Genomic DNA, 60,948 nt, shown 5'->3' with positions numbered 1-60,948 from the left:
TTATATTTTCTCGGGCTCTGATTAAATGCCATTCCAAAAACAAAGTTAATAGCATTTACAAATGTATCTAACTGTGGATCTAGCTGCAAAATGGTATCCCCTGGGTACAATTTAATTGCAGACAGAAGCACAGAAAAAAATCAAGCATGTGAAATGCACACTTGCAGAGCTTTTTCTTTCCATAGATTATTTATATAACTGACAGAACAGTGGCGTAACTAGAACCTTCAGGGCCCCGATGCAAGAAACCATGAAGGGCCCCCCTGAACCCCAGCCAGGGCCCTTCCCTCCGAGTCCGGTGGTGGAACTCCAGGGCGTGGTCACAGGTATGACCTTTGTGAGCCCTGTAGGTCCACCACTGGTATCAGTTTTTTTTTTATAATTTTTGTTTAATTTTTAGGTGCCCCATTGGGGGACTGTCCCTAGGCAGGATGGAGTCCCCGTCCCCAGAAGAGATGAGGTCCTTTTCTCCAGGGCAGATGAAGTTACTGCCCCCAGGTGAGAAGGGGTCCCTGTCCCCAGGGGAGGTGGGGGCCCCTGTCCCCACGTGAGAAGGGGACCCTGTCCCCACGTGAGAAGGGGTCCCTGTCCCCAGGGGGAGATGGAGGGGGGTATGTAATGGTGTGTGGGGGATGGGGTCCTCTCACTCACCATGACCAAGCTGTAGGCCGCACACTCATCAATTTTGGCCTGGGCTCCATCCAGTGTGCTGGACGGGTGATCAGCATATCTCCCAGAAAGACCTTTCATCATCTGTGTATGACGGGGGAGGAGAGGGGCTGGCAGACAAGCCTGCAGTGTCCTCCGGGGAGCCGTCTCTCATAGGGCTGCACTGCATCTGTGTGCTTAAAGTTTGTTTACCCGGGAGAAGTATGCAGTGCAGTGTGGGCCAGACTCGGGGGGGGGGGGACTCTGGCTGGGGAGAACAGACATCGGACTGAGCGGCAATACATGGAGCAGGAGAGGGGTACTCTGAGGAGCCGGCTGAGGACACAGGTCATGCGGGGAATGCACAACTAAAGAGCAGCCAGTGCGATAGTCGAGCACGGAGCTCTGCTAGTCACCCTCCAACTCCAGCCACCCATATGCATGGTGCACTGGTACCCCTAGCTGCCTATGCTGCTGCCGGCCATATGTAGAGGGGGCTGCATGGGCCCCCTGCATCACAGGGCCCGGTTGCGGTCGCAACTGCTGCACCCCCTATAGTTACGCCCCTGTGACAGAAGATGAAAGAGAGGAATACTATAGAATGCTAACATCACATCCAAAATGGCGGCACTAAGCAGTCAAAGAGCTACACAGGGGAGGCTTTTACATGTAAATAGCATGCATAAAATATGACAAATATACATATAACCTTAATAATAGGAAGGATTGCTGAAAAGAATGGCCAGGACAGGATCATTTTATATGCAATATCTTCACTTCAGTATACCTTAATTAATTTATAAATTAAATAATGAATGAAATATAAAATGTATTAGTAGGCAATTGTGGAGTTATAAAATGATTTCGCTTCAAGGAGAACTGTTGTATCCAGCTAAATTTAATAAAACAGATGCACCCCTTAAAGCGGAGGTCCACCCTAAAATGGACCTTCCGCTCATTGGAATCCTCCCCCCCTCCGGCGCCACAATTGGCACCTTTCAGGGGGGAGGGGGGTGCAGTTACCTGGATAATCCAGGTAACTGCACCCACTTCCGGGATAGCTCTCTGCGGAAAGGGGCGTAGATTACGCCCCTTTCCGCAAGTGCCCGCCCCCTTCCGCAAGTGCCCCGCTGCCTGCTGGGAAACACACAGATCCCAGAGGCAGCGGGGACCGTCCTTATTGCGCAGCGCTACTCGCGCATGCGCAGTAGGGAACCAGGAAATGAAGCCGAAAGGCTCCATTTCCTGATTCCCATACCCAAGATGGCGGCGGCAGCACCCGAGTACCGATCTAGAGATCGGCTTTGGGTGCCGACATCGCGGGCGCGCTGGACAGGTAAGTGTCACTATTTTAAAAGTCAGCAGCTGCAGTATTTGTAGCTGCTGGCTTTTAAAAAAAAAAAAAAACGCGGAGTCCCAGCGGACTCCTGCTTTAATATAGGTTGCATAAACACACTTCCTCTCTTTTTGCAAATTCTCACAGTTGGAATGTTGACTAAATGCTGTCATGCATGGGGTAAGAATTGTGGCTGACTATAAGCAAATACCACCCTGGTGTCTGCACAGTATTTTTGAAAGGGGACTAGCAGTGGCTTATGGTCTCAAGGGGAGATGGAGCAGCAAGAACTGACACGCTATGGTGTCTGCTCAGGGCCTCTGATAGAAATCATGGGGCCCCGTACAGCCTACCTGACGGGGCCCCCTTCAGCTCCACCCTGGCCCCGCCTCTGGTCCCTCCTTCAGCCCCTCCCCAGACCCCGCTTTGAAACAAAGTGTAGGTTTGTCTACAAGTGATATTTGTTTTTCTCCAGCCAGTTATAGGTTTGATTATCCAAAAGAAATACTGTTTTCAGATGAGAACAGACCTCTTTAATATCTATATGTAATACATAATAAGTATTGGCAGGGTATTGCAGAGTATTGGCAGGGTAAGTATGGCAGAGTATTGGCAGGGTATGTATTGCAGAGTATTGGCAGGGTATAGATTGCAGAGTATTGGCAGGGTATAGATTGCAGAGTATTGGCAGGGTAAGTATTGCAGAGTATTGGCAGGGTATGTATTGCAGAGTATTGGCAGGGTATTTGTTGCAGAGTATTGGCAGGGTAAGTATTGCAGAGTATTGACAGGGTATTTATTGCAGAGTATTGGCAGGGTAAGTATTGCAGGGTATTGGCAGGGTATTTATTGCAGAGTATTGGCAGGGTAAGTATTGCAGAGTATTGGCAGGGTATTTATTGCAGAGTATTGGCAGGGTATTTATTGCAGAGCATTGGCAGGGTAAGTATTGCAGAGTATTGGCAGGGTATTTACTGCAGAGTATTGGCAGGGTAAGTATTGCAGAGTATTGGCAGGGTATTTGTTGCAGAGTATTGGCAGGGTATGTATTGCAGAGTATTGGCAGGGTAACTGCATTAGTAGTAGATGTTGAACTTCAAGCCCTCCCCCCCAAGCAAGCACACCTCACCTGTGTAATCGTTAGCTGCCTTGGCCCCAGCAGAGATCACTTCCTCCCTGTTCTTGAGTGTCCACAATATCTCGATTGCCCGGCCCCTGCTCTCTCTGCTCGCCTCTCACTCTGCTACTTCTTCTCACGCGGAGAGAGAGAGAGAGAAAGGAATATCACTCCGCGGAACTTGTGCAGCTGTGCCAGCATGAGAAGCGGGCGCAGAGGACGCATTTTTCCACGCCCGAAATACAGAAAATAGTCCCTCCTCTGCAGCCGCATATTTAAACGTTAAAAACACCTGGACCTGGGGGTATGCAAGAGATGGGATGATCGGTGGCTGGAGAATAATTTTTTTTTTTTTACATGAAAATTTACTTTGCTGTTCAGGTTGCCCGGGCCCCTGTCACGTACCAGATAAGACCAGAACTGTGTGGACTGCAACAGAGGAAACCCAAACGTGTATAAGTGAAATATGGTTTATTAAAGAAAGTGAATAATATGAATACAACCACACAGTGCAATAAACCAACCAACAAAGACCCCCAAACAACAACAGACAGATATGTACAATAAATGGGAAATGCAAGTACCGTAAACGATAGGCAGGCCAGGGTCATACACAGAGGATCAGCAAATAACAAGGGCAGTCCAGAATCAGAGTCACAAGCCAGGCCAAGGTCATACATGGGGAGATCAGCAAATGGGGTAAGGAACACAGGACAGGGAGAGGATGGATGGATCAGACTGCAGGACAGGGATGATGGTAACAGGTGGGACAGGGTTGGGACCAGGACAGGGAAACAGGATCAGAGCCACGGGTCACAGGTTCAGGGTACAGGAACAGGTTCAGGATCGCAAGCAGCAGGTCAGGGCACAAGGAACAATACCGAGGCAAACATATGACTGCTTGCCAGCTATTTATAGGCCTGTGATTGGCCTCAAGTGACACCTGATTGCAGGAGGTGCTGCCTGCTCCATACTGCCAGGATCCATCCGCTGGTGGACGCCAGTACTGCGGCCCAAAGATGATATAGCATCAGCAGGGAAAAGCTCTCCTGACAGCTCAAAACTGACAGGAGACACCTGCTGGTGGACCTCAGTACTGCACGCCAAGAGACAGATATTATCAGCGGATGGAACATTTCCTGACAGCCCCCCTGCTGGTCAGGCCCAGTACAGCAGGGCCAGTTGTACTGGCCTATCAGCGGCCCTGTGTCTGCTACACAGTCACTTGGTAGTCTCAGTGCTTGTTCAGTGCTTATACAGTGATAGCTGAGTACAGGGTCACTTTACACTATTTTAAAAACGTTATGGCCCGGTCCAGAACAAGTCGGATTTGTACAAGGAAGGGAATCCAGGGATAATGTGACAAAAGCCCTTAATTTGATCCATCATTGTCAACACTCTGGTCTCGAGGGCTTTCTCCTGTCTACCGATGCGGAGAAAGCCTTCGACGGGGTTTCTTGGGACTATCTATTGGCTACATGTTCCTATATAGGCCTGAGGCCTCACATGCTTTCCTAAATTTCCTCCCTATACCAAAACCTAACAGCACAACTTAAAATGAATGGCACCCTGTCAGAGCCTGTTTTTATTAAGAATGGCACTAGACAGGGCTGCCCACTGTCACCCCTCTTATTTATACTATCCTCGGAACCATTTATACACTCAGTCAATAAAACTCCCTCAATCACAGACTTTAATATAGGATCCAACACATATAAAATCACAACCTATGCGGACAACTTATTATTTTTCTTAACTCATCCGCACACCTCTATCCACAATTTACTCCATGCTTTCTCTATTTATGGGTATATTTCTCACCTCAAGATCAACTACACCAAATTGGAGGCTATGAACCTCACGCTTCCCACAAGCGCACTGGCACAACAAAATAATCCTTTTAAATGGGTATCTGGAGCACTTAAATACCTAGGTATAGGGCTCACCCCCCTGCTCAGCAACATTTTCTCACACAACTTTAGACCTATGTTACGCCAGATTGAATTAAACCTTTCTAAGTAGTCCCTTAAATTCTTCTCCTGGTTTGGAAGAGCCGCTATAATTAAAATGGTTATACTCCCGAGGCTACTTTAACTTTTTCACATATTGCCTATCAACATTCCGGCCAGCTTTTTTAAACAGCTACAATCCATACTTTGGAAATTCTTATGGGCTCACAAAAAGCTGCACATAAATTTATGCTTGCTTATGAAGCCAAAAGTCAAAGGAGGATTGGGTTTCCCAAACTTCAAGCTCTACTATTATGCTACACATCTGGCCAGTATTATTGATTGGCATTGCCATGCCGCAAATAAAGACTGGTTGTCTCTGAGGAGAGTTTCTCAAAGACCCCATTAAAATATTCCAGTGGATTCCTTGGCAAAATTACCCCATCACGTACACAACATCCAGTTATTGGAGCTACTATCAAGGTTTTTCACAAGGCCGCCTCACTTTACCAGATCGCCTCCTGACCTGGACCTTTAACCCCTCTATTTAACAATCCAGATTTTCTCCCGGGTATGGACACAAAAGCTTTCTTCCTGGAAGGAAAGTCACCTATCATTCACCTCTCATAGCTTCACACTTTTTAAATGCAGGGCAAATTCTCCCACCAAAGACTTCTTGGCGCTTGTGCGACTCTGCACTCCAGCGCCTTCTGTTTGCTCTATCAGTGGCCCTGAGACAGAGTGGTAAGGGAGGCCTTGCTCATCCATTTAGGATCTTCTACCAGGTACGTGATAGGTATGCCACACCTGTTAAAGTGAGGAAATGGTACCCAATGGCTTTGGACTTGTGCTGGAGATGTGGAGAAGCTAAAAGGGACATGCTGCATATTTGGTGGAACTGAACCTAGATATCCACATATTGGAAAAAAAATTGTGATTTGATCCTACATATCACCGAGACTAAAATTAAGCTCACTCCAGCATGCTGTCTTCTGCATATCTCCAACTTTCCCCTGGGAAGATATAAAAGATCTTTGACAAAACATCTCCTAAATGCTGCAAAAGTGTGGATCCCCAGGTACTGGAAACTTTCAACAACCCTTTCAATTAGAGAATTGGCTCATACATTAAACCACATTTTGGAATTAGAGGAAACACTTGCTATAGCCAATGACTCATCAGATAAATTCCACAAAACATGGTCCACCTGGATCCAGTTTAAATACTCTGATGCTTGTGAAAAGGTGACAACTGGATGAATAGTTCCTATGAACCTGTTGGACCAAATCAATTGGATCTGCTTAAACTTTACAGTCCATGGATTCTGAATACTCTAGCAAAGGTGTTCTGACGACCCTCCTTGGCGGGGGCTCTCTTCTCTTCCTTTTGTTTCTCTCTCTTTCCTCTCTCCCTTCACATCTCCCCCGGGAATCTTTCTCCTTGCCTTCCCCCTTCCCCCCTACCTATTTCCCCATTTACATACAAAAAGCTACTCCCGCACATATGTTGGAAACAGTAGTGATGGACACATGTTCGGTCTGTTAATCTCAAATTGACACAGAATTGACACAGAATATAAGAAGTTTACATGTCTTCATTCTATGTTAATTTCCATACAGTTTGAGTCTGTGTACAGATATACAGTAATTGATAATTATACTGTTATCGTGCGGTTTCTATTGTAACCCTTTTTTTATGCTCAATAAAAACCTTTATTGTTAAAAAAGAAAACTTTATGACCCTTTTTTGTAAAGTTTCATGTGGTCTTTGAAATAGCATCAGGCGTGCCTGGTTACAGTATTTCTAGTGTTTTAATGTTTAATACTATTGCACCAGACTGATCATAGTTGTACCAGTATAGGTTTGAAAGGGGATATGTAATGATATAGAAACGAAGGCTAGACATTGCATAGTCACAGTATGTATATGTTGAGTATTTAGTTATACACCATCAGCAGATTTAAATACTAGACTGACCTTAAAAGATTTATTGAGAGTGTCCTGAGAAACCCATGCCACATGTAGTTATTCGCTTTATATTTACAGTGATGAAGTTTGTGATTCACTGAGAGATATTTGACTTCCACTCCTCTGCACATCTAACATATAGTTTGATATGTGTAATCTCAAACAATAGAAAACAAAAACAGACATTGATTGATCATTTTTTGGCAGAGCAAGGCAATTTTATGTATCAGCTTGCTTATCTAATGTCTGAGATGGAAAATGTGGTTGTATGAGGGCTGCTTGGTGTAAAAATTTAGTTTTCATACATTTACCTCTAGAGTCCTAAAGCTTCATACACACGATCCTATTGTTGGCCAACTGTTCGTCTGATTTTTGTCCAAAGGGCATGTGCCTGGATCTTGTCTTGCATACTAATGGTACACAATTGTCGGCCAACAAACATAGTGACATACTAGACATACTACGAGACTATAAAGAGGAAGTTAATAGAAGTTTGGTGAGTGTTAATTCGCGCTTTTCAGTTCATACTTTTCAGTTTGTTTCTGAACGACCGTTCCTCAACCAGCCATGTTGCGTAATCGAAGGAGAGAACGTGTTATTATTGGAATTAGAGTTATTACTTTGACCCAAGACCAGACCAGAAACAGGAGGAGGAGGAGTTCTCGGACCAAAAATTGGTTGCTTAATCGTGACCAATTATGTCATATGCCATTGCTGCGGGGGTTCCAGGAGAATAATCCAGATGAGTTTTGGAATTATCTCCTAATGACGGACACCTGCTTTCATCAACTCTTGGCATTGGTGACCCCCTATATTAAGAAGCAGGACACATGCATGGGGCTTTCCAAATCCCTCCCCTAGCAAAGGCTCATAGCCACCTTGTGGTACTTGGTGATGGAAAGTAGTCTCCAGGACCTCAAGTTTACGACTGCGATCTCTTGTCAAAACATCTACCCATTACCTCCCTCACACCCTACAATTTGTCGAATGGTCCACCAGAGGGGTTAAGGAATCAGATAAGTTGACCTTCCACTTTTGTCTTTAAATATTCTTTTAAGTTTTTTCCTTATGTTGGCATTTTTGTGTCAAATCTGCCTGTAATGTTATGTGCAGGAATAGTAATTTTTTTTTTTTTAATCCACAGTTTCCTTCCAACCCAGGACGTTACAGCCCTGTTACAGCATCAGTGGGATTTTCCCAAGTGTAGTGGTGCTATTGATGGCAAGCATGTCCGGATTGTCCCACCACCCAACTCTGGCTCATATTATTTTAATTATAAGGGCTTTTGCAGCATAGTCATGCTAGCTGTACTGTCTGCCAATTATGAGTTTTTGTATCTGGATGTTGGGACGCAACTCTGATGGAGGAGTGATTATGCAGAGTTATACAAGCGGCTCCAGAAAGGCACCCTAAATTTTAGTTTTTGTTGCAGATGAGGCCTTTGCTCTGGGGGAATGTCTGGTGAAGCCGTTTTCCTATGAGGAACCTCACCCTAGAGCAGAGAATATTCAATTACAGGCTCTCTCGTGCCAGAAGGGTGGATGCTTTTGCATCCTATCGAGTTGTTTCCGGCTGTTTTTTTACTCCAATTAAACCTTGCACTCTACAAAACAAACCATGTGGTCTTGTGCTGCTGTAGCCTACATAATTGTTTAAGGAGGAATGCTACCAGCTACCTAGGCTCACTGCCAAGTGATGTGGACCCTGCAGTGGCAGGCCCAGCTGAAGAGGCTGCAGCTCGTTCATCTGTGGGCGTGCTGACAGCTATTGAAAATGCCCGTGCTGGATTACCCTCACAAACTGCCCGAGATTTACGGCAGAAATACCTTGATTACAATGTGGGTAGAGTGACAGTGGCTTGGCAGCAAATTGTAGCTGATCATGTCAATTTTTTTTTTGAGATCATAAACTCATCTTTCATTTGAACTACTGTTGTCTGTGTTTTTTTATTTGTCTAATATGTTCACAAATGGGCTTTATTTTGTCCACTTGCTATAATAGTGCAAATGTACTTTATTTGCTACATGAGGTGACAATTTCTTCTTCAGATAACTATTATGATGTGCTGTGGGTCTGCATTTAAGAGCACATTGTCACTGTAACTACAAAAACTTAACAAATACACTGGTATTGAGCATTGAAATAAGAAGCCACACATTGTGCTTTGAGTAAAATATTTTTTACTAAACAATCACATGTGCGTTTTAGGTTTTTAAAACAAACCAACATCTTGGTGTTTAACATGTATGTTTTGCATTATTTCTCCTTTTTTGTGGCTAAACAGGCATGTTCTAAAACATTAGATACACATCCCAAACTCAGGAACTTACAAAGTTTGAGTTTGGTAAAGTGAAGGCCAGAAGAGATATTAGTATCCCAAGACTGTGTGGATGTTGCCTTCCTCAGATGGGGTGATTTCACCCCTCTGAAAGCCAAAATTTGAAGCCACGTACACGTAGAGGCATAACAATTATATTTTCCTTATGATTCCATGCCGAAAAATGTGTGTAGTTACAAACATCACAGTGTTTCAACATGTTCTATTTCCTATCACGGGGTATCAATGGACATGTTTCTGGAGTGCAGCCCCTTCCTCTGAGCTACTTTAGTTATGTGCAAGGGGTTGTACCCCCAAAACGCATCCATTGATACACAGTGATGGTAGATAGATGTTGACACACTGTATGTTTTGGTGCTTTTTGGAAACTATATGTATGGAAATAGACATATTTTAGGGCCCAATTTGGGGACGCCTTCAAATTTGGGGTTTTATATTCTTAAAAGCACAGAAATATTACAATTCACATTAGTTAGGGCAGTGTTTCGAAACTCTCCTCCTCAAGATGCAAACCCAGGTCATGTTTTCTATACTTGTATAATTTGGCACAGGTGATGTTGTCATTTTCACTGTTAGTTATTTGCACAGTCATTTTTAGACTGAGGAAAATACAGAAAACATGACCTGGTGGTGCACCTAGAGGAGTGGAGTGGAGAAACACTGAGTTCTGTCAGTAAGCTTTGTTAAGGCTAATTTGCCTACCTCACATATATACTTACCTATACATAAAATAAGTGATTAAAAACCTTTTATCTATATGAATCAAACCATGAAATTAAGAACGAATGATACCTGTGCGAAAAGGATAACAATCTAATTTATTTAAACATACTATAGTACTGAAAAGAAGCGTTAGAGATTACCCCATATAATGTGGAGGATACAACCTTAAAAACAATGATGTTACCAAATATTGCTAGAATGGTCATACACATCCTTTCAAGAGATTAATATTATATTAAGGCAAAGTCCTATGGTAGAAAGAGTTACAGAAACGAAAAGAGACATAATTATCTAGACTTCTAAGTTACCATTTTTGCAGGGGGGGGGGGGGGGGCACACCTGGATGACGAGAGATAAGGAAAATACATTACACAGGAATCTTACATGTCCAGTTCATGAGAGCTTAAGGGAGAGAGAGATTTAGCATCTCTAGGGATATTGTTTTTATGTGGTTAGAAAACCTCATGCCTACCCATCAGAACTCAGGGTCACCTCATTGGTTCAAAGTTGCCTCCAATTCTGATTGGTTATAGTTTCAAGCCCAGTTAAGCATCGAATTTCCGGTGCCTTTCTGTCTATATATGTTGAGCAACTTCCTTTGACCCCCAACCTTGCCAGTTCCAATATTAGACCTGTTTAACCACTTGCAGACCGGACCATTTTGCTGGTCAAAGACCAGACCACTTTTTGCGATTCGGCACTGCGTCGCTTTAACTGACAATTGCGCGGTCATGCGACGTGGCTCCCAAACAAAATTTACGTCCTTTTTTTCCCACAAATAGAGCTTTCTTTTGGCGGTATTTGATCACCCCTGCGGTTTTTATTTTTTGCGCTATAAACAAAAATAGAGCGACAATTTTGAAAAAAACACATTATTTTTTACTTTTTGTTATAATAAATATCCCCCAAAAATATATAAAAAAACATTTTTTTCCCTCAGTTTAGGCCAATACGTATTCTTCTACATATTTTTGGTAAAAAAAATCGCAATAAGCGATTATTGATTGGTTTGCGCAAAAGTTATAGCGTTTACAAAATGGGGATAGTTTTATAGCATTTTTATTAATAATTTTTTATTATTATTTTTTTTACTACTAATGGCGGCGATCAGCGATTTTTATTGTGACTGCGACATTGTGGGGGACCCATCGGACATTTTTGACAAATTTTTGGGACCATTGTCATTTATACAGTAATCACTGCTATATAAATGCAGTGATTCCTGTGTAAATGACACTGGCAGTGAAGGGGTTAACCAGTGGGTGGCAGTGTAGGGGTTAAGTGTTCCTAGGGGTGTGTTACTAACTGTGGGGGGGTTAAGCTTTCATTTAGTGAACACTGATCTCTGCTCCAATCACATGGAGCAGAGATCAGCGTCACTAGTTGCTAGGCAGAATGGAGAAATGCTGTTTACTCGGCATTTCCTCCATTCGGCCGCTCCGTGAGACGATCGCGGGGATGCCCGCGGCGATCGAGTCCGCGGGTCCCGCGACCGGTCTCATGGGGGTCCCGACCAGCGCAGGAGCGCGCCGCCTGTACGCCAATATGCCTGCCCGTGCCATTCTGTCGACGTACATCGTCGTGCGCTGGTCGGGAAGTGGTTAATTACCTCTTGATTTACGACCGTCAGCCCTCTTTGATACAACAAAATTAGCATTTCAAGGACTTGTGGCACCTCAATGTCTGCCCCTCGTCCCAAAGAACAATAGAACAACTTATTTACTTTGCAAAAAACACACCAAAAGATGTATATATATATACACATATATACATATTTAACGAGGCATGGAAATTTAATTAGAAAGTCCTCACAATGGTTTAAAGCTCCTTGCTATAAATATTATATTTCAAAATCTCCACCACAGCTTCCAGGTCCTAAAAATATGTTAAATATTAAAGGGCAAACAGGAGCCAACAAGTGGAACAATAAACTTCAGACCAGGCCAGTGGAAATTTTAATTTGGCAAGCATGTCCACAAAATCTCAGATCCTTCGCTGTAGAGCAGTGGCAACCTCCTTGATTTGCTCCAGATCCTTCAAACAATGCAACATATCTGCACTCATTCTGCCAATAGTACGTCGTGGAAGATCATGACCTAGTAAGAAGATTAAAAAGTATTAAGGGAATGATGGTCAAGTGGCTGAGGCCCTACATATTGATTTATGGTCAAGTTACTAGTCAAATTTAGGAAATACTTACCTACCCAGTCGATTGTTGGTTGCAACCTGCTTGCTCTTCAGACACCTACACTACTAGGAATGTACACACTGCAACTACTCTGTAATCTTGGCCCTGGTGCCTGGGTCTCCAAAACTCGGGTACCTAGCAACACTGCCAGCTCCTTCCACCTCTTCCTTCTCCATGCTAATGTTAAGGCACTACATACTTTGCTAATGTGTGGAGTGAGTGTTTTGTTTGGACATCAAAACACTGTACATGTATACACATTTGCGGGCAGATTCCAAGAATACTTGCACAAAGAAGAGGCTCCCGAATACTTTCTTCCTCTTCTGGGTCACTTTGGCCCTCAGTGTGACTCATGTCAGGGGATTTAACGTCCACAATGGCAAGGTCTGTGCTTGGTCCAGGAGTCAGATCCCATGGCTTCAAACAAACATCCTGGATGAGCTCACCACACTCAGTTTCCTCTAAAAAGAAACAATACATCATTCATTAAGCCACTCCAAGTCCCATCCATTTCTAACATCCCTTTTGCTACATTAGTTGACCAACCTTGCACTTGGTCTGATGTCAATGTTTGCTCCTGACTAGTGAACTCCACCATGCTGTACTCTGGTTTTTGTTCTGTGAAAAATGCGTAGAAAAGGGAAGGTGATATAATTTTCCAGAGATCAAACACTTGACAAGTGCCAACACTGAAAAAGTCCTGCAGTTGCCCCCCACCCCTCTTATCTCTTATATATGATGACCATCCTAGCAGACGTGACTCTGTGTGACTGGGAGCCCCGGGGGTCTCTTTTCTACCCATGTATACACTGCCAAGGCTGCATTAATGGGCACTGATGAGCCAGCAACCAGAAAGTGTTCTTTACCCCTTAAATTCTGCCCTAAGCCCATGGCTTTTGGCCCACCTAGAAACACCCATTTCAGTGGCTAAATTAGTGTGTTTGAAGTTGGCACTTATGTTTTTGGGGGGAAGATATCCTTGTTGCCTCCCCTGTTGGGGCCTGAGGGAGAGTAGCCTCCCTTCGTCCCCAAAAAGCCCCAGGTTTCGTATTGCTCATTGACAATTATGGGGTTGGCCGGGAACTCTGGGCTATATAAGGCTGGCCTGCCCTGGGGCCGCTTTGCAGGGCTGATCCTGGGTGGGTGCATGGGCTGCCTCTGAAGGGATGGGGGACGAGCACTGCCAGATTACAGAGTGAGTATCTCTTGCTTACCCGGAGCAGCCGCACTGTCATACGAAGTCCTGCCTCCTGGCCGACTCCTATGATGGACGTCACACTGGTTCAATGCCGGGACGTGTGACGTCCATCATAGCAGCCGGTACAAGAGGCAGGACTTAGTGTGACAGCGGCTGTGCCATGTAAGTGGGAGATCTTCACTCTGTGTAAACCGGTGGCTCTCCTATCCCCTGGCAGGGCTGCGCTGATGGTCACTGGCAAGGCTGCACTGATGGGAACTGGTGAGGCTGAGCTAATGGGCACTGATCAGGCTGTAATGATGGGCACAGGTAAGACTGAGCTGATAAGCACTGAGGAGGCTACATTGATGAGCACTGGCAAGGCTGAGCTGATGTGCACAGGTAAGGCTGAATTGATGGGCACGGGTAAGGCTGCACTGATGGGCACTGATTAGGCTGCATTGATGGGTACTGATGAGGTTGCACTAATGGGCACTAGTGAGGCTGAATTTATGGGCACTAGTGAAGCTGCATTGATGGGCATTGGTGAGGCTGCATTGATGGGCACAGGTGAGGCTGCATTGATGGGCATTGGTGAGGGTGCATTGATGGACACTGGTGAGGCTGTATTGATGGGCACAGGTGAGGCTGCATTGATGGGCACAGGTGAGGCTGCACTGATGGGCACAGGTGAGGCTGCATTGACGGGCACAGGTGAGGCTGCATTTATGGACAGGTTGCATTGATGGGCACCGATGAGGCTGCACTAATGGGTGCTGGTGAGGCTGCCATAATGGGCACTGTTGAGGTTACATTGATGGGCACTGATCAGGCTGCACTGATGGGCACTGGTGAAGCTGCATTGATGGGCACTAGTGAGACTGCATTGATGGGCACTGGTGAGATTGCATTGATGGGCACTGGTGAGGCTGAGCTGATGGGCACTGATCAGGCTGCACTGAGAGATCCTTCAAACAATGCAACATATCTGCACTCATTCTGCCAACAGTGCGTCGTGGAAGATCATGACCTAGTAAGAAGATTAAAAAGTATTAAGGGAATGATGGTCAAGTGGCTAAGGCCCTACATATTGAGTTATGGTCAAGTTACTAGTCAAATTCAGGAAATACTTACCTACCCAGTCGATTGTTGGTTGCAACCTGCTTGCTCTTCAGACACCTACACTACTAGGAATATACACACTTCAACTACTCTGTAGTCTTGGCCCTGGTGCCTGGGTCTCCAAAACTCGGGTACCTAGCAACACTGCCAGCTCCTTCCACCTCTTCCTTCTCCATGGGCACCGATGAGGCTGCACTGATAGGTGCTGGTGAGGCTGCCATTAAGAGCACTGTTGAGGCTGCACTGATGGGCACTGGTGAGGCTGCATTGATGGGCACTGATCAGGCTGCACTGATGGGCACTATTGAGGCTGCATTGATGGGCACTAGTGAGACTGCATTGATGGGCACTAGTGAGGTTGCATGTGATGGGCATTGGTGAGACTGAGCTGATGGGCACTGATCAGGCTGAATTAATGGGCACTTATGAGGTGCATTGATGGGCATTGGTAGACTGCATTGATGGGCACCGCGGAGGCTGCATTGATGGGCATCGGTGAGGCTGCATTGATGGGCACTGGTTAGGCTGCATTAATAGGCACTGGTTAGGCTGCATTGATGGGCACTGAGGCTGAACTAATGGGCACTGATGAGGTTGCATGATCTGGGACTGATGAGGTTGCATTGATGGGCACTGATGAGGCTGAGCTGGTGAGCACTGCTTTAAAATGCATGGTTTTCCCTTCTATGAACAATAAAATAATGACATTTTGCTGTTGGGCTGGTATAATAATGCTAAGGGGCTGGTATGAAATTATTTCCAGGGCTGTTTTTTATTCCCGCTCTGGCCCCAGGCAGTTCCCAGAACAAGGATAGCAGAAACCAAATGAATAAATAAATTATTGGGGGGGGGGGGCAGTTACACCAGCTTTAGTGTAGCTTCTGGATCTGTTTTAAAGCCCTCCCCTCCACATCTGCTGTTTTGTGGTTTGCTGCCTGTGGGACAGAACAACAGCAGCACACACTTCAAAGCCAGCGTAAGTAAGCCCTCAGCCCAGACTCAGTGTGCTGTCACTGAGGCTTGCCGGACAGCACTGGAACAGGCTGCAGCCCAGCCCAGCCAGGCAGCAACCAGCAAGTGAGTCTAACCACCCCCTCCCCCATGATGCTGTGCTTGGGTTGAACTTACTTTAAAATGTGGGAGGGGTTATCAAAACCAAACCAAGCCAATTAATGTATTTGCTTTTACGAGGCCAACCGGAAAACACAGAAATTCTTAAAATGGCAACCCCATTTTTGTGTGACCCCATAATAAAGTGCAGAGACTATGTAACACTAGGAAAATTCAATGAAGACCTCATTGTATTGTTTTTTGGTAGGTGTAATTCATTATGAATGAACTAGGGAGGGAAGCAGGTGCAAAAAAGCACAAGTGCACTAATAATGTACTTGTCTCTCCCCCAGGGCAAAGTGACAGAATCTCTTAAAAGTCTAATTATCCACTTCACCTACCTAAGCAGTGTACCTAGGAGGAGTTCACACTCACCGCATACGCAGAAACACCGGGAACTGTCAATTGCAGAGTCTTTGTCACTATGCCCTGAATGAACAAAGTTACAGAGTCTCTTTAAATTATTTTTGGCAATGAACTACAGGCCAATTCTTGAACCCATTGTTTACCAAAGTACATTAATAAACTTCCTGGTATTCAAGGGGTTAAAACAATCTCACGGCTGCTGCTGCTGCAACCTTGAGTACTGAATTTTTTAGGGCTGTGGAAATTAAAGATGAATTCCTATTTAAAAAAAAGTTAATTTTTTCCAAAAAAGTCTGCTTGTAAGGCCACGGCGCAAATATGATGTGACAAAAAGTATGGCAATGACTGCCATTTTATTCACTAGGGTGTTAGAAAAATATATATATAATGTTTGGGGGTAATTTTCTAGCAAAACAAATGATTTTAACTTTTTTTTTTTATTTTTAAACGTTCTGTAGTGCAAATCTGCAAAATGCAAAAAGCACTAAAAATGCATAGGTGTGAATCAAGCCTAACTTCCTGTTTACACTTCCCTATGGAAATGGAACGGAAGGTAAGGCCTAGTTCACACTTATGCAGGTTGCAGTTTTCATATTCCATGTGCAGTTTGCATTTTTCAATACACATTTTTAATCCATTAAAGTCTATGGAACCAAAAACCAGAAAAAAGTCCCTGCCCTTTCCATAAAATGCACAGATGTGAACTGCATCCATAGGAAACCATGTTAAATGGACTGTAGTGTGTTTCTGTAAAACTGAAAATGCATAAAACGCACAAAAAAATGCATAGGTGTGTGTGAACCAGGTCTAAATCCCCAATGGGACACAATCAGCAAAAAAAAAAAAAAAAACACAGTACCTTCCTTTACTCTATCCAAAAATTAAAAAAAAATATATTTTTTATAAATGACCATAATCTTACACGGAGAGATTTTGGGAAGTAAAATTGAATTAGAGAATATAGGGCTAAGCAAAATGAACCTTCCCAAAACAGAAGGCATTTGATTACAAATCTCAGACATAAGCAGTTTATTTCTCATTTTAGGATAAAAGAAAAGGAATGGCTCTTCACACTTTCCTAAAACACAGGTTAACCTTTCTTGAAAAAAGTGTTTAAGGTGGAGATTTACCTCAAAGTCCATGAGTAGTTAAATTTACCTAACATACTGGTTCAAGGTTCAGATTCCACAAAGTCTTAGATCTGTTTTCTTTGATGATGCAATGTGGGACATTCTTATGAAGAACCCTTGAGGCTATTTAAAGCGGATCTACACTGCATGTGAGCACCACAAACTAAAAACTTTATTTTAATAATTTTTAATATTCAACGCAAACTCACCCGTCCATCCATGTCCCCATGCTTTATTTTGCTGAGACATCACTTTAAAAAACACTGCATTTCTGCCCGTGGCCATCTTAAGTAAGGACCAATGGTGGCCCGTCCAATACAGAGCGCAGGGGCGCCGCTCCCCTAATCCATGTGTCCGGCCCCTAATCTACATGCAGGACGCAGGACACATGGATTCCAATGGGATTTTTTTTTTTTTAGAAGCACGTGATTAACCGCTTTCCGACCGCCTCACGCAGATATACTGCGGCTAAAGGGCACGTACAGGCAAACTAACGTACCTGTACATTGCCCCTTAAGAGGCAGCCTGCGGGCGTGCGTGCGCCCGTGACAAGCCCCGCGAGTTGGGTCGAGGGTCCCGCCGGCTCGATGTCTGCAGGGATACCTGCGATCGTCTCACGGAGAGGAAGAACAGGGAGATGCTAATGTAAACAAGCATCTCCCCATTCTGCCTAGTGACAGTGTCACTGATCTGTGCTCCCTGTGATCAGGAGAAGAGATCAGTGACGTGTCACACGTAGCCATGCCCCCCCCCCCCCACAGTTAGAATCACTCCCCAGGACATACTTAAACCCCTACACTGGGAATAAGTGCACTTGTATAGCACTGATTGCTGTATAAATGACAATGGTCCTAAAAATGTGTCAAAAATGTCTGATGTGTCCGCCATAATGTTGCAGTCACGATAAAAATCACTGATTGCTACTAGTATAAAAAAAACTATTAATAAAAATGCCATAAACTATCCCCTATTTTGTAAACGCTATAACTTTTGTGTAGTGATGCACCGAAATTTCGGCCGCCGAAACATATCGGCCGAAAATGCCCTTTTCGCCAATTTGCCGAAAGAGAAAAACGGCCAATAATGGAGCCGAAAATGGGGCGTGGCCTGGGTGGGGGCGGGGCTCCGCCCTCCGCCCCTGGTGAAGCCCATCATGGGAGGGGTATAGCGCAGGAGAGCCGCCTCCGCCGCCTGCTTGATCACAGCACCGGGAACATCACAGCTTTCATTTCAATAGCTGTGTGTTCCCGGCCGCGCGCCATCACACACAGCCCCTCCCCCTTGTCCGGGCACTTAGATAGACAGATCATCCGCAGGATTGGACAGATGATCTGTCTATCAAAGTGCCCGGACAAGGGGGAGGGGCTGTGTGTGACGGCGCGCGGCCGGGAACACACAGCTATTGAAATGATGTTCCCGGAGCTGTGATCAAACAGGCAGCGGAGGCGGCTCTCTTCCCTGCACAGGCTGGCTGCAAAATGACACACTGGCTGCAATGGGACACACTGGCTGCAATGGGGCACACTGGCTGCAATGGGGCACACTGGCTGCAATGGGGCACACTGGCTGCAATGGGGCACAGGCACACTGGCTGCAATGGGGCACAGGCACATTGGCTGCAATGGGGGACACTGGCCTGCAATGGGGGATGCCTCCTGTACCACGTCCTCTGTCTCTGACCATCTCCTGTACCATGTCCCCAGTCTGACCATCTTCTGTACCATGTCCCCAGTCTCTGACCATCTCCTGTACCGTGTCCCCAGTCTCTGACCACCTCCTGTACCATGCATGCAGTCTCTGACCACCTCCTGTACCATGCATGCAGTCTCTGACCACCTCCTGTACCATGCCGCCAGTCTCTGACCACCTCCTGTACCATGTCGCCAGTCTCTGACCACCTCCTGTACCATGTCGCCAGTCTCTGACCACCTCCTGTACCATGTCGCCAGTCTCTGACCACCTCCTGTACCAAGTCCCCAGTCTCTGACCACCTCCTGTACCATGTCCCCAGTCTCTGACCACCTCCTGTACCATGTCCCCAGTCTTTGACCACCTCCTGTACCATGTCCCCAGTCTCTGACCACCTCCTGTACCATGTCCCCAGTCTCTGACCACCTCCTGTACCATGTCCCCAGTCTCTGACCACCTCCTGTACCATGTCCCCAGTCTCTGACCACCTCCTGTACCATGTCCCCAGTCTCTGACCACCTCCTGTACCATGTCCCCAGTCTCTGACCACCTCCTGTACCATGTCTCCAGTCTCTGACCACCTCCTGTACCATGTCCCCAGTATCTGACCACCTCCTGTACCATGTCCCCAGTCTCTGACCACCTCCTGTATAAAAATATTTTTTAAAAATAGTCATTTTCGGTATCGGTGCTGTTCCGGTATCGGTTTCGGTTTTCGGCCTAGTGTATTTTTCATTTTCGGTATCAGTTTCGGCACCAAAAAACCCATTCGGTGCATCCCTACTTTTGTGCAAACCAATCAATAAACGCTTATTGCGATTTTTTTTAACAAAAATATGTAGAAGAAAATGTATCAACCTAAACTAAAAAAATATTTTTTTATATATTTTTGGGGGATATTTATTATAGCAAAATGTAAAAAATAATGCTTTTTTTTTCAAAATTGTCGTTCTTTTTTTGTTTATAGCACAAAAAATAAAAACCGCAGGGCCGATCAAATACCACCAAAAGTAAGCTCTATTTGTGGGGGAAAAAAATCATCACTTTTGTTTGGGAGTAACGTCGCACGACTGCGCAATTGTCAGTTAAAGCGATGCAGTGCCAAATTGCAAAAAGTGCTCTGGTCTTTGGCCAGCAAAATGGTCCGGGGCTTAAGTGGTTAAGGTAAGAGGCTCTAATAGGCTTCAAAAAAGGGTGGGCTTGGGGGCAGAGCACTGCGCCCCGAGCAAGCCCACCCAGTTGTGTGATAATAGTGAAAATAAATTTGCTATTGTCTTCCTGATTCTCCTCCCATCCATTTAGGAAGTGCATCCTGAGATCCGTCATGCGGTTGGCCGAGAGAAGAAGTGATCCTATTGGATGCCAAAGAGGAGGAGGGAGGAAACACAGGGGAAGCCACCGTGAAACCCACCGTGAAACCCAGAAGGAGGAGACGCAGGGTGAAGCCGCCGCCCAGAGGAGGTGCTGTCCGGGACCTAGATGAGGTAAGTGTGGAGTTGGTGACCGACTGACTGGGGGGGGGGGGGGAGTGCCTGTGACCCGACCTACTGCCTGACAAGGGGAGGCTGGCGGGGTGTAGCGGAGGGTGGATTGTTTGCCGTCCCTCAAAAAAAAAATACTACCAGCTGTCTGGTAAGGACAGATGATTCATGTAGTATTTACTTCCTGGAATCCATCTACCTTTAGCTCATGTATGTAGGCAGGAGGGTGTGCTTAGCTGAGAAAACCCCTCCTCCCATCCTGAAGACTCTTGGGATGTATGACATCATTTTCCTAGGCATGGAAGGAAGGAAGTAGCCAAAGAAATGTAAAACAAAGTTTAATACAAGTGAATTTAATATATCTTCCTATCTCTTTAGTAATGCTAGCAGCTTAAGGATTACAAATAATGTTGCTTGAGAGAGTGACGCTCCTCTTTAAGGCCTCTTGCACACTGCAGCTTGAATTGCTCAGTATAGCTTATTTTTTTACTGAGCTAAAATAGAGCCTATTAATTGTAATGTGCCTATGCACACAGGCGCGTAAACAAGCACCGTGTATTCTTCAGTAAAAAAAAAAAATAGAAAAATCTGCATTTTTGGCAGTAATTTACACCTCATGAATACACGTTTGCGTGCAAATGCAGACATATTTGTCCATAGACATTGTCAATCTGAGAACAAGTTTCCAGATATGCGTGAAAATACATTTAAAAAAAAGTCTGAAAAAGTATATGCTCAAACAGGAGTATTGTGTGCAAGAGGCCCAAACGTGGCAAAACTGACATTTTTAAACATCGGTTACTATCTGTCAAGTTAAATCGTTCAGGAAAGGTTTTAAAACATCCCGTGTACATTAAGCCTTAAAGTTTAACTCATGCAAAAACATTTTTATTTACAGTACTGTGCAAAAGTTTGAGGCAGGTGTGAAGAAATGCTGTACAGCAAGAACGCTTTCAAAAACATAGATTTTAATTGTTTATTTTTATCGATTTACAAAATGCAAAATGAGCGAACAGAAGAGAAATCAAACTCAAATAAATTTTTGGTGTGACTAACCTATGGCTTCAAACCAGCATCAGTTTTTACACTTGCACACTTTGCACAAAGTCAGAGATTTTGTAGCAATATATGTCATCACAATTCGTGTAAGTAAATGTGTGGAGATCTTCACAAAGTAATGCCGCGCACACACGATCGGACTTTGCAAATGCAAAACTTCGTCGGCATTTCCGACGGAAAAATCTAGAACAGGCTCTCAATCTAAAGTCCATTGGAAATGCCGACAGAAAAAGTTTGATGGGGCATACACACGGTCGGAAAATCCAATGAAATGCTCCCATCGGACTTTTTCCATCGGATATTCCAGTGGTGTGTACGCGGCATAAGTGTACAAACTTCAAATCATACGGATTAACATGAGTGGGCTAGAAATCACGGAATTCCAAAATGGAAATGAATATATGATTTTACATTTTGACCATAGATACACTTTAAGCCCCAAAAATTATTTTCTCGCGTTGCATTTGTTGAACACATCAGAAACACATTGACGTGTTTTTGATGCTATTGTAAGCACATTACTTTTTCATTTTGTTCATAAAAAAAAAAAAGGCAAAAAATATATATATATAAGATAGAGTATATACTGTATGCATTGAACTTGCATCACGGGCACCTAAATGGCTCTGAAAAGTCATAAGCAGCATAGCATAGCTTGTCATGCCATAGCATTTTATACCCAAAGAAGAAGAATTCCTAATTAAAGATGTGTATAAAATAATTTTTTTACACTGTAACTGGGCATTAATTTAACGGCATGTGAATCACTGATAACATATATTTCATTAATCAGGTCCATGGATTTAAACATTCTCTAAATAGTACAAGGTTTTTCTAAAGCACGTCTATTATATGAATACAAAATATAAATATTTATTAACTTCTTGAATTCTGAGATAAGATAAGAAACTTGAGCATGGTATTCCTAAGCAAGCCGCCACTCCATGCCATGGAACCTTTGGTAAATGCAGGATGTCAAGTGCCATGTTAACAGGGCCAATGAAACTTAATATGCTTAGTAAATATTTATTAGCCTAACATAAACCCAGGACACTTACAAAATAAATAATTTAGAGTTCTGCTATAGTGATGGACGAACTTCCGACGGGACGTTTCGCGAACGCGAAACGCGAACGGGCACAAACGTTCGCGAAAACGACCGTTCGCCGCGGGCTCCATTGACTTCAATGGGAGGCGAATTTCGCAAACCTTTAGGTCGAATTTGCGGCCACGGGGTAATTATTAGGGGGTAGCACGCAGTCCCACCACCTGGACAATAGCATAATACATGTATGAGGTGAATTTGGGATCGATAACTACAAGCATTTTTTTTTTATTTGGGAAATTGTTCTGACAATTCAGGACTATGGAGCTAATGAAGGCAATGGAGGAGAGGGAAGGTCAGGGACCAGGGTAGGCAAACAAGAGGGTGCAGGAGATACAGAGCACTGACAGCAGCACCGTAATACAGAGCACTGACATCAGCACCGTGACATACAGCGCTGACAGCAGCTCCGTGACATACAGCGCTGACAGCAGCTCCGTGACATACAGCGCTGACAGCAGCTCCGTGACATACAGCGCTGACAGCAGCTCCGTGACATACAGCGCTGACAGCAGCTCCGTGACATACAGCGCTGACAGCAGCACCGTGACATACAGCGCTGACAGCAGCTCCGTGACATACAGCGCTGACAGCAGCTCCGTGACATACAGCGCTGACAGCAGCTCCGTGACATACAGCACTGACAGCAGCTCCGTGACATACAGCGCTGACAGCAGCTCCGTGACATACAGCGCTGACAGCAGCACCGTGACATACAGCGCTGACAGCAGCTCCGTGACATACAGCGCTGACAGCAGCTCCGTGACATACAGCGCTGACAGCAGCTCCGTGACATACAGCACTGACAGCAGCTCCGTGACATACAGCGCTGACAGCAGCTCCGTGACATACAGCGCTGACAGCAGCACCGTGACATACAGCGCTGACAGCAGCTCCGTGACATACAGCGCTGACAGCAGCTCCGTGACATACAGCGCTGACAGCAGCTCCGTGACATACAGCGCTGACAGCAGCTCCGTGACATACAGCGCTGACAGCAGCTCCGTGACATACAGCGCTGACAGCAGCTCCGTGACATACAGCGCTGACAGCAGCTCCGTGACATACAGCGCTGACAGCAGCTCCGTGACATACAGCGCTGACAGCAGCACCGTAAGCAGCCCCAGGAGGAAGTCAGCACAGCACAGGGATGGTGTGATCCCCTCATAATAAGAACCCCCAGGAGGAAGTCAGCACAGCACAGGGATGGTGGGAGCCCCTCATAATAAGAACCCCCAGGAGGAAGTCAGCACAGCACAGGGATGGTGGGAGCCCCTCATAATAAGAACACCCAGGAGGAAGTCAGCACAGCACAGGGATGGTGGGAACCCCTCATAATAAGCAGCCCCAGTAGAAATATGACACCGCTCAACCTCTTCAAAGAGGAGGGTAGGGGCATATAGTACGGTGTGCTTTTTTGGGTCAGGGAAGTGAGCCAAATGAATTAAGAAGGTCTGTGTGCTTGATTCCAAAAATTGTTTATAGACATATACATGGTCTACTGATCACATGTGTTGAATTCCTCCGAGATCCATGCCTCATTCATTTTTAGAAATGTGAGGTAGTTAACACTGTCGTGAGCTAGGCGAGTACGCTTATCGGTCACAATCCCCCCTGCTGCGCTGAACGTCCTTTCGGACAGGACACTGGATGAGGGGCAAGCCAACAGTTCGATTGCAAATTGGGCAAGCTCTGGCCAGAGGTCAAGCCTGCCCACCCAGTAGTCTAGGGGTTCATCACTCCTCAGAGCGTCCACATCGGCCGTTAACCCAATGTAGTCGGACACCTGACGGTCTAGGCGTTCCCTGATGCTGGATCCGGATGACACCTGTCGATGGGTCGGCTGAAAGAATGACCTCATATCCGAAGTCACCAACACATCTTCAAACCGGCCTCTTCTTGCAGGCGCTGTTGGATTGGTACCCGCAAATCCTTCTCTGGGAGTGGGAATTGCTCCTCTGCCAGCGCACGCAAAAGCAGAATGCAGCATTTCTCGAAGCAAGGCCTGGAAGTGCTGCATTCTGACAGCCCTCTGCGACGGCGGTAACATTTCCGCCATTTTGTGTTTGTACCGGGGATCTAAGTACGTTGCCACCCAGTACTGGTCCTTGACCCTCATGCTTTTTATACGGGGGTCCCTATTAAAACACTGGAGCATGAAGGCCCCCATTTGCACTCAAGCGGAAGGTATGTGGTGGTGGTGGTGTTGTTGGTGGTAGTGTCTTTGGGGGTGCACATAGCAGAGAGTGAAGAAGAGGGTGCAGATCGAGAGGATGAGGAGGGTGCAGAAGAATAAGGCTGAGTGAGCCACTCAACCAAGTCTGGTGCGTCCTTTAAAGTAATTGAACGCACCTTCTGCAACTTCCCACTTTGGCTCAAGGCTGTTGCTCCTGCCCTACCCCTACCACCCCTGCGGAAGGGCCTGCCTCTTCCTCTGCCTGTCATTTTTTAAATCACCCTGTGACAAAACTCTTAGTCCCTATACCGCTGAAGGACTGCTGCAGTATAGGGCAGCGGTCAGCAGTAGTGCACGTCAACCCTATGTATTGTGGACCGATAGCGGTCCTTACAGAACAGCAGACTGTACTGCACTCAGGCCTATGTACCGTAGCACCCTATACCAAGTTACCAGTCCTTATAAGAACTTTTGTGGACCAAGCAGGTTGTGTGTTAGTGATTAGCAGACTGTACGTCAGTCCCTATACCAATGAAGGACTGCTGCAGTATAGGGCAGCGGTCAGCAGTAGTGCACGTCAACCCTATGTATTGTGGACCGATAGCGGTCCTTACAGAACAGCAGACTGTACTGCACTCAGGCCTATGTACCGTAGCACCCTATACCAAGTTACCAGTCCTTATAAAAACTTTTGTGGACCAAGCAGGTTGTGTGTTAGTGATTAGCAGACTGTACGTCAGTCCCTATACCAATGAAGGACTGCTGCAGTATAGGGCAGCGGTCAGCAGTAGTGCACGTCAACCCTATGTATTGTGGACCGATAGCGGTCCTTACAGAACAGCAGACTGTACTGCACTCAGGCCTATGTACCGTAGCACCCTATACCAAGTTACCAGTCCTTATAAAAACTTTTGTGGACCAAGCAGGTTGTGTGTTAGTGATTAGCAGACTGTACGTCAGTCCCTATACCAATGAAGGACTGCTGCAGTATAGGGCAGCGGTCAGCAGTAGTGCACGGCAACCCTATGTATTGTGGACCGATAGCGGTCCTTACAGAACAGCAGACTGTAACGCACTCAGGCCTATGTACCGTAGCACCCTATACCAAGTTACCAGTCCTTATAAGAACTTTTGTGGACCAAGCAGGTTGTGTGTTAGTGATTAGCAGACTGTACGTCAGTCCCTATACCAATGAAGGACTGCTGCAGTATAGGGCAGCGGTCAGCAGTAGTGCACGTCAACCCTATGTATTGTGGACCGATAGCGGTCCTTACAGAACAGCAGACTGTACTGCACTCAGGCCTATGTACCGTAGCACCCTATACCAAGTTACCAGTCCTTATAAAAACTTTTGTGGACCAAGCAGGTTGTGTGTTAGTGATTAGCAGACTGTACGTCAGTCCCTATACCAATGAAGGACTGCTGCAGTATAGGGCAGCGGTCAGCAGTAGTGCACGTCAACCCTATGTATTGTGGACCGATAGCGGTCCTTACAGAACAGCAGACTGTACTGCACTCAGGCCTATGTACCGTAGCACCCTATACCAAGTTACCAGTCCTTATAAAAACTTTTGTGGACCAAGCAGGTTGTGTGTTAGTGATTAGCAGACTGTACGTCAGTCCCTATACCAATGAAGGACTGCTGCAGTATAGGGCAGCGGTCAGCAGTAGTGCACGGCAACCCTATGTATTGTGGACCGATAGCGGTCCTTACAGAACAGCAGACTGTAACGCACTCAGGCCTATGTACCGTAGCACCCTATACCAAGTTACCAGTCCTTATAAGAACTTTTGTGGACCAAGCAGGTTGTGTGTTAGTGTTTAGCAGACTGTGCGTCAGTCCCTATACCGCTGAAGGACTGCTGCAGTATAGGGCAGCGGTCAGCAGTAGTGCACGGCAACCCTATGTATTGTGGACCGATAGCGGTCCTTACAGAACAGCAGACTGTAACGCACTCAGGCCTATGTACCGTAGCACCCTATACCAAGTTACCAGTCCTTATAAGAACTTTTGTGGACCAAGCAGGTTGTGTGTTAGTGATTAGCAGACTGTACGTCAGTCCCTATACCAATGAAGGACTGCTGCAGTATAGGGCAGCGGTCAGCAGTAGTGCACGTCAACCCTATGTATTGTGGACCGATAGCGGTCCTTACAGAACAGCAGACTGTACTGCACTCAGGCCTATGTACCGTAGCACCCTATACCAAGTTACCAGTCCTTATAAAAACTTTTGTGGACCAAGCAGGTTGTGTGTTAGTGATTAGCAGACTGTACGTCAGTCCCTATACCAATGAAGGACTGCTGCAGTATAGGGCAGCGGTCAGCAGTAGTGCACGTCAACCCTATGTATTGTGGACCGATAGCGGTCCTTACAGAACAGCAGACTGTACTGCACTCAGGCCTATGTACCGTAGCACCCTATACCAAGTTACCAGTCCTTATAAAAACTTTTGTGGACCAAGCAGGTTGTGTGTTAGTGATTAGCAGACTGTACGTCAGTCCCTATACCAATGAAGGACTGCTGCAGTATAGGGCAGCGGTCAGCAGTAGTGCACGGCAACCCTATGTATTGTGGACCGATAGCGGTCCTTACAGAACAGCAGACTGTAACGCACTCAGGCCTATGTACCGTAGCACCCTATACCAAGTTACCAGTCCTTATAAGAACTTTTGTGGACCAAGCAGGTTGTGTGTTAGTGTTTAGCAGACTGTGCGTCAGTCCCTATACCGCTGAAGGACTGCTGCAGTATAGGGCAGCGGTCAGCAGTAGTGCACGGCAACCCTATGTATTGTGGACCGATAGCGGTCCTTACAGAACAGCAGACTGTAACGCACTCAGGCCTATGTACCGTAGCACCCTATACCAAGTTACCAGTCCTTATAAGAACTTTTGTGGACCAAGCAGGTTGTGTGTTAGTGATTAGCAGACTGTACGTCAGTCCCTATACCAATGAAGGACTGCTGCAGTATAGGGCAGCGGTCAGCAGTAGTGCACGGCAACCCTATGTATTGTGGACCGATAGCGGTCCTTACAGAACAGCAGACTGTAACGCACTCAGGCCTATGTACCGTAGCACCCTATACCAAGTTACCAGTCCTTATAAGAACTTTTGTGGACCAAGCAGGTTGTGTGTTAGTGATTAGCAGACTGTACGTCAGTCCCTATACCAATGAAGGACTGCTGCAGTATAGGGCAGCGGTCAGCAGTAGTGCACGGCAACCCTATGTATTGTGGACCGATAGCGGTCCTTACAGAACAGCAGACTGTAACGCACTCAGGCCTATGTACCGTAGCACCCTATACCAAGTTACCAGTCCTTATAAGAACTTTTGTGGACCAAGCAGGTTGTGTGTTAGTGATTAGCAGACTGTACGTCAGTCCCTATACCAATGAAGGACTGCTGCAGTATAGGGCAGCGGTCAGCAGTAGTGCACGGCAACCCTATGTATTGTGGACCGATAGCGGTCCTTACAGAACAGCAGACTGTAACGCACTCAGGCCTATGTACCGTAGCACCCTATACCAAGTTACCAGTCCTTATAAGAACTTTTGTGGACCAAGCAGGTTGTGTGTTAGTGATTAGCAGACTGTACGTCAGTCCCTATACCAATGAAGGACTGCTGCAGTATAGGGCAGCGGTCAGCAGTAGTGCACGGCAACCCTATGTATTGTGGACCGATAGCGGTCCTTACAGAACAGCAGACTGTAACGCACTCAGGCCTATGTACCGTAGCACCCTATACCAAGTTACCAGTCCTTATAAGAACTTTTGTGGACCAAGCAGGTTGTGTATTAGTGTTTAGCAGACTGTGCGTCAGTCCCTATACCGCTGAAGGACTGCTGCAGTATAGGGCAGCGGTCAGCAGTAGTGCACGGCAACCCTATGTATTGTGGACCGATAGCAGTCCTTACAGAACAGCAGACTGTACTGCACTCAGGCCTATGTACCGTAGCACCCTATACCAAGTTACCAGTCCTTATAAGAACTTTTGTGGACCAAGCAGGTTGTGTGTTAGTGTTTAGCAGACTGTGCGTCAGTCCCTATACCGCTGAAGGACTGCTGCAGTATAGGGCAGCGGTCAGCAGTAGTGCACGTCAACCCTATGTATTGTGGACCGATAGCGGTCCTTACAGAACAGCAGACTGTAACGCACTCAGGCCTATGTACCGTAGCACCCTATACCAAGTTACCAGTCCTTATAAGAACTTTTGTGGACCAAGCAGGTTGTGTATTAGTGTTTAGCAGACTGTGCGTCAGTCCCTATACCGCTGAAGGACTGCTGCAGTATAGGGCAGCGGTCAGCAGTAGTGCACGGCAACCCTATCTATTGTGGACCGATAGCGGTCCTTACAGAACAGCAGACTGTAACGCACTCAGGCCTATGTACCGTAGCACCCTATACCAAGTTACCAGTCCTTATAAGAACTTTTGTGGACCAAGCAGGTTGTGTGTTAGTGATTAGCAGACTGTACGTCAGTCCCTATACCAATGAAGGACTGCTGCAGTATAGGGCAGCGGTCAGCAGTAGTGCACGGCAACCCTATGTATTGTGGACCGATAGCGGTCCTTACAGAACAGCAGACTGTAACGCACTCAGGCCTATGTACCGTAGCACCCTATACCAAGTTACCAGTCCTTATAAGAACTTTTGTGGACCAAGCAGGTTGTGTGTTAGTGATTAGCAGACTGTACGTCAGTCCCTATACCAATGAAGGACTGCTGCAGTATAGGGCAGCGGTCAGCAGTAGTGCACGGCAACCCTATGTATTGTGGACCGATAGCGGTCCTTACAGAACAGCAGACTGTAACGCACTCAGGCCTATGTACCGTAGCACCCTATACCAAGTTACCAGTCCTTATAAGAACTTTTGTGGACCAAGCAGGTTGTGTGTTAGTGATTAGCAGACTGTACGTCAGTCCCTATACCAATGAAGGACTGCTGCAGTATAGGGCAGCGGTCAGCAGTAGTGCACGGCAACCCTATGTATTGTGGACCGATAGCGGTCCTTACAGAACAGCAGACTGTAACGCACTCAGGCCTATGTACCGTAGCACCCTATACCAAGTTACCAGTCCTTATAAGAACTTTTGTGGACCAAGCAGGTTGTGTATTAGTGTTTAGCAGACTGTGCGTCAGTCCCTATACCGCTGAAGGACTGCTGCAGTATAGGGCAGCGGTCAGCAGTAGTGCACGGCAACCCTATGTATTGTGGACCGATAGCAGTCCTTACAGAACAGCAGACTGTACTGCACTCAGGCCTATGTACCGTAGCACCCTATACCAAGTTACCAGTCCTTATAAGAACTTTTGTGGACCAAGCAGGTTGTGTGTTAGTGTTTAGCAGACTGTGCGTCAGTCCCTATACCGCTGAAGGACTGCTGCAGTATAGGGCAGCGGTCAGCAGTAGTGCACGTCAACCCTATGTATTGTGGACCGATAGCGGTCCTTACAGAACAGCAGACTGTAACGCACTCAGGCCTATGTACCGTAGCACCCTATACCAAGTTACCAGTCCTTATAAGAACTTTTGTGGACCAAGCAGGTTGTGTATTAGTGTTTAGCAGACTGTGCGTCAGTCCCTATACCGCTGAAGGACTGCTGCAGTATAGGGCAGCGGTCAGCAGTAGTGCACGGCAACCCTATGTATTGTGGACCGATAGCGGTCCTTACAGAACAGCAGACTGTAACGCACTCAGGCCTATGTACCGTAGCACCCTATACCAAGTTACCAGTCCTTATAAGAACTTTTGTGGACCAAGCAGGTTGTGTGTTAGTGATTAGCAGACTGTACGTCAGTCCCTATACCGCTGAAGGACTGCTGCAGTATAGGGCAGCGGTCAGCAGTAGTGCACGGCAACCCTATGTATTGTGGACCGATAGCGGTCCTTACAGAACAGCAGACTGTAACGCACTCAGGCCTATGTACCGTAGCACCCTATACCAAGTTACCAGTCCTTATAAGAACTTTTGTGGACCAAGCAGGTTGTGTATTAGTGTTTAGCAGACTGTGCGTCAGTCCCTATACCGCTGAAGGACTGCTGCAGTATAGGGCAGCGGTCAGCAGTAGTGCACGGCAACCCTATGTATTGTGGACCGATAGCAGTCCTTACAGAACAGCAGACTGTACTGCACTCAGGCCTATGTACCGTAGCACCCTATACCAAGTTACCAGTCCTTATAAGAACTTTTGTGGACCAAGCAGGTTGTGTGTTAGTGTTTAGCAGACTGTGCGTCAGTCCCTATACCGCTGAAGGACTGCTGCAGTATAGGGCAGCGGTCAGCAGTAGTGCACGTCAACCCTATGTATTGTGGACCGATAGCGGTCCTTACAGAACAGCAGACTGTAACGCACTCAGGCCTATGTACCGTAGCACCCTATACCAAGTTACCAGTCCTTATAAGAACTTTTGTGGACCAAGCAGGTTGTGTATTAGTGTTTAGCAGACTGTGCGTCAGTCCCTATACCGCTGAAGGACTGCTGCAGTATAGGGCAGCGGTCAGCAGTAGTGCACGGCAACCCTATCTATTGTGGACCGATAGCGGTCCTTACAGAACAGCAGACTGTACCGCACCCAAGCCTATGTACCGTAGCACCCTAGACAGACCAAGTTACCAGTCCTTATAAGAACTTTTGTGGAACAAGTGAGTTGTGAATGATTAGCAGACTGCAGCAGAAGGGCAGCAGTCAAGTATAATATTCTTTCTATATTTGGAAGAAAGAATATTATACGTGTACAAGCCTATTACCGTACCACTGATACCAGTCCTGAAAAGAACCTTTGTGGAACTAATAGTAACAGCAAGTCTTTAAAATTATCCTCACTGCCTGACACACTGCTTCCTGCCTGTCCCTATACAAATTGGCAAAAAAGAGTAGGCTGGAACGATTAGCTGGAACAGCTCTTTTGTGGACCTGATAGTAACAGCTAATGATGATGATGATGATGATGATGAAGAAAGACTAATCTGGCTGAGCTGTCCCTAAAATAGCAGCATACAGCGCTCTGTCCCTTTATCTAAACTGACAAAAGAAACTCAGGCTGCTGACCTAACACCTATACCAGTCCTGAAAAGAACTTTTGTGTACCAAATAGCTAGCGTTTTCTCTGTCCCTACTCCACACAGGATCCTTTCCCTACAGTGACAGAAGAAAGAATGTAAAATGGCCACCGGATCGGGTGTATTTATAGGTTAGGGGGAATGTCCAAGTGTCCATGAGCTGTCATGTCTCAATTGGTTGTCCTGTAACACATGATAAACGTGTCACGAAAGGTTAAAGTTCTTGTATACATTAAACACGTAAGTCCGCCGGGGCGAACGACGGAAAAAGGCGTTCGAACCCGCGGACGGCGAAAGTCGGAAATTCGCCGCGAAACGACCGCCGGGCGAACCGTTCGGCCATCACTATTCTGCTATGATTTAATGCTGCTGGGCATCAAAATATTATAGTGTGTCTTAAAAATGAAGTTTACCACTGTCTTATGTTAAACCATATGTCATTGAGCTCGATATCTTATTTTTTTTTAATATAACACCCAACCCATGTTACTGTATGACCATAAACTGGGATAATGATAGCACCCCAGGCAGTCAGCAGGCAATAAATCTAGTTATCATTTTACTATATTGAGACATACTTATCAAGTTACAGCCATACTGCAACTGTACTAAAATGTGATGCAACAGTTTATGCAGTTGTTGCTGACCAGTGGGTCAGTGCTTTCAAGTTCATTCTGACAGCAAGAAGAGTTTGCAACTACAAGCGTACAGTATGTATAGCTAACCAAGTATTTGATGCTATAAATATAATAACTGTGTACATTTTACATGTGCCTAACCCTTGTGTTTTTTTTTTGTTGGTACTCTGTTCGCTATGTATTTTCATAGACAATAGAGACATCATGATGCACCGCAACTGCGAGCCAAGCATTTTGCTCACGCTTACAGTGTAGCCCTAATACCCTCTATTGATGAGTTTGACAGGTTGTGCCACCTCTCAAACTTGGCATGGCAAGTAAAATTGGCCGAGGCATGTGTACAGTCCCCTCTGGTTGAATGTAATGTTTTAGATGGGTGGTAAAACTGGGATTCAGTTGCCTTTTTTTGCTGCCCCCTGGTCGCCCTTGTAAGAGAGACCTTTAGGAAATACAGAGGTTAACAAAAAAAAAACACCTGTGTTGTTTAGCTAATCATTTTCTGCAGTTTAGTTTTTGTGGTCCATGTAACTAGGGGTGTGGTTCGGGCTTGTCTTTTGCCTACATGGGGTATATGCAGGCAAAGGACCTTCACATTTTTAGAAAGCTGGGAGATATGTGTGATAGGAGTCAATTTGGGTGAGGGCTTGGGGAACCCAGCTTACCTTGGAAAGAACTGGAATCTCCTTGTCCAGCTCCCCTGGCCCCACCTATGTGTAAGTTACCCTGTGTCTATTAAGGGCACATGGGGACCGAGAACCTCAGTCTGATCTGCACTAGTCAGACTCACTGTACAACCACACTGGAATATTGTATATATATATATATATATATATATATATATATATATTGTCTCATATACTGTTGTAGACTCTTTACTAGATCATTTGAGGTGTGGCTGTATCTCATTGTTCTATTGTTTGTGTCTGCCTTGGGAGGAACTGTATTATGGAATGTACTGTATACGTCTCTATGGATTAGCTATGAGGGGGGATGGTTTATCCAGCAGCCCCTCCCAAAGAAAGTCTACAGATGCGAAGTTTGAATACACCTGTGTCATGCTACTGGTGGAGGTAAAGTCTACCCCACCTTCATTATGCAAAGAAGGGGGGATTGTCCCCTGAGTGTATAACTCTGTGTTTCTTTGTTCAAATGAAACTGTAATATCTAATAACTATATTCGGGCTGGAGGAAGCGGTATATGATGGAAGCACTCAAGCGGACTGTGGGAAGTTCTGTTATAGTATGTACATGTATACATAAATTAATTTAGTAAGCTTCAGCAATAATATCATATGAACAAACTCCAGCACGTATTTTTCCACTGTAGACCAGATCCCCAGGAAGTATCTCAGCATTCCCATTCCAGCAGTTTTATGCAAGGGTCCCTGCTGTATTCCTCACCTTAGTGGGAGTTCTTGCACTTTAAAGGGAATGTATGGTCTTTTAAATGTTTTCTAGATATACTTGTGAAAGATATCAGCTAGACATAAATATTCATTTCAGTTTATGTAGAAGACTTGAAAACCTTTTTTTAGTGTATAGTCAAAATTTTCATACAACAATAACCCCCAAAGCTGCCTTCCATACCGGCCATCTATTTTGTAGCAGCACCCAGACGCTCACTGACTGACCAATAGCAACAGCAGTTAAGGGAGAGAGGGTTAGGTGTACAGCACAGGTATCGTGGCCCTCCAGCTGATGCCGAACTACAGGTCCCATGAGGCATTGTGAGTCTGACAGTTACAAGCATGACTCCCACAGGCAGGGGCATGATGGACTTGTAGTTCTGCAACAGCTGGAGGGCTGTCAGTTTGACACCCCTGGTGTATAGGATACACAAAAAACACCAGTAAAAAATTCTGGTGCGCACTCATGTTGGAACAGGAAGGGGCCATCCCCAAACTGTCCCCACAAAGTTGGGAGCATGAAATTGTCCAAAATGTCTTGGTATGCTGATGCCTTAAGAGTTCCCTTCACTGGGACTAAGGGGCCAAGCCCAACCCCTGAAAAACAACCCCGCACCATAATTCCCCCTCCAACAAATGATTTGGACTAGTGCACGAAGCAAGATCAATAAAGACATGAATGGGCAAGTTTGGAGTGGAGGAACTTGACTGGCCAGCACAGAGTCCTGACCTCAACCGATAGAACACCTTTGAGATGAATTGAGGCAGAGACTGTGAGCCAGGCCTTCTTTCCACATCAGTGCCTGACTTTACAAATGTGCTTCTGGAAGAATGGTCAAACATTCCCAGAGACACACTCCTAAACCTTGTGGACAGCCTTCCCAGAATACTAATGTAGCTTAACAGTGGGGAAGATGTATTGGGTTTGCTGACTATACATGACTCGTTATCCAATTCCTGTTGTTTTTATCTTTTTGGAGGGGTTGTTAAATCTCCTCTTTTTAAGATGATTTTGTAATAACATTTTTAAATTTATTTATTGCTATGTGTTTTCTTGGGGTTTAATATTTCAGCACCTTGAAAGTCTCATTTACTCTTTTTTCTTTTTTGTTAAATGTTTTAATAAATGTGCTGACTGTCACTTTAAACCTGTGGTGGCCACTTTAAGCTAGTGGCGCCGCCCCCCTCTCCATGTGCCTGTCCCCTTTCAGGATGACAGATGCATGGATTCCTATGGCGGGGGGGGGGGGTTTTAAGCACCTGATTAAAGCCAGAGGCTCCAAAAGGCTTCAAAAAAGGGTGGGCTTGGGGTGCAGAGAGTGCGCCCTGATCCCTCCTAATTGTATAATCATAGCAAATACATTTTTGCTATTTTAACACTACAGTGCCTCCCCCGCCAATCAGGAAGGCAGGTCGTTAGACCTGTTTCCCAGTTGGCCAAAGCGCCAGGTGATCCTATTGGATGCCTAGAACTTTGGTAGAAGAGGAGACACAGAGGGAGGAAGAATGAGGAGCAGACACGGGAGCCACCACTGTTGTCTGCACTGTGGAAGAGAGTGGAGACGCAGGACAGGAAGATCCTCTCCACAGCTCAGTAAGTGTGGGGGGTGCTGTCAGTGCTGCGAGCCCTGCGTTGGGGGATGGGCGTATGCTATCAGTGCTGCGAGCCCCACGCCAGGCGATGGGAGGGATGGGATGGGAGGGAATGCTCTCAGTGCTGCGACCCCCCACGGCCGGGGGATTGGAGGATGCTGTCAGTGCTGCAAGCCCCACAGCAGGGGGCGGGTGCTCTATATACCCTATCTGTAATGCCCACCTATATACCCTATCTATAATGCTGAGTTATATGCCCTATCTTTAATGTTGACCTATATACCATATCTGTATTGCTTACCTATATACCCTATATACCCCTGTAATGCAAACCTATATAGAGTATCTGTAATGCTGAGCTATATACCCTATCTGTAATGCTGATCGTTGTGCTCATAAGCTTACAGACCCTGGCAGAATTTATTTCTTGGCAATTTTTTAGAGAATATAAACTCTCACTGCTCAGATCCACAGCTACAATGGAGAAGAACCGCTGAACAGCCGCTTTTCTCTTCGCAGAATTTCCACAGCACATGTGTGAATCCAGCCTTATACCTTTTCCCACAGATCCTTTGACAATTATTTTGCTGTCTCATGACTCAGAATCCAGAAACGTCAGTGCAGCACTGGATGAAAGATGCAAGGGTCTGTCAGGAGTCCAGAAACTCATTGACCTTTTATACACACACACTAATTACAAGCAAACAGATCACAGGTGAGGATGGTTACCTTTAATAGCCATTCAAACCCCTTTGTGTTAACTTGTGTGCATGTTATCAGGCCAAAATCACCAGGGTATGTAAACTTTTAATCAGGGTAATTTGAGTAGCTTCTGTTGTCATTATGATTTAAAAAGAGTAAACACAGTTGATTGATAATAAATGGCTTCAGCCAAACACTAAACATGAGTGAAAGAAATGTTTTTGTGTTATCATTCTTCTTCTCTGAAAAATGGCCAAGAAATCATAAATTCTGCCAGGGTATGTAAACTTATGAGCACAACTGGATATACCCTATGTGTAATGCTGACCTATATACCCTATCTGTAATGCTGACCTATATACCCTATGTGTAATGCTGACCTATATACCCTATCTGTAATGCTGACCTATATACCCTATCTGTATTGCAGACCTATATACCATATCTGTAATGCTGGGCTATATACCCTATCTGTAATGTTTACCCATATACCCTGATCTGTGAGGCTGAGCTGTATACTCCTGATACTATGGGATACTATGGGTGGAAGCAAGTAGAATACAGGGGACGGTGTAGGTGGATTATAAAAGGGGTGGGGGCTTATGAGAAGTGGGAGGGGCAAACAATGAAAGGCAGGGTCTGGCACTCCCCCCCATCCTAGAACTTCACCAGCCTTCACTAATTTAACCACTTCAGCCCCAGATGGATTTACCCCCTTCCTGACCAGAGCACTTTTTGCGATTAGGGATTGAGTCGCTTTAACTGACAATTGCGCGGTTGTGCGACGTTGCACCCAAACAAAATTGACGTCCTTTTTTCCCCACAAATAGAGCTTTCTCTTGGTGGTATTTGATCGCCTCTGCGGTTTTTATTTTTTGCGCTATAAACAAATAAAGAGCGACAATTTTGAAGAAAAAGCAATATTTTGTTTTTATTTAATATAGGACGATATGTATTCTTCTACATATTTTTGGTAAAAAAAATTGCAATAATCGTATATTTATTTGGTTTGTGCAAAAGTTATCACATCTAAAAAATAGGGGATCATTTTATGGCATTTTTATTATTCTTTTTTTTATTAGTAATGGCAGAGATCTGCGTTTTTTTATCATGACTGCGACATTATGGCGGACACATCGGACACTTTTGACACTATTTTGGGACCATTGTCATTTATACAGCGATCGGTGCTATAAAAATGCACTTATTACTGTGTAAATGATACTGGCAGGGAAGGGGTTAAACACTAGGGGCGATCAAGGGGTTAAGTGTGTCTTAGGGAGTGATTCTAACTGTGGGGGGCTACTACTCACATGACAGCAATTTTTTTAGGTTTGACCTCATATTATATGGTTTTGGTAACTGTAATGGATAATTGTACAAAAAAAAAAAAAACAATGCATAATTCTTGGTTCAGCAAAGTTCAAGCATAGATGCATTTACTCCATTATATAGGACATTTAATTAGAGCCCCAAGGCGGTGCACCTGTTGTGTACTTGGCCACTGCTGAACACCGACGGATACAGATGAAAAGCACGTGTTCTGTCTGCTCATTTCAGTCTGTATCCGACAGCGTCTGCGAAAATGGCAGGTGCTCTGCCCAGATACTTCAGTGATATTCCCATCATCCGCTTTATGTGGCTGTGTGTAAGACTGCAGTGTGCATTTTATACTGTAAGTTTCTTTTAGTGTAGGGACTGGTGCAAATAGTCAGGCTTAGGTGGAATTACTCAAGGCAAATAGACTGTACACTGCAAGTGCAGTTGCTCCAGAGCTTAATAAAGGTAAAGCTTCACTTTGCAAAGAATACCCAATCAAACTCAAGGGGGAAAAAAAAACAGCATTTTTGCTTGCACATGATTGGATGACAGAAATCAGCAGAGCTTCCTCTCATTTACTAAAATCTAAAGCAACTGCTTTTTGTTTGCAGTGCACAGTATATTTTTGCCTTTAGTAAATCAACCCCTATGTATTATTTAAAGCACATCAGAATCTGTCAGCATTGTACTTCCACAATGATACAAAGTATAAATTTTATATTTATTCCCAGTGATGACATCTTCACGTGGAGAAATCAAATAATACTGTAAGATAAATGCACAGTAATCAAGATTTCGACATGAATGGGTTGTGTCTCTCTTCTAATCCATTTATTAAGATATGGCAAAAAGTACCTGTAACGGGAGTCACTTTGGGCAGGGGAGCCCGTGGAACCCAGAATCCCTTGGAGAGGTTGGAAAACCCTTGTTTCAGCTCCCCATGCACCTCCTATGTCTAAGTCAAGGGTCTCCAAACAATGACCCTCCAGTTGTTCATGAACTATAGTTCCCATCATGCTTAGTCATGTCTGTAAATGCCAGAGTTTTACAATGCCTCATGGGATGTGTAGTTATGCAACAGCTGGAGGGCCGTAGTTTGGAGACTCCTGGTCTAAGGTACCCTGTCTCTATTGGGGCACAGGGTAACCGAGAACCGCAGTCTGATCTATACTAATCAGACTCACTGTACAATCACACTGGAATGTTATGTGTATATATATATATATATAAGTATATAGCACCTCCCTGTGTATACTGGGGGCAGGCCGGTACCTCCAGATACAGGGAGCGGACTTACATTCACCCCAGGGCTGAATCTATGGCTGTAATGGGAAGTTAGAACAATATGGACACCAGTCACTTTAGGTAGTTTTCAATGCTTTAATGAAGAACTTTAAGGAAGTAGCAGTAAAGAGGTTGAGGGGGAGTTGCAGTTACCTTTTAGTAGTTGATCGCTTACAGACTCTTCAGAATAAAGGACAAAGCACAGCTTTCTTTGAGTAAATCTTGTATGGCCAGGTAGATCTCTGCCACTAGCTACCAGCAAGTTGTCTGGATAAGCCTCTCTCACAGACTTAGCAGCCAGCATACGCCTAGATAAGTCTCTCTCACAGACTTAGCAGCCAGACAGTTAGTTACCTTGATTGAATTGTAGAGCAGCTTCCAGTACCAGAACCTGTAAGCTGCCCCGGCAGTACTGTAAGGATGGTTTAGATGTAGAACAGCTTCTTCACAGTACCAGAACCTTTAAGCCATCCAGCGGTATTGTGAGGGTAGATTAGATGTAGGTGCGTCCTCCAAGTAAGTCACCAGGCCCTTCTGAGAGACCAGCCTTCATCCTGGCTCTCTCCAGCAAGGGTCCTCTCCTGGAGTTCCTCAGCTTGGCTCGGCTTCTTCCATTCAGGCAAGACAGCCTAAGGACCCCTTCTGCAGCAGTAGGCCCCAGACAGGCTTCTGGGCCTACTTGTGCAGCTTGCATCAGCGTACGCTCCAGGCCTGGAGGACCATGAGGTCAGGACTCTCTTAAGAACATGGCATCTGTCCCATAAATACCCCCTCCCAGAATGCACAGCAGCAGGAACCTCCTACTGGGCTGTTTCTGGAAAAGAATATGTATCACATCTCAACCTTGTTGTTATTCTCACACTGCCCTGTGGTATCAGTGACACCTACTGGCAAGAGTGGGAAATACAACACAGTCAAGACTAGAACAGATCCAGTAAACTATGTACAAATAATCTGAGCTGGTTACAGCTCAGCAAAAATTAATTTACAATATAGCCCCACATCTTAGGAACAAGAGGCTACATATATATATATATATATATATATATATATATTGTCTCATTCAGGTACTCTGTGTACCTGTGTTTCAATAAACAGTAGGGATGAGCTTCGAGTTCGAGTCAAACTCATGTTCGACTCGAACATTGCCTGTTCGCCTGTTCAGCGAACAGTGAACAATTTGGGCTGTTCGCGGCAAATTCGAAAAGCCGGAACACCCTATACAAGTCTATGGGAGAAATCTAAAGTGCTAATTTTAAAGGCTAATATGCAAGTTACTGTCCTAAAAAGTGTTTGGGGAATTGGGTCCTGCCCCAGGGGACATAGAACAATGCAAAAAAATGTTTTAAAAACGGCCGTTTTTTCAGGAGTAGTGATTTTAATAATGATTAAAGTGAAACAATAAAAGTGTAATATTCCTTTAAATTTCATACCTGGGGGGTGTCTATAGTATACCTGTGAAGGGGCGCATGTTTCCCGTGCTTAGAACTGTCCCTGCATAAAGTGTAATTTCTGCAGGAAAACAAGTCTTTTAAAATCACTTGCGGCTATATGAATTGTCGGCTCCCGTAATACAGAGAACACTCAATAAGTGTTCTCTGTATTACGGGAGCCGACAATTTATTCATTGATAAAAAAAAAAGCGTGGGGTTCCCCTAAATTCAATTACCAGGCCCTTCAGGTCTGGTATGGATATTAAGGGGAACCCTGTGTCAAATTTTTTTTAAAAATTGACGTGGGGGTCCCCCTATATATCCATACCAGACCCTTTATCCGAGCACGCAACCTGGCAGGCCACAGGAAAAGAGGGGGGGGACGAGAGAGTGCCCCCCCTCCTGAACCATACCAGGCCACATGCCCTCAACATTGGGAGGATGCTTTGGGGGTCTGTGACCCCTCAAAGCACCATGTCCCCATGTTGATGGGGATAATGGCCTCATCCCCACAACCCTGGCCGGTGGTTGTGGGGGTCTGCGGGTGGGGGGCTTATCAGAATCTGGAAGCCCCCTTTAACAAGGGGACCCACAGATCCCGCCCCCCCTGTTTGAAATGGTAAGGGGGTACAAAAGTACCCCTACCATTTCACAAAGAAAGTGTAAAAATTTTTAGTTTAAATAAGACAAACACACTTTTGAAAAATTCCTTTATTAAAAATAAAAAAAAGATTCCAGCGGTGCTAATCAACTCTTGCTATCCAGCAACGGATGATCATCTCTCCGAGGTCCAGCGATGGCTGATCTGATGCAGCGACGGGTTATTTTCAGTCCAGTGCAGTCCATCCATGCATCCGTCTTCTGTCTCCACTGAGGAGACACTGCGGGGATCCCAGCGCTGACGTTTCTTATATTAGGGGGGCGCGGCCACCCGTCACCTGACCCCGCCCCCTCTGACGCTAGTGAGGGAAGCCAGGGGTTCCCCAATGACGTATGGGTGACCCCGCCCCCCTCTGATGTAACGCAGGTTTCCATTACAAGCACAGGAAACATGCGCCCCTTCACAGGCATACTATAGACATCCCCCAGGTATGAAATTTAAAGGAATATTACACTTATATTGTTTCACTTTAATCATTATTAAAATCACTGCTCCTGAAAAAACGGCCGGTTTTAAAACTTTTTTTTGCATTGATACATGTCTCCTGGGGCAGGACCCAGGTCCCCAAACACTTTTTAGGACAGTAACTTCCATATTAGCCTTTAAAATTAGCACTTTAGATTTTGAACGTTCGAGTCCCATAGACTTTAATAGGGTTCTAAAGTTCACACAAAGTTTAGGTCTGTTCGCAGGTTCTGGTGCGAACCGAACAGGGGGGGTGTTCGGCTCATCCTTAATAAACAGTTTGTGAATTAATTAATTAGCTGTATCAAGCCACAGAGTGATCCTGTGGATACAGTAACCATATGACGTGCCACATCCTGTAAATTCTAAATTAGCAAATCAAGAGAAGTAGAAGTGGGGCTTGGACTTTTAAGGCACAGTCAATAGTAATTAATAAAAAATATATTTTTATTACAATGTATCACATAAAACGAGAGCTCACTACATATTCTAAAAAATCCACATTGACAATATCATACAAAATATGCAAAAAAAAAGCTACTGCATAGAATCAGATGGATAAACACAAAGGTCAAAGGTCATTCCTTGATCCTTAAAGTATAACTGTCCACAGGTATAGTTCAACAGCAGATAAGCAACGTAATGAGGTAGAAAGTATTATGCTTTGCTTTACATGTTACATGCTGTATAGCGCTTCTTCGTGAGCATAAATAATAACTATCAAATAGATAGGAGAGAATAGAATATGTGTAAGTATAACATTAAAAGATATATTAAAATCACAATCACATAAACATAAACCTGAGCTTTACTGTCTGCGTCCATGTTAGCCACTAATCAATCGCCTCCAAAAAAGACCAAGAAGCAGCAAAATCAAAATGCTATGGGGGCGTGCATTATATGGTAATAAGTATGGTGAAAAGACTAAATGACTTATTAAATCGGACAACCAATGCCCATAAATTGGTATAGTAAAAAAATATTCATTTGGGGGCCTAAACCAAAATCAATCTCACAAAATTTATTTGGAGACCTTGTAGAAAACATGTTAACATACATAGACTTACTTGATAATGTTGACTGGTTAGACGCATAACATTTTATTAAAAACACAACACGGTATCACAATCACGGACATGCAGAGGACCATATGGTGGAAGATTGGCCAAGCTATAGGGTCTTGACAGTAGACAAAGAAAAAAATGATAAAAAATGATAAAATATGGATCTATAAATAATTGGGATGAAACAGATACATGAGTATCTACAATAAAGTGTCATGTATCACAGCCTAAAATCTGAAAGATCCTACGGGCTTGACAAAAAGTTAAAGGACATCCATAATAATAATGATTCTCACCTAGTTAATCAAGGATAGCCCATCTATATGCTGAAAGCAGGGAGGTAGCTCAGGGAAGCTATAGCACTGACAGATTGTTGCTGAATAATACAGGGATTGCCGGGTGGCATGGTAAACTCAGCCAAATTTCAGCCACAAAAGCTATCCATCTGCAGAGGAAAATAAGCTAGATAGTAGTATTGGCATAAGAAAGTGGAATCTAGAACAGAATGCATAAAAAATTTATTTAAGTCTTGCTGAAATATAAATCCAGGGGAGAGGTCATACAAGGGGACTGGTGGCTGCATATCCCAGACAAGTATCTTCAATATATACCTAACATCAGTAAGACCCATTGCAGCATGCATCCTCCGTGAAGCTCATAACTGGAATAACAGGTGACTACAAGAAGCACTAAAGTGTAGTGCTTATATATGCACGACCTGACGCCATGCAAGCCAGTCGCAATAGTCACTGCGCACACGCACTCAGCCATGACCACACCTGCGCAGTAGAATAGAATAGCAGCACTCGGCGCTGAAGAGGAAGGGAAAGCCGGCGCTGGACTGCAAGGACTAGAGGGATGGATATCATCTCCCAGCTGATCCCTAATGCGTCACGGCGCACACAACATGTGAGGATGTGATGCTGGGCAGCCACATAGCACTGAAGAAGCCACCACTCGGCCAAAGGAATGAAAGGGCAGGGGCAAAAACAGAAAACAAACACACAGCCCACAATGATCAAACTGAGTAACTAACAATACTGAAAAATAAATACATAATTATATATACAGTACAAACAAATTATTATTGGTATTCAACATATAGAAAACACATTGGCAGCTAAGCAGGGGATGCTATAAGATCTCATGAATGCAGTAAAATTTTTAAAGATTAGATATTAAAATGTAATATATCCAAACTGTATGTAGCCGTAATGTCTAACAAATCTTGAAAAAGGGAGGAAGGGGGCAAGAAGGGGGGGGGGGGAATTGGAAGAGAGGGCAGGCAAACATGGCTGAGCCTGAAGGACATATCATTCATATGAGGTAAGAAAGCTAATAAATATACCCCATATATAACAATACCCTAGATGATAAAAAGGTTTTATATGTCTGAGCCTCATTAATCCCAGGGGCATGAATCGCATTTAAGTGCTCTATCCAGATTGTCTCTTTACAAAGAATTTGTTTTTCCCAATCTCTCGTGGGTCTTTGGGAACTACAGCCAGAGCAATGAATGAGAATAAAGACACGTTAAACTTATGGTATAGGTCGAGATGTTTGCTGACCATTTTTCCATTCTTAGAATAGTAGATACGGTCTTTAATCCTAGAATGAAATTGTCAAGCAGTTTTTACAATATTAAAGGCGTTACATTTACACGACATTAAATAAAGAATGCCCTGTATTTCACAGTTTGCATGAAAAGTAGGAACAAATGTCTCACCATTAGGGAACATAAATATCATGCCTGTGGTGATCCAGAGGCAAAAGGCACAGTTGCCACACCTGGTAATGCCATTCTGAAAGCATCTGGATTGTGAATTGCTCAGATGCTGGCTAGATGTAAGTTTGTCTCTTAGGGACCTTGACCTTCTGAAGACGATGGTAGGTTGAGGACTAATGTATTTAGTAAGAAAAGGATCAGCATGCACTAATGGGCAGTGATGTGCCAGAATTTTTTGTAGTTTATGATGATATGAAGAATATCTAGTAATGTAGTTAACTGTTGATCTCTTATTAACGGTTTATATTTTAAATAATAATGAGTTGCGTGACTGATGCAGGACTTTGTTGTAAGCCCTACGTAACAACTTTTGTTGTAACCCCTTGCTCTTAAACAATCTTGTAATAGATTTGCTTGTATTTTAAACTCCTCAAGATGAGTACAGTTTTGTCATACCCTTAAATACTTTGCTTAGAGGATACTGCGGATCAGTGCTACTGGATAACCACTATCAGCATGTAATAAAGTATTCCCTGCTGTGTCTTTCCTAAAGAGTGTAGAAGAAAGACAATTATTTTGATCTTTGAAAATAGTTAGGTCCAAAAATGTAATTCTTCGCAAATCACTAGCAACTGTATATTTAAGGTTAAACTGATTCTCATTAAGATTGGTAAAAAAACATATTGAGAAGAGTGGCAGTGCCCGTCCATATGATGAAAATGTCGTCAATATAGCGCAACAAGCAAACGCATGGTTGGTATACATTGATAAGGATTCATCAGAAAAGTCAGCCCATTCCCACCCCCCAGTACAAGTTGGCGTGGGCAGGCGCACAGCACGTACCCATGGCCACATCTTTCACCTGGAGGTAGTGGGACTCTTTGGATTTAAAGCAGTTGCGAGTCAAAATGAACCACAGCAGTTCCAAGATGAACTCACAATAGTCCCAACGATGGTGATCCTGTTCACGTAAGAAGGTACGGACAATCCCGAATCCCCGCTCGTGAGGAATGCTAGAGTACAACGTCTCCACATCCAAGGTCACAAGCAGGGTATCGGGAGGGACGAACATACCCTCAATAGTCTTCAGAAGGTCAAGTGTGTCCCTGGTGTAAGACGGTAGTCCTAAAACATGGGCCATAAGAATAGAATCCACTAGGCGGCTAGCATTCTTGGTAAGTGAGCCAATGCCCGATCCTATGGGTCTACCCTGAGGTACAAGCGTGTGTTAATGTATTTTAGGTAACGTGTAGATTATGGCTTCCCTGGGATTCCGTACATTCAAATAGTTGTAAAGATCTTGATCAATAAAGCCTCTCTGATGGGCAGAGCCAATGATAGTAAAAATTCCGTTTTAAATTGAGCAATATGAGTAGCACTAATACATTGATACCATTCTTTGTTACGTAAAATATTTAGAGCCATTTGTTCATAAAATTACTTTGTCATGAGGAAAATATTCCCTCCTTTGTCTGCCACCTTGATTACAGGGTTGGGATGGTTCTGTAGTCGCAAAATAGCCTGTAATTGTGAAGAGGTAAGATTGTTGGGTTTAGGTGTAACATCAATACATTTGATATAATTGACTTTACCCATCAGAAAGGCCCAAATATTGGAATTGGTCATAAGATCTGGGAATCCCTGAGATTTAGACTTAAATTTGACTGGGGGTTTAGAGACAGGTATATGGCCATCAGAGAAAGTCTGACTTATATTGTCTTGAATGGGCTCATTCTCATCTAATAATATCAAGAGGTCACGGAGGGCTCGAAAGTCCTCCATAGTATAGTGCTTGACCTGTTCTGAAATTCATATGTTAAATTACGTGAAAAGAGATAAATGTCTTTGATGGCTTCATATTTGTCAATCTTTATGGACGAGCAAAAGCTTAAACCAAGCTTCAGGACCTCCAGTTCCTCATGGCTAAAAGAATAAGTGGTCAAATTAATGACATCAATGCCTAGCTTTACGTCAGTAAGGGGGTAGCTGAAGGAATCTGAGAATTCAGTTGTGAAGGGGTGATTTGAGATACATGTGAATCCAAAGAACTTTTGAACATTTGTAATTGTGTCACAGGTAATATTTGTGATAGTGGAATGTGAGAGTGTTGCTGTGAATCATCTGAAGTTGCCACACAAGTTGAAGCACCGGTATTGACCGCCGGTGCTACTGTACCAGCTGTAATAGATTTAGGTGGAATTTGAGGTTGAGTCTGAGATTGTGATTGCACATACCAATTTATGGGCATTGGTTGTCAGATTTAATAAGTCATTTAGTCTTTTCACCATAGTTATTACCATATTATGCACGCCCCCATAGCATTTTGATTTCGCTGTTTCTTGGTCTTTTTTGGAGGCGATTGATTAGTGGCTATCATGGACGCAGACACTACAGCTCAGGTTTATGTTTATGTTTATGTTAGGTGATTGTGATTTTAATATATCTTACAATGTTATACTTACACATATTATTTTCTTTCCTATCTATTTGATAGTTATTATTTATGTTCGTGAAGAAGCGCTATACATCGTGCAACATGTACAGCAAAGCATAATACTTTCTACATCATTACGCTGCTTGTCTGCTGTTGAACCATACCTGTGGACATTTATATTTTAAGGATTAAGGAATGACCTTTGACCTTTGTGTTTATCCATCTGATTTTATGCAGTAGCGGTATTTTTTCATATTTTGTATGATACTGTCGATGTGGATTTTTTAGATTATGCAGTGAGCTCTCATTTTATGTGATACATTGTAATAAAAATAAAAATATATTTTTTATTAATTACTGTTGACTGTGCCTTAAAAGTCCAAGCCCCACGTCTCTGGTTTTGCTAATAAACAGTTTGTGTTCAGCAGGGAAAACGAGTACTGCCTAGTTCTTGATTGTCAGTGGTTTGGAATATCTGATATCTATATTCAGACTGGAGGAAGCAGTATAAAACTAAATCACTCAAGTGGAGTGTGGGATGTTTTGTTACATTGGTGGCAGCGGTGGGATACATTCTGCCGTCTGGGACATCCATACCTCCACCTGGAGCCAAGATCAGGATAGCAGCCTTCGGTCACCCCAGCTGAGATATAGATCTGGCAACAGAATTCCCGGGGCTGCTGCGGAAACGTCCTTTTAGCATACTCCAGGACTGTGTCTGCAGATAATGGCATGGCTGGAGCTAAGGCAGCAGATCCAGGTAGGAGCTCTCCAGGTCACTGGTATGCAACAGGGCAAGTGCTTTCCAACCCCAGAGCAACAAACCAGTGACCAGTGGGCATTGAGGATGGCATTCCTGGGAGACTCGAAACCCTCTGGGTCTGCCTTCCAACCAAAGGGGGATCTTCCCTTAGAATTGGTGTAGTATACAGATCCCCAGGACAGACTGAAGATTATGAGAACATATTGATTAACGAGATAATTCAAGCAGCAATGAAGGGAGAGGTTTTGATTATGGGTAACTTCAACATGCCTGACACTAACTGGAATTCTCAAACTGCTATTACAAGAGGGATGTAATGGAAGCACTGAATGGTGTTTCCCTAAAACAGTTAGACCCCTTTCACACCACACCGCCCACGCTATAGCGTGGGCGGTAAAACGGCGCTATTTTTAGCGGCGTTTTACCGCCGGATTTGCAGCGCATTTCTGCCGCAAGCAGGGTGCTTTTACCCCCCGCTAGCGGGCGCGAAAGGGTTAAAACCGCCGGCAATACGCTGCAATAGCGGCGTTTTGCCGGCGGTATTACAGCGCTGCCCCATTGATTTCAATGGGGAGCAGCGGTGGAGGAGCGGTAAACACACCGCTCCTTCACCGCTCCAAAGAAGCTGCTGGCAGGACTTTTCCCTGACGTCCTGCCAGCGCACCGCTGTAGTGTGAAAGCCCTCGGGCTTTCACACTACACACAATGGTGCAGCTTCTTTAGGGCGGATTGCAGGCGCTATTTCTAACACAATAGCGCCTGCAAAACGCCCTGGTGTGAAAGGGGTCTTAATAAAAAGCCCAACCTGAGGTGATCTTATTCTAGACCTCGCACTGAAAAATGGGGATTGGCTGTCTGATGTTGAGATGGGAGAAAATTTGCATTTTAGTGATCAATGTCTTTAGTTTGATATTAAAACAAGAAATGAAAAATCATATACAAAAACAAAAGATGGGATTTCAAAAGGTGAAATTTAGCTGAAATGGGGAAATTTCTAAAAAATGAATTGAAAGGTTGGAGTAAAATGACAGGAGTAAGTAATCAGTGGATACTGTTAACGTTTACCATCCTGGAGGCAACTAGATTATATGTAAGGCAAATTAGTGAGAATAAACTGAAGAAAAAAACAATATGGTTCACTAAGGAGGTAAGTAGGATAGTAAAGGTGAAACAAACAGCATATACCAGATTCAGGGAAACAGGAGGTGTATCTGAAGGGAAGAGCATAACAATTAAACAAAAGGTGGCCAAACTAATTATTAGTACTGCCAATGCACAGAAAGAGGAGGAATTTGCTAAATCTATTAAAAAAGGAGATAAAATCTTTTTTAGGTACATCGGTGATAGAAGGAAAAAATACAATGGGATCTCTAAAATAAAAACTGGACACAACACTTTTGTTGAGGGAGACATGGATGTAGCAAACCATTTAAGCAATTACTTCAGTTTCCCCAAAAATAAATTGTACTAACAATCACAAGTTGGGTTATCATATTGGTTCTAGTAATGATGATTCCTTTTTAGGATTTCAGGAGTCAAAGGTAGCAGATGAACTCGCTCAGTTAAAGCTTAAAGGGATTGTAAAGTGAATTTTTATTTAAAAAAAAAATAATAAACATGTTATACTTACCTCCGCCGTGCAGCTCGTTTTGCACAGAGTGGCCCCAAACCTGCTCTTCTGTCTCGGGTTCCTCCCGCAGGTGCTTCTCACGTTCATGCGAGCTCCCTCGCATGGTGAGAAGCATCTGCGGCGCGCTCCCGTGATACAGCCGGCGGCTATAGCCGCTCGCTGTATCACACGGCCCCGGCGCTCCGCATCAGTAGATGTGATTGACAGCAGCGCGAGCCAATGGCTGCGCTGCTTTCCATCCATCCACTCCAGCCAATCAGTGGCCAGGCTGAACGGTGGAAAGGACGTCGGGGGACGAGTGCGGGACTTTCGAGATGTGAGGTAAGTAAAACGGGGGGGCTGGGGGCGCAGGCACTGTCAGATGTTTTTTCACCTTAATGCATAGAATGCATTAAGGTGAAAAAACATTTACCTTTACAACCCCTTTAATAAAGCAATGGGCTCTGATGGTATTCATCCCAGCAAACTTTGAGGTATAGCTGTTGGCGATTAACAGATCTTTTCAATCAACAAGTGTGATTTAATTGTACTTCTGTCTCAGTCTGGTTCATGGTTTCTGACAGTAATGGATCTGCCGTGTGTTGAATTTTTTAGTGATTATTATATGGTTGAACTGTTGAATTTGATACGTGATTTCAATTTTACGATTCTAACTCCTTACCCGACTGTGAACTGTGTGTCCCCTGATGTAGGGAGCCCACATTCGCTGGTGCATACTATCTCCTAGTATTATGCACATAACTATGTCCTGGGTAAGATCGCATGCATTCAATATCACCACACCTATATGTATTATCTATGTATTTTTTGAATGCTATAACCTTTTTTCTCTTTTCGCCTTCTTAATTTATAAAAATAATAGTGATATTTGCTCTATAATAAAATACATAAAAGCTCCTGAAGAAGTGGTGATTTACATGCGAAACATGTCGAGCGTTCACACACCGATGCTATATACCTATTGACAATGGTTAACTCCTAGTGTCACCCCATCTGTGGTTTTGTAGAGCCTAATGTTAAAGACAATTTTCTCTTTGTCTTTTTTAATGATATATATATATGTTTTAATATGTTTTTGGAATAAAAATTTACCTTTTATACTTACCCCTTGTATGCCATGTCTTTGTACGGTACCATGAAAGTTATATAATTAAAAGTGTTTTGGCCAATATATGTCTTTTACTGATGATACAAAGGTGTGCAATAGGGTTGATATCCTTGGAGGTGTCTGTAACATGGAACATGATTGACATTGTTGGAATATTGTTCAAACCAGTGGAAATTGCAATTCAATGTTTATAAATATCAAATAATGCACTTAGAGAAAAATAATTCCTTGAGAGAGTACAACATTGGGGGTACAGCATTGGCTTGCACAACCTACTTAATTCAGATGATTGCAAAATGAGCAAACAGTGTGACCAGGCAAAAGTGAATAGAATTTTAGGATGTATCACTAGAAGTACACTTTCTAATTCTCTCTTCATTTAGTCTATGCTTGGCCTAATACATTCTTTGAAATATACCAAGGTGTGTTGGTAAGTGCTGGGGGAGTTAGGTGTGTCATCTTTATTTTTTTCCAAATTTTTATTTTACAAAGCAGCAGATTCCAACAGTGTAGAACATTATAACTAGACAAATACAGAATTGCCAAATTATCAGGTTTACCATGAACCCTCATGGCAGTTACAGCGTTTAACAGATAGCACATATAATGACTTTGGTAACACTGTATCGCAGTCAGAGGTCAGGCTTGGAGGCCAGTAGCTAGAGCAGTAGGAGGACTCCCACCAACCAGCAGGATTGTATACAAGCAGGTTCCCCTGGCGGATGACGTGGGCTCATCTGAGATGCGGAGTCTAAGTACTAACCGGTATTCACTACCCTGATGGTGGAGAGGGGTTTTGCTGCGTGTTAGTACTAGGTCGCGGTCCTCAGGATCGCCCAACATGGAGGTGAGCAAGCCGGGGTCCAGTAGCGGATAGAGCAGGTAAGGATTAAACAGAAGCCTAATCAGTAAACAAACAAAGGTTGGGTGCAAGTGGTTGCAGGTTGGTTTTAGGCAAAAGTGTAGTTGAGGAAAAAGACAAAGGTCAGTAACAAGTGGTAGCAAAAATATGGATGGCAGCAGGGAAGACAAGAGCAAGATATTGTCTGGCAGACAGGAAATGCGGAGACATGGCTTAAATTAGGAAGTTCATGGGAGGAGCATAAAGGTTCAGCAGAAGTCAAGGAACAAGGCAGGGTTGTCCAAAGGATCAGACAGGGTGCTGTCCAGCATTTCAGGTAGTTCAGCAAGAAGAGTCATTGCCAGGCACAGCAGAGGTCCTAGATTCAAGTTCAGGCACTGACACACTGGGTCGTCCTGAAAATCAGGAGGTCAAGGAGAATTAAGCTGAGTAAGGACCTGTGAAGTTTAACAAAGGATGCGGGACACTGCTGAACGTTTTTAATCTTCTTTAAGACTAAACCAAATAGGAACTAGCATAGGAAGAGGAATATTGGAGAACAAATGAACGGGAGGAAAAGGGGGAAAGAAGAGAAATAAAAAATGAGGGCAGGCAGGAGGAAGGGAGTGTGAAAAGAAAAAAAAGAGGAGGGGGATTAAAGAGGGAGGGCTGCTATGAGAGACTACACCTGTATCCAGCTAAAAAAAACATTCATATAATTAACCGTCAGCAGGGCAGGACTTACCATTGGGCTTGACTGGGCTCAAGCCCATGGGCCCGCCTAAAAGGGGGCCCCACCGAGATAAATATCCAAGTGCACTCAGCTCGGCTCTGCTCACAGTCACACCCAGTCCTGCCCTATGAGGGACATAACACAGGGACTGGGCGTGACTTTGAGCCGAGCCGAGTACACTCGGCTACTCTCAACTCCGCTCGGGAACTGCGAGAGGACTCAAGAGCCGCCAAGAGCCACCGTCAGGACCTGAGCGGTGCCATTTTTAAACTTCAAGACTGCAATGACAAGGCTGCAAATGACAAGGTTACACTGATAAGACTGCAAATGACACTAGACAAGGCTGCAGATGGATGGGCAAGGCTGCAGATGGACACTGATAAGGCTGCATTGATGGGCATTTAAATGTACATTTTTTCCTTAAAATTCCCTCCTAAACTTGGGGTGCATGTTATACACCGTCTCGTGTTATACGCCAATAAATACGGTAATGTATAGAAGGTAGGGCCCGAAAGTGGCTCAAGTCCAGGGGCCCCCACAACCCTAAGTCCTGCCTTGACCGTCAGTAAAACTCACTGTGAGAAGAGACTTCTCCTCCTTGGAAGATGTGTCATCTTTAGGTGTGCTGAAAAATCACAAGACAATTCAGTGGCTCCTCCAGGGGTGGCGCTACACTTACTTACTGATGCGTGGGCATTAATTACACTGGTTGACCGTTGACACCAGAGCATGGTTTCCCATCACTCACCACTAAAAGGCATTTTTTTATTGCTACTGACCAAATGACACATATTTAATGTATTACTTCCACAGACCACGGATTTAGGGACCTTTTTATTTATTTATTTATTTATTTTTTAACACCAACTGACCATCGATGTAGGAATGTTTTTTTTTATTCCCTCTGACCACCGATGTAGGAGCATTTAAGCATAAGGTTAGCCAGCTTTAATAGAGCCATGTCACCAACCCCTGTTTCTAGCTACAATTGTTGGAGAGCTGGCCTGGCCCTTGTACTTTTGTTATTAAAGTAAACAAAGAAGCCAGGTGTAAAACTGACAGCTGAACATGGACTGCATCTAGTCAGATGTAGCCACTGTATGGAAATACAATAGTCCATCAGGGGGTTATGTACATCCAAGCTGTAAAGCTTGGATAGAGGGATCCATTAGATTTTTTTACATTCAGCCCACAGAAAAAATCTAAGAGTGTATAGTCCATCTTAAGGCATCATGTTATCTATACAAAAATTTAGACACAAATATAAAGGCTTATAGCACTTCCACAGATAGAAGTCACCAAGAATGCCTTCTGTAGTAGTATACATGTTGTATGCACAAAGCTAAAGAAATCCTATGTATTTTCCACAGATTAACGTCACCAAGAAAGTCTGCTAAAGTAGTAAATATCTAATTTACTAACTCCCACAGAAATTCCATCATGCCTTCATTTAATGTTTATGGGTACCACATGATCATAGTTTGTTGAATGCAGACATAAATTACACTTTTTTTTTATAGAAGTAATCAGCTCCTTAAACAGAACTTTTGTACATACTAATACAAACATCAGCATTTATAATAAAAAAAAAGGCATCACCCCTGAGGCTGGGTCCTCCTCTTCTGTCTGTTTCCAGGAAGGTACTGGATAACAGGAAGCTATGTAAGATTCCACAGTGATGATTGCCCCCAGACACAGTTGGTGGTGACACATGAAACAGATGTCCTGCTGCTTCACATGCTTGCAAAATATATTGTGAACTCAGCGCTCCAGTGCACTGAAATAATAAATTAACTGTTACAACAGTTCTTTTTTTAGTACAGATCTAAAATTGAGATGACAACATATAACAGAGAAATGATAGGCTAATTTAAGCTAGGATATCTCCCAAAATCCTTCAAGGCTTAAATATCATCCAGCACAAATCTTCGGTCAGGTATAATAATTAACAGCTCCATTGCAGCTAAACTTAGCCCAGAGCGCATTGCATCGGTATGCTGTTACTGTAACATAGTATTGTGGAATTCTTTCAGTTGCCTGACACAGATTTAGAATTTCTAAACAGATTAAATCTCATGTAATTCATTTCCCCTGGTGGGAAGACAAGGGAACACTGTTTTTTATAAACCTTCTTTTTCACAGGTGACAGAGGTTTAGTGTTTGGCTTTGGACAGTTTAGTGTGTATCAAACTATTAGCAAAGATCGCTTTACTCAGACTGTGTGAACTCAACTCTACACAACATTGCAGACAATCATTAATTGTCTTTAAAATAGACTCTTCCATGCATATCTGGGGAACTTCTAGCCATGTTGTCTACGGTGTTAATGTTAGTTAGATTGGCATGGCTGCCCAAATTGGGGAAAGAAGGGGTTAACTCTGTTATGTTCCACTGCTAACATTTTGCAGGCTTTTTGGATCCTGTGTCCTGTCCTGTGAGATATAAAAGCAGGGGTTCAGATCTCAAGGGTCAGTTTCAGGTCAGCGACCATAAATTGGGACTGTGCTGAGACCTACAGAACTTCTATGGAGCATAGGTGTTCGGAATACGCACAAGCTTGAACTTCTCCTATCGAGACATCCCAGCTATGGACTTCACCAATAAGGACTTTACCTACAGAGGTACACTGGGACAGCCACTATTAGTGTTAGTTAGGGAAAGGACATTCTGCCATGTTGTGCTCCTCATGCCACACTTTTAGTAAAAGTTGTTAACTGTAATAAGCATAGTCTGAAATTATTCATGGGGTGCACATGTGGTCCTGGAGCATGTACACAGGGGTCTAAGTTTCCAACACCCTGTGCCAGAACACAAAATATTCCACTCACAGTTCAGCAACAAAAAGGTTAACTGCAACCAGTTGATAGTTATTAAATTGATTATCATTGTCTGTGTAACGCCCTAGGGTTTAGTCAGGGAGCTTCTCACCAAATTCCTTGTCAGGTGTAGCAACCATAGCTAAATTGTTAGAGATCCATTGATTTCTCCCTAAGTTTGGCCATGTTGTACTATTCTACCACTAGGTGGCCGGGCACTTGGTGGTATTAGATAGGAGAAGGACAACTCAAGGTCAGGTTATGGGTATATGGGGTATCTCAGTCAATGGGCAGGGGTTTTCTTGAATCCATTGGCCTGCTGGGAGAGCCTATTAATTTGGGTGGAATCAGGTGATCTATGTTCTGTGCAGTCTGGATGGACATGTGTTTGGAAATTAGGCCTATCCTGGGGGCATCTGGCTGCCAAGCTGTGTGAGGGCCTATCCAGAAGTAATGCTGCATACACACGAGCGGACTTTTCAATGGACTAGGTCCGACGGTCTTTCCGACGGACTTTCGGGTGGAGTTCCGATGGACTTTCCGAATGAACGGACTTGAACACACACAATCACACCAAAGTTCGATTTGAACATGATGACGTACGACCGGACTAGAATAAGGAAGTTCATAGCCAGTAGCCAATAGCTGCCCTAGCGTCGGTTTTTGTCTATCGGACTAGCATACACACGAGCGGATTTCTTGATAGGAACTGGGTCCAGCGGAGTTCCGGCGAAAAAATTTGAAACATTTTCTATTTCTAAAGTCTGTCAGATTTTTGGACAGCAAAGGTCAGATGGAGCCCACACACGATCGAATTGTCCGCCGGATTCGTTCCATCTGACCTTTGCTGTCCGATGGAACGCAGCATTAGATGGCAGCGCAGGGTTGGGACTGCAGCTTGCACTCCAACTAAAAATGATGGTTCTGCCGGCCGGAGAACCTGTCATGGGGGGAGGTAGGAGGGAAGCTGTTGCCATTAAGGGAGCAGCCACCTCTACCAAGGACCACAGTGAGTAACTGAAGCAAGTACTGGAGCAGTATTCTCACCGACCGGGACCGGTGGAGAATCGGGAAACTTCAGGCAGTGATCAAGTCAGGAAACCAACCAGCGGAGGTGACCCTTGCAGAGCAGCCTTGTGTGTCGAGCTAGGGACCCAGCCAGTCAGCGGGGGTGAAGTTTAAAGGTATCCGAAGTGCAAATCTAGGGACCCAGCAGGGAAGCGTGGGTGACGCTTGAGGGAGATACCACCACAAAAAAGTCTGCTTATTGAAATTGCAACTACTTTAGGGTGTCCTGGCCCCAACCCTTGTTCCCTTGCAAAATATAAAAGGACTGTTAAAAGAAATAAAACCTCTTTTGCATCCAAGAAGTATCTGGCTGCCAATGACTTTTACCACCTTTGCACCCACTATGCCTCTCAACCCACTACATATTTAAGGATGTCAACAGTCTGTGGCCTCAAAGGTTCTCATTAGACTGGAAGAGGTTAGAGATTCTGCTACATTTGGCGCCCAACGTGGGGCTAAGATGTTGTCCTTGCAGCAGTCACCAATAGCAACTGTTCCGTGGGAAGGTGACAAGTAACATTTACCCTTCTTATAGACTGTGTTGTCATGTATACTATTAGAATGGAGAAGAACCAACGAGTCTCACTGCTCATGGGAAAGAATCACCCTGGTCTTTTGATACTTCCCGCCAGCGATGTAAGGGTTAAAAAAGGCCCCAAAATGGACTCCATTTCACTTTTGACGTGCCGCAGTAAGAAGGAGGCAGACACCACAGTTCCAGAGAAACATCTGCACCAATCCCTTGACAGGGAGAGGAGCTGCCCCTCTGCAGAGTAGGATAGGGAGGTGCCAAGATGTATGTCTGATTGTGGGCTATGTGAGTGAGATGGCGCAGTTCGTGAGTCAGATGGCAGATTGGAGAAAGTACACTCTGTGTGTCTATATTGACCCAATCGACGGAAAACCTGTTGTGAACGATACCAGAGTGTGGTACACACCGAATGGTGAGCTTGCTTTATACACGGCTGGAGGCTATGAGTCTATGGGAATGATTTGTGGGAAATGTTCTGGCCTGAACATGCAGCTGAGGCCTTGGATTATCTATGGACGCTGTGGGGGAGAATCTGTTCGAGGTTACCTTTTCAACTCTACCTCCACAGATCCTACAAGTAGATTGAGACAAGAGAGTTGCTGCCCCGTCAGAGGGTGATTTCCAAAGTTCGTCGGTGGTTACCCAAGTTGTGCAGGAAGCTGATGCCCCTATCATGGCGGCTACCTCAGGACCCAGCACACCGATCGCACCCAAGGGTCAAGGCCAGGCCAGGCCAGGATGCTTGCGTTGATGACTGATTTGCCCGAGAGAAAAATACAGAGGCTGGGTAAGTCAGTGAGCAGTGAGCGTGGTGTGCCTGTGGGGGAAGTGATACTGGTGGCCACAAGGGAGTTGACCCAGAAGTCACAACCAAGGCGAAAGCCAAGAGAAATTATCTCCCAGCCGACGGGTGTTTGACCATCTCAGAATCAGACCTTTCCTCTGATAAGTTATCTGAACTCTTTTCGGACACTGTGTCTTACTCAGGAAAGTGGGGAGAGAGTGACGAAAAGTTAACTAGCAATGTGCAGGAAGACGAGATACCTGCTACTACTACTAAAAGTGTACAGATTATCCTGTCAGCCAGTGCAGCTCCACTGATCAGCATTGCCAGGTCACTTGAGGAGGACACAGGGAATCAATGGGTTCCCACAGCTTGGCCTATTACGCCCATACCAAACTCCAAAGCGGATCGCAAACCAGAGGTGGTTGCTGGATATCCAGTTCAGCATGCCCCAGATGCTCGGGTTCTATCTGGGTACGGAAACCCTAAAACCCTGCCTCAGCTCAAGATTATTAGACAAGTAGAAAATAAATGGAGAGACAGCCTCTGTATGTATGTATGTTCTACTTTCTGTTGTTCTCAGCCTCCTCCAAATCTCCATTTTTTTTATTTACAGTATTTGCTGCTGTGATCTGGCTTCTTGTTAGAGGGTGACCATGTTCATTCTCCATGGTCTGACTGTATGTAAGGACGTAGTCATCCTCTTTTGCTCACTCTCGGGATGGACTATGAGATTTGTAGTGTACATATAGCAGAGCACATGGCCCCAACTAATGTGTACTGCTCATTCCAAACAAACAGAAGAAGGTAGAAAAAGAGAGGTTTGCGAGCTCACAGAGGACATTCCAAGATGGCAGAAAAACACAGTAATTCCCCGTACACACGAGCAGATTTTCCGTCGGAAAAAACTTGGATGGTGTTTCCGACAGAATTCCGCTCAAGCTTGGCTTGCATACACACAAAAGTTTGCTGAACTTTCGACCGTCAAGATCGCAGTGACATACAACACTACGACGAAGTGAGAAAATTAAGTTCAATGCTTCTGAGCATGCGTCAAATTGCTTCTGAGCATGCGTAGGAATTTTGCGCGTCGGAATTTGTACAGACGATCGGAATTTCTGGTCGGAACTTTTTCCGACTGAAAAATTGAGAACCTGCTCTCAATATTTTGCTGGCAGGAATTCGGCCAGCAAAATTCCGATGGAGCATACAGCAAAAGTCTTCGACCAAAAGCAGTCATCAGTCTTCGATTTACGATCGCGTATATGGGGAATAATGCCTCACATTTCCAATCGTGTGTACGGGGCATAATGCCCCGTACACACAATCGTAAATTCGGCAAGCAAAAGACAGGTGAGAGCTTTTGGTCGGAAAATGCAACCATGTTTATGCTCCATCGGACGTTTGCTGGCCGAATTCCCACCAGCAAAAAATTGAGAGCAGGTTCTCAATTTTTTGGTCGGAAAAAGTTCTGATCAGAAATTCCGATCGTCTGTAAAAATTCTGACGCGCAAAATTCCTACGCATGCTCGGAAACAATTTGACGCATGCTCGGAAGCTTTGAACTTAATTTTCTCGGCTCGTCGTAGTGTTGTACGTCACCGTGTTCTTGACAGCCGAAAGTTCAGCAAACTTTTGTTTAACCGTGTGTATGCAAGCCAAGCTTGAGCAGAATTCCGTCGGAAAAACCTTCCAATTTTTTTCTGATGGAAAATCCGCTCGTGTGTACAGGGCATAAGAATTGATTTCATGAACAATAGATCACTAGGCCACTAAGTAGTAGATGTAAATTAATTATTTTTGGAGAATAAGGATATTGTTTAGTGTCACTTTAAATGTTTGTTAAAATAATAAAATAATTATATAAAACATCAGTTTATTAGCTTGAAATTAAAAAAAATGGTGAATACATTCCTTTTAATGAAAGAAACCAATTGCATCCAGTAAATAGGCTTAGCATATATTGTTTGATCATATACATAAGTCTTTATCTCAAGAATGCTAGTTTTTATCAAAAGCCCAACTCCAGGACTGCTGGATTAATGAAGTGTGTGATGTGTACAATTCCCATTGGCTGGCCAGCCAAATGGATCTTTTAGGTTCTAGAAAAGGACCAATGTGAGACCAAGTGGAGGGGACCAGTTGGTGTAGCTGACTTCACCAGCTAAAGAAAATGTTATCAGTTGGCAGGATAGGTTAGACCAGGGCTAGGCAACCTTATGAGCACAGGGTGCCGCAAAATGTTTTCAAAGAAATTGAGTGTGCCGATTTCTATAACAAAAAAAATGTAAACTTCACATTTTTTCATAAAGTAAATTCTGAAAACTACTTTAGCAGTGAGAAATTAACATCCTGGACTCTCACACCTCAGATCAGCCCCAAGTCCTGCAACTCCACACCTCAGATCACTGTACCCCGCTGCAAATCTACCCCACCACTGAACTACCCTGCACATCTGCCCCATCACTGTACTATCCTGCATATCTGCCCTACTTCTTTACCCCCCTGCACATCTATCCCACCACTGTAACCCCCTGCTCATCTGCCCCACCACTGTAATCCTGTATACATCTGCCCCATCACTGTACCACCCTGCTCATCTGCCTCACCAATGTACCCCATTTCTCATTTGCCCCACCACTGTAACCCCCTGCACATCTTCCCCACCACTGTAACCGCCTGCACATCTGCCCCACCACTGTACTACCCTACACATCTGCCCCATCTCTGTACTCCCTGCTCATCTGCCCCACCACTGTAACCCGGCGTACATCTGCCCCATCACTGTACCACCCTGCTCATCTGCCTCACCAATGTACCCCATTTCTCATTTGCCCCACCACTGTAACCCCCTGCACATCTTCCCCACCACTGTAACTCCCTGTACATCTGCCCCACCACTGTACTACCCTACACATCTGCCCCATCTCTGTACCCCCTGCTCATCTGTCCCACTACTGTAACCCCTGCTCATCTGCCCCACCACTGTAACCCCCTTTTTCATCTGTCCCACAACTGTACCTCCTGAACACCTGTCCCACCTCTGTCCCTCCTGCTCTTCTGCCCCATCACTGTACCCCCCTGCTCATGTGCTCCACCGATGTACCTCCTTTCTCCTCTGCCCCACCTCTGTAACCCCCTGCTCATCTGTCCCACCAATATACCTCCTTTCTCCACTGTCCCAACAAATGAACCCCTCTGTTCATCTTTCCCACCACTGTAACCCCCTTCTCATCAGGCCCACTGCTGAACCCCCTTCTCATCCCTCCCACAGCTGTACTTCCTGCACATCTGCCTCACAACTGTAACCCCCTTGCTCATCTGCCCCAACACCGTACCTCTCTGCACATCTGCTCCACCACCCTGTCCCCATGCTCTTATGTCTCACTACTGAATCACCGTTTCATCTGTCCTAACACTAAACCCATCTGCTCATCTGCAGCACCACTGTAACCTGCTTTCTCATCTGCCCCACCAATGTACCTCCTGCCCATCTGCCCCACCTTTGTACCCCCTGCTCTCCTGCACCACCACTGTAACCCCCCTGCTCATCTGCCCCACCACTGTAACCCCCTGCTCATCTGTCCTACCAATACACCTCCTTTCACATCTGCCCCACTGCTCTACCCCCTTGCTTTTCTGGCCCAACACTGAACCCCCTGCTCTTCTGTCCCACTGCTGTACCTCCCTGCACATTTGCCCCACTGCTGTACACTCCTGCTCTTCTGTTTCACCTCTTAACCCCTCTTGCCCATTTTCCCCACCGCTGTTCCGTCCTGTCTCCATGAGACACATCTATCTGTCCTGGCACACTCATCCTTCTGATCTACCTCTTGCATCCAGCCCACGTGCTTGTATGTGATGTATGTAATGTGTGTGATGTATGTGAGGTATGTGATGTCACATACAAGCATGTGGAATGGATGTGCAATGATGAGCTCAGGTCAGGGGCATTTTCTGAAAACAGTGGGCCTGTGTGCAGGATCATAAATTGGGCCCCCGCAGCTGAGAAAATGTGGTTGGGTGAATACTGGCTCTGGCTTAAAGGGACACAGAGTGCAAGGGTTCAGTAGTAAGTGACGCAAAGGTTCAGGAATCATTTCAACAAAGCTCCCTGAAGCTCCACAGTAATTCCACAAACTGTCACCTGATTGTGGTTTTCAATCACAGTGAAATCCCTTCTTTCTGAGATTGGTAGTGGC

General features: G+C 44.7%; 1 protein-coding gene across 1 annotated transcript; it reads right to left on the bottom strand.

The window, feature by feature from the left end:
- Positions 1-10,413: 10,413 nt before the first annotated feature.
- On the bottom strand, positions 10,414-39,409 carry LOC143963908 (uncharacterized). Its single transcript, XM_077473644.1, has 3 exons — positions 38,842-39,409; positions 12,814-12,885; positions 10,414-12,728 (listed from the first exon to the last, which is right to left on the bottom strand). Exons 1-3 carry the CDS (start codon positions 38,990-38,992, stop codon positions 12,451-12,453), a joined length of 501 nt encoding a protein of 166 aa, XP_077329770.1. The 5' UTR covers positions 38,993-39,409; the 3' UTR covers positions 10,414-12,450.
- Between the last annotated feature and the right edge of the window lie 21,539 nt (positions 39,410-60,948).

This window comes from Lithobates pipiens, unplaced genomic scaffold (genome assembly GCF_037356315.1).
Source record: "Lithobates pipiens isolate NorthernLeopardFrog02 unplaced genomic scaffold, aLitPip1_a1.2 Scaffold_8, whole genome shotgun sequence".
NCBI classification, from domain to species: Eukaryota; Metazoa; Chordata; class Amphibia; order Anura; family Ranidae; genus Lithobates; species Lithobates pipiens.
Note: the sequence above shows the minus strand (reverse complement) of the source record. Positions and strands in the feature narration are given on the sequence as shown.

What these genes read in the sequence shown, in the direction of transcription:
- LOC143963908 (XM_077473644.1), bottom strand. Translation starts at nt 38,992, where the DNA reads ATGCTGGCTGCTAAGTCTGTGAGAGAGGCTTATCCAGACAACTTGCTG. An exon ending in AAGCGATCAACTACTAAAAG is followed by an intron (nt 12,886 to 38,841) that starts GTAACTGCAACT and finishes CATTTTTCACAG; the next exon opens with AACAAAAACCAGAGTACAGC. An exon ending in GACATCAGACCAAGTGCAAG is followed by an intron (nt 12,729 to 12,813) that starts GTTGGTCAACTA and finishes GTTTCTTTTTAG; the next exon opens with AGGAAACTGAGTGTGGTGAG.